Source organism: Lathyrus oleraceus, chromosome 5 (genome assembly GCF_024323335.1).
Source record: "Lathyrus oleraceus cultivar Zhongwan6 chromosome 5, CAAS_Psat_ZW6_1.0, whole genome shotgun sequence".
Lineage (NCBI taxonomy): Eukaryota > Viridiplantae > Streptophyta > Magnoliopsida > Fabales > Fabaceae > Lathyrus > Lathyrus oleraceus.
Window position 1 is genome coordinate 598899098 of NC_066583.1, and position 72089 is coordinate 598971186.

The 72089-nt window shown below is 36.7% G+C and overlaps 2 protein-coding genes across 2 annotated transcripts; one reads left to right on the forward strand and one right to left on the reverse strand.

The window, feature by feature from the left end:
* Positions 1 to 19574: 19574 nt before the first annotated feature.
* LOC127082313 (uncharacterized mitochondrial protein AtMg00810-like) lies at positions 19575 to 20015 on the forward strand. The gene has a single exon (XM_051022550.1). It carries the CDS (start codon positions 19575 to 19577, stop codon positions 20013 to 20015), a length of 441 nt encoding a protein of 146 aa, XP_050878507.1.
* Positions 20016 to 43514: 23499 nt separating this feature from the next.
* On the reverse strand, positions 43515 to 45498 carry LOC127082315 (uncharacterized). Its single transcript, XM_051022554.1, has 2 exons — positions 44514 to 45498; positions 43515 to 44431 (listed from the first exon to the last, which is right to left on the reverse strand). The coding sequence occupies exons 1-2, from the start codon at positions 45496 to 45498 to the stop codon at positions 43515 to 43517; spliced, it is 1902 nt and encodes a 633-aa protein (XP_050878511.1).
* Positions 45499 to 72089: the final 26591 nt, after the last annotated feature.

Sequence of the window (72089 nt, forward strand, 5' to 3'; positions counted from 1 at the left end):
CATACCATCTCTTGATTTTTTCTCAGTAATTTGAAGATGGGTTTGCAGATAGCAGTCAAGTGTGGAGTGAATCGGGCAATGTAATTCGAGTGCCCCAAGAAACCTCTGACTTCTTTCTTGTTTATTTCAGTACCCAAATTTACAATTTCAATTGATTCCTCATGCGGCTGTATAGTCTTTTCTTCTTGCAGTAGTCGGGCAAGTTCTCCAGGGACTTCACAATCTTCCTCGCTTCCATCCTCGGCTTGGTAGATCGGATTTTCAAAGTCATAATGAACAGTAGCAGAGTCATTGCCAATAGGATCCAGAGTGGATATGGATCGGCAAATTGTTACGTGAGTGTGTGCAAGAAACATAGCTTGTTTGAAAAATGACAGGAAAGATAAAGAGCGCAATATTTGAATGCAAAAAGTCCATTGATTTATTGAATATGAATATGCTTATGAGAATGACAAAACCCTTAAAATTAGCTATTATGCCCCGGGTATAGACACAATGCTTTTGAAATACTAAAATAGCAATAACAATTACTCCCGACTAAAGGAAATCGGGATAGTGTCTTCAGCCTTCCAATTATTGAGTCCGTCACCAATTGTTGGGTAGACCCAGCTATCCAGGTCGCAATCGCTGTCAGCATCCTCTATAGCATTAAGAGTTTTGTCAGGATTAGGCAGAGGAGCAGTGATGACCTTAGGAGTCTCAGGCGGATCCAATTCAAATTCTCCGGCATCGATCATATCCTGAATTTTATTCTTCAACGACCAACAATCGTTCGTATTATGCCCGGGGCTATCGGAGTGATACGCACACCTGGCGTCGGGATTATAACTAGGAGCAGTAGTGTTGGGTTTTGCAGGAGGATCTCTGAGGGTAATTAAATTTGCTTTTAGCATACCCTGCAGTGCTTGTGCTAAAGTCATATTGAACTTCGTAAACTGCCTTCTTCCCGGGTTAATGTGCCTCACAGATTTCTTGTCTTTTTTCCTCTCGAGCAAGAGAGCCTTCAGTTCTTCCTGCCCCCTGGATAAGTTCAAGATCATCTCCTGGAGTTGAGCATTCTGAGCATGGAGATCTTTGACAGTCTGTCCGAGGTCCATTTTTCTGTTTGCATGAAAACCGTGAGAACATTGATCCCTTTAGAGCACCTGTTATGCAATGTTATGCTATGCAATGTATGAAATAGAGCAAATGCTATGCTTTGCATAAACTACCAAAAAAAGAAACTCTTTTTTTTTTTTTAACAAAATAGAGCAAAGTTAAATCCCTAAGTCCTCGAAATGGTTAGTTCAATGCCATGATGTTATGATGATGTTATGATGTTAAGTAAATAACAAGCACAAGCAAGTCACACAACCATCATTCCTAAGTTTGAAGGCTTGCATGAGTTCCATAGGTAAGTACCCTCCCCACTGAAGTTTGGTTGGTTCAACCTGTCCTAGAATAGTAACCGGGTTCTAGAAGGATCTCAGATCATCGACCTTTCTTTAAGTCCACTTCAGTGCAACGCCAAGTGGTTGACCAAAGCTTCCCTAAAGTCCAATCTCAAAGAGTGTAGTATCGAGTCTCAACCAACCCCAGTCGGAACCGAAGTCAGTTATCTCACTACTTTCTAATGGCTAGGATGAGTCAATTAGGGTTCTAAAGGTCTGGTTAATGCTTTGATGACACCACGCGAATGCCAAATTTTTTCTCAAGTAAACATGAGGAACATCAGGACATCCAAAGTGTCACATTAACCGTAGCCATCATTTTAACCATTCCAGTATACGCCGGATAGTCGCGATGATCTATTGCTACTTACCTAAGGTACACTAGATCCGGGTGTAGGATCTTTCACTCAAAAATTCCCTTAAAAGAAGGAACAATTTGAAAACATAAATGATTTTTTAAGGTGACCCCTCTTTGTAGTCCCCAGCAGAGTCGCCAGTTCTGTCATACGGTGAACTGACTTTTTGTGTTTTTTTTAATCGCAATGTCGCGGTTAGCAAGAGTCGCCACCGACTTTTCTTTTATCCAATAAGGAAAGGTGGAAAAGAACAGGAAAGACCTTAAGTTAGATTCTTAGGTTCGGGAGGTACATTATACAAAGGGAAGGTATTAGCACCCTTTGTATCCATGGTTATCCATGGGCTCTTAATTGCTCAATCATTTATGTTTTTCTAGTTTGAAAAAGTGGTTGAGAAATGTGTAGGAAATGTTTTGAAAAGGAGAATTTAACTTTGTAATGATTCTCGTATGAATGTATACAAAGTGGTTATCTCGTTTAGTTTTGAAAATAGTTTAGAAAAATATAACTCGGCAATGATTCTAGTGCGAATGTATGCCAAGTGGTGATTTTCTAATGGAGGTTTTGAAAGGTGTAAGGTGTGAAAAGTAGTTTTAAATTGTGAATAAGCAATTAAGAGTTATACCTATCCGAGGTCTTTCCGGGCATTTCCTATCCTTATGAGGGTAAAACTGTCCTTACTATTGAGAAGTAAGCAGTTTTATCCTTTGGATGTAGCAGGGTCATCGAAGGGTCATCGATTGGTCATTGAAGGCAACAATTGTGAGGATACCTTAGCATTCGAAGGGACGATCATCATTTAACCGTAGGCTACACCGAAGGGTCATCGAGGGACAAAGGCAACATTCGAAGGACTATGATGATTTAACCGAAGGGTCTTTGCTAAGTATATCCCCACATTCGCGGGACATGACCGTAATACCGTAATCGGAGGGTAACAAAGAGAGGTCCGAGATCACTTATTTAAAGGCAAAGTTTTACAATTAATTAGGTAACCGTAATCAAGTAGGTAATTAGGTCCATATTAAAATCAATACATTAAGATCAATTAAGCCATTAGGGTGGATCTTCGCCATGAAATGAATACATTAAAATCAATTGAGTAATTCAGGGTGAATCTCCATAAGGATCTCCCACACATAAAGTGGGATACCTAGCCGGCCGTTTCCTCGGGAATATGTAAACCTTTGCACAATTCAACACACGGGTTAGATCAAAGTAAAGTACAATTGAAAATTGCACTACAATACAACAGTCATAATCTCAGGCCAAATGATGCAGAATTATAGTAAGTCTTGGTTAGATAGACATAAGGCAGAATAGAAAAGAAACAAAGCAGCCACTGTCCCGTTCGCCTCTGCTTCGCCTAGCGACGGCTCAGCGAATGCTCGCTACAGGCTCGCTTAGCGATGTGCTAGCGAGCGGCCACGGGTTTGGAGTTTGACAGCAGCATGACCTCCGAAAACCTGAACTTTTATGGCATTTGATTACAGGAACAGCATGGACAAACATTCATGATATTCAAGCATATTTAAATTCGCATGTGACCATAAATTACATATTCGAAACTTCAATCATGATGCTTTATGTATATAGAGATTACCGATTAAAAGCATAAAACAATAGTGATGCGCAAACCTGCTTGCAACTAAGCTGCTATGTTGAAGAGACTGATCGCTTTTGGTATCGGATGGAGTTGGGCGGCGGTAGCTTTGGAGCGGAGGGGCGGCCTTCAGGGTTTCTTCACTCGGAACTCTCTAAAGTAGCCTCCAGGGTTTCTGTGCCAGGGTTTCCGTCCGTCTTCCTCTTGTTTTTCCGTCTTGGTCCTCCTCTCCTGTTTTCGTCCTGGAGTTGGGGTATTTATAATACTCCTTTGATGACCTAATGGGCTCAGAATGAAGCCCGAAAATTCTGATGTTCGCAAGCTTCGCTAGGCGAAGGAGTTGCTCGCCTAGCGAGCCAGCTAGTTTGGGCTTTTACTGGATCTGATGCTTCGCTGGGACGAGTGTCATAATGAAGTGTTCGCTAGGCGAAGGAATTGCTCGCCTAGCGAGCAGGCCAGTTTGGGCCATTTTCTGGATTGGGCCTGTTGTGAGCTGGGCTTTTGTTCCTTTGAGGCCAGTGCCTTGCAGAACAAGTCGGAGTGCCTTGAAGAATGCCTTGTAATATCAACGGGCAAATTTTGGGGTATGACAGTCCAATATATGAAGGATGCTTAATTTCAAATCATCTTATGCATATATGATCCTCCATAAGTCCAAAAGATCAAGATAACTTCAAGTTTGCAAGTTGGTTTAAAGAGGTTGACCAGAGAAAGTCAACTAGTCAAAACTGGGGTTCCCTAGATCTTATCTCCTACAATATTTGTCATATGAAAATTATTTTAAGATAAAAGTTACTACTTATGACATTACAAACAACTTTCATGTTGACACCAAGAGCTAGTTTTTCTTGTAAAGTCATTTTTTATATTGAAAGATTATAGGTCATTTTGTCAGTGCCCTAGTTTCATGATCAATTTAAAGATATCCTATACAACTTTGGTTCTTTGATAAATGTCAAATTCAACTTACAAGGGCATGTGCCAAGAGGAAACATTATAGGTCATTTTGGGCCATTATCATTGAACAAGCAATTTTCCTCAACTTCTAAAATGCATAACTCCTTCATTCCAAATCCAAATGAGGTGAAATTTGTGAATTAATTGAATAGGATTAAAATATATACAACTTTAATAAAGGAACCATTTCCATTTGAAACTCATAGCAAAAGTTATTCAAGGTGGAAGAAGTGGATATTTGACTTGGTACTTATAAAAATTTCAATTATGTTTGGTTTCTCAAATTTCCACCTCGAAATTAATCATGATAAAAGATTCAAATGAAAAAGTGTTCAACATCAAAGTTGTTCCCCTTGACGTCACCTTTCCAAAAAGTCCAAGATCACCTCATTTGGACAAGATTTGAAGGACTTGCGCATGGGATCTTCAAAAGGCTTCATTTGGTAAGATTTATGTTCAAAATTCATTTCCATAATGCATGGCCATGTGACATCATTTCAGGTTGATTAGCACAAAATATTGGATCATTTGGCATCATGAATTAGGCCTTGTACACGCCCATGCATCAATGCAAGCAAGAGTTGCTAAAATTGGCAAAAATTGGAACTGTGTGAAAAACAACTTGATACCATATATATATATATATATATATATATATATATATATATATATATATATATATATATATATATATATATACACACGACCTTGGTGATTAGAATAAGGATCCTGCTTGCCCAAGCTTTGAACCATTGCCTCTCTAACCTCCATTAAAGGATAAACTTAAAGATTTCACTTAAAATCGAGTTTCAAATCTCTTTCTATTTTGATATTGCAACTCCAAGAATCCAAGACTCTCTTTGATCACTTTCACTTCCTGCAAGCTTCTAGAGTCAAGCCAAGCCAAATTGGAAGCCAGATCAAGCTGATTTGAAGTTACCCGAAGATGAAATTTCAGAAACTTCTCCTCTTCGATTCTCCCTCATTTCTCATCTATTTTGATTGATTTTTGGTTTGCTGAAGTCCTACCAATGTAGGCAACAAGATTGAGTTGCTTTGAGGTCAAATCGAAGCAACTCAATTCATGATCCTCAAAATTCAAATCCATGTATCTTTTAATATATTTGGAATTGGAAGAAATTGAGGCCTGATTCGAGCTCATGAGCAATTTTCCTTTAAAACCATGTCCAAACTTTTTATTTTGGTGAAGGTTGGTGGTGGACCAGTCCGGTGAGATTCACCGGAGAAGAAGACCGGAGCTAGGGCTCTGGTAGTGTGTTGGCACTCTCTCATCCTTTTGATCCATTTGAAACATTTTAATCTCAACCTTTCCTTGTGATTACCACGCGTGTGATGCTTTGATTTAGGTGCATCGTGGATAGCACACACGTGGCCATCAGATCCTTCACCTCAATTAATGAGGGAGATCTGATGGCCCCTGATTTTTCATATTTTCTGATTTTCCATTTAATTGCTTTATTTTGTTTGATTCATAATAAATCCATTTTTAATCCAAAGATTATGGGACTTTCAGCAAAAAAATTTAAATATTTTTCTCTTCCATATTCTGAATTAAAATTATTATTTTTGATTGATTTTGGTATTTTTCATGAATTAAGTGTTTTTATGCATATTTTTTATTGTTTAAAAATACTTCTGACTTTTTAAAAATCATGAAATTTTTTGTCTAGGGTCTTTTGACCTTGTTTGACCTAGGATAAATCCCTTGGCCATTTATTTGGTGTTTTGAAGGGATTTGAGGTTTGGTCCAAATGAAAATGCATTTTTATTCATTTTAAATTGATTAAATGTTTAAAAATTATGTTGAGCCATTTTTATGGTCTTGTGATGTTTGAATTTCTGTTTGGGCCTTGGTCATGGTTGATTTGACTTTTGTTGGATCAAAACCATTAGATTTAGAGGATTGATGAAATGTACATTTCATCTCCCAAAATGAATGGATGATTTTGATCAGATGAAATTTCTCTCATGATCAATTTGTGTTTCTACCTTTCCCTCCCTCTTCATCTTCATCCATATTCTTTCTCATTCCCTCATTGGACCAATGAAATCTCTAATGTCTAAATACTAATTGATTCATCAATGACCTTGTGTCAGGTGAATCAATACAAGTATGATTGAGATAGGTCCCTCCCATTTTCTTTTAGTGTGTGGTATGTTTTAGGAGTTTGGTTCTTCATACCAAATCTCTAACATGCATTAACACCTAAATTTTTATTGTCCGACCTCAGATAGTTGTGACTTCTACATAAGTCCAATTACGATTGCTTAACTTAGAGCTAAATTTGACCCTCAAGGCATATCATTCTAGTAAGCGAGATTGTGAGTCTCCCATTCTTCATGGAATTGTATGGAGACTTGACCTTTTTTCCTTTCATGGGAGCTAGTGGCATACTTGTTGAATTATCCAAGTTGGAGCCCTTCTCATGGATGATGTCTTGGTTCAAGGATCCATACTTGTGAATGAATGGTTGAGTATTCTCCAAAAAATGTCTTAATAAATTAAAACCCAACACTAACATTTGACTAACCATTGACTAACTCTTATCTATTATGCTTTTACTTTCAAGTCATTTACTTTATGCAATTTATATTTCAATCATTTATCATCCATTGCCATTTACATTTCATATAACTTGTCTATGTTTCAGTTTTTTTCACTTTGCTCATTTGAGCCATATCTTGTGATTGTATATATTTTGTTTGTGGTCTTAGGACCTTAAAACACCTAATAACAACAAAAACCCTAAAAAAACATTTGGGGGACTGTTGGGACTTGACCTGAGCTTTGGACTTAGAATTAGGCAATTTTCCCTGTGCTAAAGGACTTGGCCAATGCTAATATATGAGACTGAGTTATCTTTGACAGTGAATTTCATCTGATGCAAGACTTTGAATCTCTTTGGCTCATCTGCTACTTTGTCTCTATGCTTAATTGTTACTTTGTTATGATCTTTGTCTAATGTTTTGTCCTGAGTTGATCAATAAATATTTCATCTGCTACATTGGAAGACTAAAGACTGCTAGTTATTAGAATGCTTGCTTGGATATGACTATCTTTATTTGATGCCTTGATCTTCATGATGTCTGGATATTGCATATTGCTTATTGTTTATTGCTTGATCAAAGTCCAAAGGAAAATAGATTTCTATATGACATTCTTGTCTGTTGGATTGCATCCCATTGGTCAGACCTTTTTAACTCTTAACTTTTAAATTTTTGCTTAGGGTAGTGTCTTCATCTCCTCCCACTTCTTAAATTTCAAAATCTCTCTCTTTTTTCAAAAAACTTTCTTTAATTGTGATTTCAACTTAGACATGTTTTAATGATTAGAAACTTTGGCCTTATGCCATTTAATTTTTAAAGTCTTTTTCTTAATCAATTTTGTAAATAAATTTAACCATTTTGACTAAAATTTCAAAAGACAAAAAGAATAACAACCCCATTCAAAACTTTGGACTTTTGTGTCTTCTTCTTCAATTTTTGTTAAAATCAACTCACCAATTTTTTTTTGAAAATTTTACCACGAACTACGAGGTTTTGATCCCTCATTTTTATGTTAGTACGTAGGCACAAGACCAAAGGTCTTGTCAAACACAAAAAATATAATCAATGAATTCTTTTCTCATCCCCACACTTTATTTTTTATCAAACATCATTTATACCCAAAAACATATGCATACAAAAAGGGCTCCGTAGGAGTACCTAAGACACTTTGGGTGATAACACCTTCCCTCTATGTAACCAATCCCCTTACCTATAGTCTCTGGAACTTTATTAGTTTTGATTTGAAAACTTCTTATCCTTGGGTTTTGTTCGTACTTTTCCCTTTTCCTTTGGAAACAATAAAAGCGCGGTGGCGACTCTGGTTTTATTGACGTCAAGTATATCCATAGCTTCATGGTCACAAATTTACCGCTACAGTTACAATTGGAGAAAAAACATTACTTACCCAAAATAGGTGAGGAGCGGAAATTTACATCACATTGAATGGATTTACAAATCAACATTCATGGGAAAATACCATGTTTATCAACTCACGCGTTTATGGACAAAGCATTGTATGGCATCGTCTCGAGACAAAGTACCTTTCGTTTTTGAAAAAAGGTTTTGAATGAATGCCAAAGGGAAAATGGTTTGAATGTGTTTGATGTATCTTTGGGCTGTAAGTAGAGTATTTATGACTTGCAAGCTTTTACAACTTGGGTCTAATACTCGAGACTATGACTGAATTTTACACCCAGGTAGTTCTTTGCTTCCATTTTTAATGAAAAAGTCAAAGTTGTTAACGGTTAGTCAGTTTTTGATTTGCTTGAGAAAAGAAAACTTGGCGTTGGATCAAACTTTTATTTGTCGTTATAAAAAAAGGGTGGAAGAGGTTTTAGGGTTTGAAAAATGATTTGAATGTGGATGGTAGAAGCTTGGTGTTGACCTAGTGTTTTTGAAAATGGGACTTGGTGTTTGTCGCACCGTGAAAAATACAGAGTCGTCACCAAACTTTAATTATTCCAAAGGAAAGGGAAAATATCTATAAAACCCTTAAAAGATGGTCGCGCAACCAAGAGCGGATTTCGAAGTCGATTATGCAAAGGGAAGGTATTAGCACCCCTCACATCCATTGTACTCAACGAGAACCATTTTTATTATTCTTTGAGCGTAGATGTTATTAACTAAAGGTTACTTGTATTGATCAAAAGGATAAAAATAATTTTATTAATTAGTGTGCTCTCCAAGGGCTCGAACCCTCGTGCCTACATATTCTCACGATATAATGAGAAAATCAGAGCTCCATAATTCATGGTAGAAAATACGAATGCGTTGGTTGTTTTTATTGAATGATGTTAATATTTGCTTCCTAGCAGTTAAAGGTTACTTGTATGCTCGCGCATGAGAGACTTAAGCGTTTTGTTTGTTTGCGATAGAATTGATGCACTTGGATCGTATTCTAGCAGTTAAACGTAGCTTGTTTGCTCGCGCATGTGAGGCTTGGGAATTGTTCTTATTTCGATAGAACAAAAATAATATGTCCTTTGTGAAAAGTTTTGGAATACCCTAAGACGTAAAATTGGATTTGACGGGTTCTGATTGATTTTAGAGCGGGAGAGAAGTATCAGACCACAAGCTAAGTACGACCAACAATTCGAGTACTTGGGAGCTGAAAGAACATGTGTATCATGACCTCTCTTTTTCATCCAAAGAGTTTTTTTGCTTATGAAATTTGTGAGGCGAGTTTAATCATTGATACTTAGAGGGAGAAAAGCATCTAACCACATACTAAGTATGATCGACAATCAGAACACTCAGGAGCTAAGAGGACAATTGTATCTTGACCTCTATTTTTCGCCCTATGAGGACCGAATTAAACTCGTTTATTGTTAAGTGTTTTTGAATGGAAGACAAGTATTGGGCCACAAGCTAAGCACGACCGACAATCCAAGTACTTGAGAAATGGTGTGTACAACCACATACACCCCTATTCTTTTTCATACGGTTTATTGCAAAAACATTTTGAAAATGACTTAATATTGGATCAAGTGTTTGAAGTTGAATAGAACAAGATATGTGGATTAAATGAAAGAGGTACTTGATGTAGGATCAAACACTCACTTTGCATTCAATTAAGTTTGATTTGGAAAAACACTTGACGTTGAATCAAGTTTATTTTTGTTCTTTTGAAAAAGGTTCTTTTTAGACCACTTTTGATTACTCTCTTATTTAATGAAGGAGTGAGGAAAGTGATAAAAGTCTTACATGTTCATGAGAGTGGGGTGCATTTTGCCCAAATGAGGAATAATCATACACCATGCAAAAATTTAACCATGCACATAAAAATCATTCAAGTGGCAAAATAAACCATAATTCATGCATGCAATCAAGAGTGAATGATTTAATTTCTAATGAGTTCTAATTGAAAAATTCAAGAGCAAAACTCTAAACTAAATTCAATTAAAATATAAAGTAGAAATATATCCTAATTAAACTAAACATTTATTATGTGTATTTTTTATAAATTAACATGACATTGAAAAATGATATTAAGCATGTTGGAACCTAACTTCTAATAGATTTTAATGAAGAATTAAAGAAACTTCTACAACTAAATTCAATTAAATTCTAAAAGAGAAAACATTCTAATTAACCATGATACATGAGTTTACTATGAATTTACATGAATTAAAATGTGCATGTTCATGAATTAAAAGTATGGGAAAAAATTGACAAAAGAATGATAAAAATAAAAAATAAAAGAAAAGTAATTAAATCTGCAGGGATGCATGAACCAGGGGTGTGCAGCCTGGAAACAGAGGTTTTAGGCCTAACAGATAAGGCCCAAACACAAGGTGTTGTTGTTGGGTTCAGTAAAGGGTAGCCTAAGAAAAACAGAGGCATGAAAAGAAAAATAGTGGACTTAATGGCTCTAAGCCCAGCCTAAATTGGCCACGGGAAAGGAAAATTCAGCAAAGAAAATTCATCTCCTCTACATTTCATGTTCACGTTTATGTCAAAAAAAGCACCACCATCGAAGCTTTTTCTCCACCGCGCCGGAGATGGTGGAGTTAGCTGAAATTAAGAAATAACACCACTAATTTATTCCTCGCAACCTCCTCTATTATAATGTCTCATCAATTATTTTTAAAGATTAACCAATTCTTTAAATTGAAGCAAGAAAGCTATGAACCTTAACCATGAAAACTGGAATTAAATAGAGGTGGAGAAGAATCAAGCCACAAAACCTTAGGACTTTGATTCTGCAATGCAAGAGCTATATTGTGGTATAAAAAATTCATCAAACAAGAAGGAATAAAAATTCACCCGAACAACAAGACGGAGAATTATCTTGGAACTTGCTGAAATTTAAAGGTAATGAAGGTGAAGAAAAATAGATGTATGCTACTTTGAACCTTTAATCTTATATTTCTACTATGAACTTCTTCTCTTCAAGAATTAGCTCTGAAAAATTCTAAATTGAATTATTGTTATTGATGTTTATTATGTGAGTATAAGAGTGGTGTAAAATGTAGGAGGTTTAGCTCAATTGGTAACAAACTTCAAGGTGAAGATTTCTCCAATAGTGATATAACTTTAGTGTAGGGAGAGGAATTGGAGATGATGAATTGAGAGAATGAAAACTGAATTGGCAATGAGTGATTTTCTGCAGAAAATGATTAACCACCTTGATTGAAGAGAGTGATGAGCTTATATAGATGCATTCCTCAACTGTTTTGGTCAGATTTTTCGGGAAGCAGCGGTTAGAAGTTAGGGCAACAATTAGTGTTAAGCGTTCTTATGAAAAAATTGGTTATGATGTTAATGATGTTAATGAGTTGTTAAGTTGTTAGTTGGAACTGTCATTGGAGTGTTAAATAGGAGTGTAATGATGTAGAAATGCTTGGTTATAAAGTATGTCTTGTTGTATTTTCTCTTGTTGTTATGTGTTATTGTTGCTATGTGAACTGGTTTAGCATGTTTTGAAATGGTGAAAACAACAATGCAATGCTTGAAAAAAATTGATTTTCTGCTTATGGTGCAGGTGTAACCGATTACTAGATATGGCGTAACCTATTACACACGCGAAAACATATGTAAAATGGGATACAGTAAGTGGTGCACATGCAGATGTAACCAGTTACCAAAACACAAAATGGCTTTTTCTGACTGCTAGAATGATATGGATGATAAGTGTAACCGTTTACTTGGTTTTGCATAACCAATTACCAACATGGAAACTTGTTTTTTTATGTTACGTATTGGCTCATATGCAATTCTTGACATTTGTTGTTCATGTACTAAATACAATATGTTCTTGCAGGTCTTGCTCATGGTAAGATGAACAATACTCTGGCGTGAAATTGAAGCTCGAACATGGAGGGCTCATGGTCTGTTAACTTTGGTCAACCATTTGACAAAAAAGTCAACATATGACAAAAAGTCAACTATGAGTTAAATGGTGTAAAATAGTATAATTTGATCTTCTAGAACCTCTTTGTAATGGAATGTCATATTTTTGAAATGGAAAATGGCCCTTTTGCAATGTCTCGTGCTTGAATACTTGAACTTCTACTAGGATAAACTTGAATGAATCTTGAATTGTTTGGCTTAACTCTGATTTGCAAAGCCTTGTCTTAAATCCACACCAAATAACAAAGTTCACAAAAGAATACCCAATCAGACTTGTAGTTCATAATCAGATACAATGCCATGATGCCATAAGCTTGATTCTTAAGAACACCGTGAGGAGGAACTTATCCAGTACTTGTGCCATGAACACTAACCTATGAATTAATGATATTTATTGTACATGAATGAATATGGCATGAGTATACAAATGAATTAAGGATCAAAGGTCGGATTAAAGATGGGAAAGAAGTAAGACAAATTTAGGGGTATGACAGTGTTAATTAAGTATTTATATTGTTTGCAAAGGTTGATTTTTTGTTTGTTTTTGTTTTTGTCTATTGTTTAATTTATCATCTTATCTAACTAAAAGCAAGAAAAGAAAATAAATACAAATTACAATCAAAGGAGATGAGGTACATTTTGTCAATGAGGAGTAAGAAAGTGAGTAAAATTCAAAACCATCAAACAAGTAAATGTAAACAAAAAGATATCAGTGTAAAAAGGCCCAAAAGTAAGTCACGGGAAACCAACCGAAATCGAAAGCAATTGAATTTAGCTCTAAGGTAACTTAAAGTGGAGTCATGTAGGAATCACTCTATAAGAAGTCGAGATACATAACTTATGCATCCAAGCAACTTTCAGAAATTAAATTAGATTTTAACTCCGAAATCACAACACAATGGAAAGAAAAGCAAAATACAACAATAATCAACTAACCACATGACAATCCAATAATCAAATAAATAGGAAAACAATTAATTAATTGATCAGCTAATTTAATCACTAAATCAAGCAATCAACTAAATCAATAACACATAAAAAAACAAGTGAAAACAAAAGGGGTGCAAACATGAATATGGGGTGCATTAAGTAGGCAAAATGGGTTTAAGGCCCAAAAATTAAACCCTAATTTAAATTGATTCTATATATATATATATATATATATATATATATATATATATATATATATATATATATATATATATATATATATATATATATATATATATATATATATATATATATATATATATATATATATATATATATATATATATATATATATATATATATATATATTAAACCCTAATTTAAATTGATTCAATATATATATATATATATATATATATATATATATATATATATATATATATATATATATATATATATATATTTGATCAAGATCAAATGACACCAATGTGTCAAACTTAGTAATATGACACATCCGATAACTCTTTACCGCATATCCGCATAACAAAATACATCGTTGGATTGAAAGTGAAATAAGCGGGCAAAAAATCGTTGGATTGATGTCATGATGTCAAACTTATTTCCCTTATTAATGAATGCATTGATTTATTAAATGAGGGACAAAATTCAGGTATGACATCATGCCTCTGAAGGTAATCCAACATCTGAAGAAGATTTTAAACAAGTTCTGAGACCACAAAGAATCAGACAAATACCAAGAAGATTTGCAGAGTTTGACATGTTGCAAGAAACTTAGATAGACTTTGAAGAGGAAGTCATTCAGTGTGCCATGTTAGGTGACTCTGAACTAGTAAGTACAGAAGAAATTCTCAAGAAGAAAGTGTGGTTGAAGGCCATTGTCGCATTACGCGAAAAACCGGCGGGAAACGAAGACAACAGAGCCGCCACCGTGCGTTATTTATTCCAAAGGAGGGAAAGAAAACGCTCGAAGTAAACCTGGAAAAAGCATGGTCTCGCGACCAAAGAGAATGGGATCGGGAGTCGGTTATGCGAAGGGAAGGTATTAGCACCCCTACGCATCCGTCGTACTCGACGGGATCCACGCACAATAGGAAGGAAAATGGTTGCTAAAACACTGCTCAAACATCAAACACACGGGCTGAAAGAGACACAAGAAAACAAACGAAACTGACTCGGCAGGATATCGCATCCTGGGCCTACTTAGTCTATCAAGCATAGACATCAGAGTCGAAGTAGTTCGGACGGGGAAAACATGCTCGCTAGGATGTCGCATCCCATGCATACGTATCTTCTTGGACTAAGAAGAATCAGAGCATTCGTAGCTCGGCTCACGCACACAAACAAGACCACACAGGCAAACGTGGAATCCGAATGCCAATCGCTGGGCTTACATCAGATTCCGAACCAAAACACACACACACTGGAAACCAGATGCCACTTGATGGACTTATATCGGACTCCAAGCACACAACAAGACACAGGAAACCGACTGCCAATCGCTGGACTTACGTCAGACTCCACACCAACACGAGAAGAAGAAGGGTCTCAATTGCAACTAGGGCAAGAGAAAGGGAAAGTCTCAATCGCAACGAGGGCGAGAGAAAAGAATTAGGGTTAGTTGTTAGTCAAACTCGACAAGACGTCGCATCTCGTGCCTACGTATCTCATCTGGACATGAGAATCAGAGTTGCCGTAGTTCGGCTAAACTATTCCTGTTGGTTTGTGTTTTTTAAGTGGATAACGTCACTACGCAATCTACCGGATGCTCGACCTTTGGAGACTTACTCACCTGTAGTAGAAGGAGTTGACGTATCCTTAAGAGGGGATAACGTTTGTTTGTGTTTTAGGAAAGCTCAAGCAAGAAAGGAAGTCCTATACGAAGGAACCGTGCTACCTTAATTGACATGCAAACGAGACTACGCGGAGTCTAGCAAACCTAGGGGATACAATCACACCACACAAACACATACAGCATGAAGTAAACACACCAACAAGGGGCTCAAACATCAAGGCTAGGCTTTAGTCGAGGGGTCATGTCAACCTCGACAAACAAGCCACTGTATCAGGGTGAGGTTAGCTCTTAACCTTGACATTGAGAGTCAAGGTGAAGCTGATGAAAGGTGAGTGAAGATGAGACTTCACAGCTCTTATCCCCGGCCTGGGAGAGCTTCAGACAATGAAGTGTGGGTTTAGAAAGTGGGAACCCTTCTACACTTATGACACTGACTCAACTATACAATTGTACAAGGATCTTGGGGTTAATGTCCACAAGGCATCAACATGTGACGTGAGCCAAGGGACGACTCAACAGAATAGCAGGAGATGGATTGCACATCTCTTGTGTCTGCCAATTGCCTTAACAAAGGTCTTTTCCTGCTTGGGGACAAAAATAAACAAGCACAAACATTGCCTCTTAAGGAGGACTTCAGACAGGTGCCTGGCCAAGTAACAGGCCAGGTCTTCCAGACTACATGGAGAAGAGATCATTATACCTCAATGCTCAAGCTAGCAAGCAAAGCAAACACAAGTTCACAAGTGAACTATAGCAACTAAGGTACCTGAAATCAATCCAATATAATCAGTACTCAGCTCAAACAAAAAGCAAACAGACAATGATCAACAGTTAACTATACAGTCAAACAACAGTCAATGCACAAAGGTGCAAGCCACATGGTACAAACTCAAGTTTCAAAACCTACAAAACAAACTCAAAGTGAGTCATAAACAAGCTATAAGCCAACTTCCATTGGATGCACATCAACAAGCATAAGCAATTGTGCTCTTTGACCTGAAACAAAGCTCAAATGTGAGAACACAAACCACTAGTACAAGACTAGGGTCAAAATAGGATCAATAAGTCAAAACAGAACATGAAACTTATCCAAAATCAAGATCAATCAAATAAGAATCAAATCCAGTTGGTCTCATGTTCATATCATCAACCATTATCATTTCATGAAGCAAATAGTGCACAATATGTCATTTAGAAGCTCATTGGACCAAACAGAATGAATCAATTCAAACTCAATCCAAAACAATTCAGTAAATCCCCAAAAAATTCACAGCTAAACAACATTCAATACATGTCAATCACACCAAATTTCAAGCCAATTGGACAATGGGAAGCAAGTCAATTAAATTCATCAAGTTAAAGCATGCTCATACAAGTCCAAACAAGGCACAATATCATGTATCAACTTCAAGCAAGCATAAAACAGTGTAGGAACATGATAAATGCACCAAACCAAAACCATGACAAACTTCAATGTGTCTATAATCACTCCACAAAATTTCAAGTCCATCCAATGCTTATCAAGAATTTCACAAATCAATTAAAAACATGACTCACAAAAAGTCCACATTTGGTCAAACAGAAAGGAAATTCTCAATCAAATTGGAAATGCACTTCAAAAATTCCAGAAAAATTCAAATGTGAACCTAACATCCCTAAGCATAAACATGCAAAATTTCAGCTCATTTCAATTTCATATGGCATGGCAACAAAATTCAGGAAGTAGGACAAGAAATGGTGTGACACAAATTGTCACACCTCTAATGATCATGTCATATCTCACAATCCAGGAATGATAAAATAGCAAACTCAAAGCCAAAATATCCATTAATGTCTCTAGAATAAGCATGCAAAATTTTAGCTCCATCCAGTTAAGCATCATCATTTCATGATCAAAATATCAAGCAAGGTGCATGAAACTACATACATGAACAAACCCTAGGCTATTCCAAAAACCACACGTGCACAATTTCCACAAAAATCATCAAAAAATATTAGAGATTACAAGGATCATGGTGAAAAAAATCTCATTCAATTTGGTCAATTATTTCATGAGTTATGAATTTTGGAAGCAAGGGAAAAAATAAAAAAAATAAAAAAAGTGAAAAGAAGCATGTGAAATATGTAAGGCATGGTGAAAATAAATTGCAAAAGCCAAAGGAGAAAATGACACAGCACGGAATCGAACGGTGGTACAGTTTGAAAGCCTGGCGCGCGCAAACACGAGTCACACGCACAGTAAGCGAAATTTTGGATCAAACGAGCTTCTGGAAAAGTTTTTCAAATGTTCTTCATGTTCATCACATGTTCATAGGTCCAAGAACAAATGTTCACCAAATTGCACAAACCTTATATCATCAGAAAGGTCTTTCAATGTACATTCACAATCTCTAATTATTTTGATCTAATTCTTGCTAATTAAAGAGAATCGAATCAAAACATAAACATGCATGAAACTTCCAATTCACATAACTCTCTCATTTCTCAACCAAATTTAGTGAAACAAATTGCAGATCATCCTACGAAGCAAGATATATCCAAATCATCAATCAATTTCATGAATCATTGAATTCGAAAACTGACCTTAATTTGATGCCAGTTGGGAATCGCGCGCTTTAAGCTTCCAAAAGCAAAAACAGATGATCAATGATGTTTGTAGAAGTGAATGGATGCAAGGCCTTGGCTCAATAGTGCTTGATTTGCTCAGAAATTCGATTTGCCATGGATGCACCTTCTTATAACAGTCCTTGATTTCGCTTGAATGTGAAGAATCCTTGCTTGCAAAAGCTTCTACAATGATTGTAGGTGATGAATCAAAGAAGATCTTGGCTAGGTTCTTGGAGAATTTGCAGAAAAATGAAGATTAAAAGTTGAGAGAATTGTGCAATTTTGGATCTAGATCTGAGATGAATGAATGTTAATGTGATTTTCTGTTATGATTAAGTATTTATATGTGCTGTTTAATCAATTCCTTAATCAAGCTTAGCCAAAATGAAAATGATTAGTGAAAATGCATTTTCATGTTAAATGGCCAAAATAACCTTCATGTTCATGTATGATTGCTACAGTGCACGAAACTCAGCTCAAGCATATCCCAAATGTTGATTTAAGACCAAATGTGAAGCTTAAAAGTGTGGCAAATGCATATTTTGAAAGTCACTTTTTTTACTCTCCTTTTTTAAATTCAAGTCACTTAAAAAATGTCGTTTTGATGTGATGACTTTTGATGAAATGTGATGAAGGATTTGGATAGAACATGTCAAATGTGACTTGTAGCAAAAAACCTCACTCAATTTGACCAAATGGTTCAAGAGTTATGCCTCCTTGAAGTTCAACTTTTCTTGAAAATGATTTGATCATAACTTGCCATCCATAAATGAGAAATGAGTGTTCTTGGACTTTTTGGAAAGGTGAGAGCAAGATCTTCAACTTTCATGTTGGACAAAATTTCATTTGAAGCTTGTATGATAATGTAAATTTGAGGAGAAGAACTTTCCATTTTTGGCAGTTTGAAATTACAGGTCACTTACTACTTTGGGAAACTTTTCATCTGACCTCAAATTCTTCAATCTTTATCTTTGAAATGTCAAATGAGACTTGTATGGTCATGAATGAAGCCTTTCAAACCATCTCCCACCTTCAAATCCATGAATTCAGGCACAGTTGACCACAGTTGACTTTCTAGGGTTTCAGATGAAATCCAGCTTGACTGATGACTTCTGAACATCCAATCTTTGGCCAAATCACTTCAAAATGATCCCTAGGTCATATGAACTTGTTGAACCAACCATAGGGTTTTGCTTCCTTGAGAAATGCACATGCTTGCTTGCTTGACTGATTCTCCTGATCAGCCTGACCTAATCTTGTCTGAAGACTTGCACTTGGGCAAAGGACAATGCAATGCTATGTAGTGGACTATGTTATGTTAATGACCTAATATGAAAATGAATGTACAAATGGGAGGTGCAAATTTGAGGTGCTACAGCCATGATAGAAGAACTTGAGGCTATAGAAAGGAACAAGACTTGGGCATTGAGTGAGCTTCCAAAGAACAAGAAATCCATCAGTGTCAAATGGATTTAGAAAGTGAAACTAAAGCCAGATGGATCAATTGACAAACAAAAGCAAGATTAGAAGCTAGAATATTTCTACAGAAATCTAGATTAGATTACTTTGAAGTGTTTGCTCATGTATCTAGACATGAAACAATCAAACGGGTGATTGCTATAAATGTTAACAGGAATTGTCCTCTAATGCATTTAGATGTAAAATGTGTATTTTTGAACAATCTTTTATAAGAGGAAGTTTATGTATCACAACCTCTTGGATTTGTGAAAAAGAATTAGGAAGTGATGGTGTACAAGTTTCATAAAACCTTATATGGACTGAAACAAACTCCTATAACTTGGAATCTAAACATTAATTCATTTTTCAAGCTCCAAGGATTCATAAAGTGTGAGATGGAGTATGACTTTTATGTTCAACATACTTTTGAAGGCAATATGACTATGGCTTGTCTATATGTTGATGACATATTGCTAATGTGAAGTTGTTCAAATAAGATAATGAAGTTCAAGAAGGTGTTGATGAATGAGTTTGAGATGACTGATTTGGAAAATATGGTATATTTTCTAGGGATGAAGATTATGTACACTGAGAATGGCATCATTTTACATCAGCTGAAGTATGAACTTAAACTTGTGAAGAGATTTGAGCTGATGAATTGCAAGTATGAAATCACACATGCTGAAACAAATCACAAGTTGGATTCTGATGTTGAGGGTGATGATGTAAATGCTACAACTTCTAAACAATTGGTAGGATTATTGAGATATCTTTGTAATACCAGACCTGATACTTTCTATGTAGTTGGAATGGTGAGTATCTTTATGAACAAACCAAATTGGGCACTTTACCAAGTTGTTGTCAGGATACTGAGGTATATTAAGGGCACTCTGAAGTATGGAGTTTGTTCCCTTGTGATGTTGAAACTGAGTCAGAGCTGATGTGCTATTCAGACTCTGATTGGTGTGGACACATAGTTGACAAAAGAAACACTTCTGGATATCTGTTCAAATATTTGGGAGGTCCTATTTCTTGGTGTTCCAAGAAGCAACCAGTTGTTGCTTTATCAACCTGTGATGCTGAGTACATTGCATGTGCTTTGTCTGCTTGTCAAGTTGTATGGATTATAAACTTGCTGCAGGATCTGAAAATCAAGGTGAGTAAGCATATGAAGTTGATGATTGACAACAAATCAACTATAAGCCTTGCCAAGAATCCAATGCTGGATGGAAGAAGCAAACACATTGATATGAAGTTTCATTTTTTGAGGAATCAGGTTCAAAATAGGGTGTTTAAAGTTATGCACTGTAGCACTCATAAGCAGCTGACAGATGTTCTGATAAAAACTATAGAGACTGAACACTTTATCCATTTGATGGATGAAATTGGTGTTGTTGACTATAGTTCTGAATATGGATTAAGGGGTGGTATTGGAGTGTAATCCAATAGTCAATTAACGGTTCATTTAAGTGTCATTTAAGCTGAATATGAGATGCATTTAGTTTTACAACTGTTTTAGTGTGTGTATAAATATTGAAATTATTTTCAGTTAGAAAGTAGTTGTAACATAATTTTTATTTCAGTAAAAGTTAGTAACAATTTTCTCTCTTCTCTTTCTTCCATATTCATCATGTTCATCTTCTTCCTCTTGTGTACCAACAATCAAATCCTAGTTCCTGAACAAAATAATAACTATAATTAAAAATAATTTTATAATTTTTTTATATATAAAATCAATTACATTTTTATTTATATAAAATAATTAATCAATCAAAACTTTATATATATTAAAATGGGTAATAATAACTAAGTACTCTCTCTGATCATTATTATAAATAAATAAGTGATATTTGGTATAAAATAAAGAGAAAGAAGATAAACTTTTAGAGAGAAAGAGGAGGATTTTTCATTTTCTTATTTCATTTGTGTAATCATATACAATGAGATTTGTCATATTTATAGGACATCATATAAACAATATAATAAATACACATTGTTATAAATAAGGAATGAAGTTATTTGGGAGATAAATAATTCATTATTCATAACACTCCCCATTGGATGTTTGTTTTGGATATGCATTATTAAATCTTAGTAGAAAAAAGCTAGTGGGAAAATATCTTTTAATTTAAATTCATTTCTCCCCCTCATATGAACGATTATTTATTCAACGTTGAAGATCAACCTTTTGTACTAGTTGGTTAAAAGTTCTACTTGAGAGTGTATTTGTGAAAAGGTATGCCAAATTATTAGATGAACGGATTTGTTGGATGTTTATATCACCAATCTTTTGTAAGATCATGAGTGAAAAAGAACTTTGGAAAAATCTGTTTTGTTCGGTCTCCTTTAATGTAACCATCTTTCAAATGAGAAATGCATGTTGTATTATATTCATATATGGTTCTCAAAATACAAACCACAAGTATTTTGTATGTGTTGAATTAAGGATCTCAACCAAACGCATTCTCGACTTGCCTCATGCAATGCTAAAATTTATGCATGATTAGATGAAGTTGCTGCTATGGTTTGTTTCATAGATCTCCATGAAATAGTTGTACCACCACAAGTAAACAAATAAATTATTTGTGATATACCATTATGAGGATCTGACAAGTAACCTACATCTACATATCCGGTTAATTCGAATCTGTATACTTTGGTATAAATCAAACCCATGTCTATTGTACCTCTAAGGTAACGACATATATGTTTGACTTTGTTCCAATGTCTTCGTGTAAGTGAAGGATTATATCTTGCTAATAGATTGACAATAAATGATATATCAAGACGTGTATAATTAACAAGGTACATTAGTGCTCCAATTGTACTGAGATATGGTACTTCAGAACCAATCAATTCTTCATCCTTTTCTCGAGGTCTGAAAGGATCTTTCTCCATATCTAATGATCTAACAACCATTGGAGTAAACAATGGGTGAGATTTGTCCATATAGAAGTGTTTTAACACTTTTTCTATATAGCCTTCTTGATGTACAAAAATTCATTTGTCCAAATGCTCAATTTTTAAACCTAGACATAATTTTGTCTTTCGTAAGTCATTCATCTCAAACTCTTTCTTTAAACAATTCATATCTTTTGGAAGCTCTTCAGGAGTTCCAATAATATTTATGTCAACCACATAGACAGTTATTATTGCAAATTCTTTTCCTGATCTTTTTATAAAAGTACTAGAACAAATGGAGTTATTTGTATATCCCTCTCTAAGCAAATATTCACTGAGACGATTATACCATATTTGTCCAGAATGTTCCAGCCCATAGAGACTTGTTCAAATTTTTGGAGTAACTTTCTCGAGATCCAGAATTATGTGCATATGGTATACTGAACCCTTCATGAAGTTTCATGTAAATTTCACTATTAAGTGAAACATACAGATAAACTGTTATAATACTTATTAAATATCGAAAAATGCTTGCATTCATTACAAATGAATATGTCTAATAACATTAATTCCAAGTCTTTCCTTAAGCGATAAGTCAAGCTTTGTATCTCACCGTGTCATTATTTTCATTTCGTTTTCACATGAAAACCCATTTGTATCCAACTGGCTTCACACATTAAGGTGTTCGGACTACAAGTTCAAAAAATTGTCTTTTGTAGAGTGAGTTTAATTATGCTTCAATTGCATCTTTCCATTTTGGCCAATCCTCACTTTGTCTACAATTTTTAATAGATGTTGGTTCATGATCCTCTTTATCATTTATCTCATTTAGCGCTATATTGTATTCAAAAATATCACCAATATCGACTTTGTGTGGGTTCCATTGTATTCTATTTTGGACCTAATTTATCGAGATCTCTTTATTTTCATGAGTTTCAAGGTACCTGATCAATCTCTTCTAGAGATGAAATGTTTATTATGTCTGAAGATTCTTTTAGATTTTTTATACCCTCACTTGGGTCATCTTTATTCTTAGCTCCCTTTGTTGTTCGAGGATTTTTATCTTTGGAACCGATTAGTCTGTCACGCTTCAAACGTAGTTGAGACTCATTGGATTCTCCAACAAGAATATCCATTTTTATTAGAGCATTTATACATGGTATATATGATTTAGTCACACCTTTTGGATCAGTGAATGCATTTGGTAATTTATTTGCTAAGATCTATAGGTGAATTATCTTTTGAACTTCTAATTCACATTGTTTTGTTCGAGGATTAAGATGAGATAATGATAATTCATTTCAACTGATCTTTTTTTCCAACTTCTTATTCTCTCCCCCAAATGCTGGAAAATTTGATTCATCAAAATGACCATCAGCAAAACGAGTTGTGCATAAATCTCTTGTTGTTAATTCAAGGAACTTTACAATAAATGGAGAGTCATATCCAACATATATTTTCATCCTCATTTGAGGACTTATCTTAGTGAGTTGTGGTAAAGAAATTGGAACATACACCGCACATTCAGAAATTCTTAGATGGGAAATTTAGGTTCTTTACCAAAAATTAATTGTAAAGGGGAAGAGGTGTGGTAACTCGTTGGCCTGATGCGAGTTAATGATGCAACATGCAAAATTGCATGTCCCCAAGCAGAAACTAGGAGTTTGCATCTCATAATAAGTGATCTTGCAATTAATTTTATACGTTTAATAAATGATTATGCAAGTCCATTTTGTGTATGAACATGTGCTATTGGATGTTCAATATCAATTCCAATAGACATACAATATTCATTAAATTTTTGAGATGAAAATTCTGCAGCATTATTAAGACGCAGTTTCTTGATAGGATAATCAGGAAAATGAGCTCTTATTCGAATTAGTTGAGCTAGAAATCTCGCAAAAGCCCGATTCCGAATTGACAACAAACAAACATGTGACCATCTAGTTTGTGCATAAACTAAAACCATAAAATATCTAAATGGTCCACGTGATGGGTGTATTGGCCCATGAATATCGTCATGTATACCCTCTAAAAAACTGATAGATTCATTTTCAGTTTTTGTTGGTGATGGTCGAATTGTTAACTTTCCTTGCGAGCAAGAGCTGCATGAGAACTTGTTTGATTGAATAGTTTCCCGACTCATTAATTGATGACCACGTGAATTTTTAATTTTTTTCGCATCATTATAAAACCGTGATGGCCCAACCGATTATGCCAAATTAGAAATTTATCATTATTTATAAACTTTCGGTTTACAGTTGTATGTGCTTCAATTGTACTAATATAAGTGTAGTACAAGCTAGAGGATAAAGTTGTTAGCTTTTCCATTACACATCTGGTGTCCGAATTGTGTTTTGTAATACAAAGATATTCAATAGCTTCATCATCTCTTCTTGTTTCAATATGATGTTCATTTAGGCGAATATCTTTGAAACTTAATAAATTTCTATGAGACTTATGAGAATATAATGCATTATCAATGTGCAATATTGTTCCTCCACATAACAACTCATTTGCTTTTCCGGTGTCTTCATTTATTTTTGAGATATCATATATAATACTGACATCAAACTTTCAATTCACTAAATTAGAGAAATATCTTTTATTCTTGAGATTACTATCATTTACAAAATATATTTTTTTAATTTTTTAATTAATATTCAACTTATCATGTTAATCTATATATATATATATATATATATATATATATATATATATATATATATATATATATATATATATATATATATATATATATATATATATATATATATATAGATTAACATGGTAAGTTGAATATTAATTAAAAAATTAAAAAAATATATTTTTTCTAAATATATGTGTATTCAATGCACTAAAAATAAAAATAATAATTTTTTTTAAAGAATATTGTATGTATTTAATAAACTAAATATAATCTATTTCTTTATTTATAATTCTTAATCATAACCCCGTGTATATATATATATATATATATATATATATATATATATATATATATATATATATATATATATATATATATATATATATATATATATATATATATATATATATATATATATATATATATATATATATATATATATAAAACTGTCTCACACCTTGGAAATCACGTATACAAGGAAATTACTATCAAAACAGTTATTATGATTTAGCATTTATTAATAACAATATAATATTATTATATGATTCACTAAGTATATACAATATGATTCAAATTTTTGCTGAAATTTAATAATCAATAAATATATTTAACTGTTTAGTCGAAACTATTTAATAGGAATAAAAAAAATTGAAAATCCATTATGTTATTGGCTAATATACTCATTAAATAAAAAATCATTAAACAAAAAACATACACTTGGCTTACAAAATCAACACTCCGAAGTACCTGTTCAAAGAATTACTTTAGTGGTGCATAAAAAATAATAAGGAAAAATCAAATAGTTAAAAAAATGATATTTGAATTTTCCTTTTAGTTTGAAAAAAAATTCATTATAGTACCAAATAGCAAATAAAATGTTTGTTTTGAATTTCGGACCGTTCATCGACCCAGTTAAACAATTGGGTCGTTTAAGTTATTGATCTGACCAATAGATCCTTATTGAACCGTATGATTTCTAATTTGATATATATAAAAATTACAAAAATATATTAAAAAAATTAAATTTTTGGTATAAATTTCATAACTATAAAATTTACAAATTTTTTTTATAAATTTATTCATACAAATAAGTGGAATAACAATCTTAAATAAAATTCTAATTTCTAAACATAACAATTTGTTGATACTTATAAATTAACAAAATTTGAATAAATAATTGTATGATATAATAATATTATAAACTAATAAACTAATAAACTAATAAACTAATATATAACATAAAAAAATATTATACTTATATAAATAATTAAAAATAAAAGATAGAATAAAATATAAAATAATTTGAAATTTTCATTTCATTTTTTTTTGCTACTATGAGTTTTTTTCTTCAAATAATTAGATCGATACTGAAAATAATGTGAAAATATAATTTCATTTTTTTATAATATGATTTTTTTCTAAATCTTTTGTTAATTTATAGTATGATTATATCGTAAATTATTTTTTTTTTCTTTTTAAATTTATTATATTATTGCATGATTAATAATAAATAAGTTAAATGAGAATGAATTAGAGAGAAATGTTGTAATTATAGAATATATAATTCTCTTTTTTGACTAAATTAAAAATCAAAGAAATTTAGGGTGGAATTGATAAAACTACAATCCTAATAGTTTTGAAAGGTTACAATTTTGATTCTTAAAATTTGATAAAACTATGTTTTTTTTGCAGTTTTAAGATTATTTATTTATTATAAATAATTAATATAATTATAAATATTAATAGAATCAAATTTTAAAATAGGGGCACCAAAACTTAAAAAAATAAAAATAAGGGCTAAAATTATAATTAAATTAAAAAAAATAAACATAAAAAGATCAATTCGTCGCATAAAAAACTCATATCACACATGTTTTTACTGGGTTAATTGCAACTATGGTCTGATGACCTTATCAGACCGCTCTACCCTCTAGTTCATAGTCTAATCGATTCGATCGGACCGTTTGGGCCGGGTTTTAAAACATTAGTTACAAGTTCTTCAAGAACTATACAATATTATTTTACTATCCTTTAGGGATGCTTTATAGTTCTTTATGAACTCATAATGTTTATAAGTTTTTCATAAGTTTATTTTGCTATCCTTCAGGGATGCTTATAAGTTCTTTAAGAACTCGAAATGTTTTATAAGTTCTTTAGGAACTATATAATGTTATTTTGCTAAATGCTTGATAGGTTCTTCAGGAATATATACAAATATTCTTTTAGTATCCTTCAAGATGTTGGATAATTATCATTAATTTTCTTTTTCCTTTTCTAATCAATATATTATAAATAACATGTAGAAAATATACATTATAAAAAGAAGAATAAATAAAGTTATCTTACAACACCAAAAGATCATTTTAAGTCTTGGAGCTTCATACTGATAATGACAATGTATTATAAAATAAAGAGAAAGAAGAAAAATGTTGAGAGAGGATAATGATCCCTTTTCTTATTTCATTTCTATAATCGTATACAATGAAATAATATTTATAGGATATGATATAGTCAATGTAATAAATACAAATTGTTATAAATAAAGAATGAAGTTATTTGGGAGACAAATCATCCATTATTCATAAGAATCTTGAATCTTAGTCACTATTATAAGTAAAAGTCATTAATTTTCAAACTAATTAATGTTTGTATTACTAGTATACTTTTGATTTAATTCAAAAGCATTTAATATTGATAATTAATTTATTTATAAAATTTAATTAAGAATATGATATATTGGATTGAACGCTAGTAGGGTCGAATTGTAGCTTATTGGTTTGACAATTTGACATGACCTTAGCATGTCGTTAAAGTCTGTTCACATGTTGTAGTCAAAGTATGCTAAGACTGTTAGCATATCAAATTAGGCATGTTTATTATGTCTAATTGTTTAAGTTAACTTGTTCTCTATGTTAACTTATGTAAAAGGCATGTGTGTAAAAGTCTGTTAGTTTAGTATGTTAGTTTAGTATGTTAGTTTTCTTATAAATAGCATACTAGTATCTCATCATTGGATAATGTAAATCTTAATTAGGGTGAGATAGGTTATTTGCTATTCTATAACACTTCTAATCTTGTTTTAAAGAGAAAGTAAAGAATAACAGTTTATAACCAATTTCATTGTGTTCTTACTGTTTTCTTCTTTTCTATCCTTGTGAGTTTCTTATCGATCAAGAAACCAATTATACTTTATAATTCCGGCATCGTTTTCAAAACAAATTGGCGCGGTGAGCATGAAGAAGATGTCGTCAACAAAGTATGAGATTGAAAAATTCACCAGAGTGAACGATTTTGATCTGTGACTCTTAAAGATGAAAGTCCTACTAGTTCAACAGGGTTGTTTAGAAGCATTGAAGGGAGCCACAGCCATGGACATTGCATTAAAGGATAAAGAAAAATGACTATGGTAGAGAAATCCCACAACGCCATCTTATTGACCCTTGGTGATAAAGTTCTTCGACAGGTTTCCAAAGAGACGACGGTGTTGGATCTTTGGGAGAAACTCAAAAGTTTGTACATGACCAAATCATTGGTCAATCGCCTCTACCTGAAGCAAGCTCTGTATTTATTCAAGATGAGTGAAGACAAAGTTATGGTTGAGCAGTTGGATATGTTCAACAAGCTGATTCTTGATCTTGAAAATATTGATGTAAAAATCAAGGATGAAGATCAAGCATTGTCATTGTTGTATGCTTTGCCCAGAATACATGCTCACTTCAAAGAAACTCTCTTGTATGAAAACGAGTCTCTAATCTTTAAAGAAGTTCAATCAGCCTTGTACTATAAGGATTTGAATAAGCGAAAGGAGCACAGGTCATCTTCGATTGGTGAAGGTCTGTCAGTTAAGGTGAAATTCACAAAGAGAGATGGCAAGTTCGACAAGAAGAATGGTAAAAGTCAGCAAAAGTCTTATAGTGGTGATGCATATGGTATTCGATGTTATTAGTGTAAGAAGAAGGGTTATACAAGAAAAGTGTTCCCTGAATGCCTGAAAGAGCATGGAGGTAAGAATAATGGCAACGCAACCATTGTCCAAGATAGTTTCAACTCATCTGTTGTTCTTGTGGTTTCAAGCGAGTCAATATGGTTAAGGTTGCACTTGGCACATGACTCCAAACAAAAACTTGTTCGAGGAATTAGGTGATCAATATGGTGGATATGTATTGCTTAGAAACAATAAAGCTTGCAAGATCGTCGGTGTTGGATCTGTGAGATTCAAGCTCCATGATGAGTCAATAAGGTTGTTGGCTAAAGTCAGGTATGCACCTGATTTGAAGAGAAATTTTATTTCTCTTGGTGAATTCGACAAGAAAGTATATGTTTTCCAAGGAGAGAAAAGTATTCTAAAAGTCATGAAGGGGTCGAAGGAAGCCTTAAGAGGCGTAAAGAAACAAGGCTTATATACCTTTGAGGCTGAAGTTATCAGTGGTTCTGCAGATGTTGCATCCATGAAACCTTTGTCGAAGACAAAAATTTGGCACATGAGCTTGGGCCATGTCAGTGAAAGGGGACTGGTCGAATTGGGGAAACAAAATCTATTTCGTGGAGACAAATTCGAAAAGATGAAATTTTGTGAACCCTGTGTACTTGGAAAATCTTGCAGAGTGAAGTTCAATAAAGGAAAATAAATAACACATGGATCTCTTGATTACATCCAAGCTGATCTTTGGGGGCCTGCGAGGTGTCTATCACATTCAGGAGCAAGATATTTTCTATTCAGATTTGATGATTATTCCATAAAGTTATGGGTATTCACCCATAAGACTAAGGATGAAACTTTTGAGAACTTCAAAAGTTGGAAGACTCTAGTCGAAAATCACACTGACAGGAAGGTCAAGAGGTTGAGAACCGACAATGGCCTTGAATATTGCAATGAGGCACTCGACAGTTTTTGTGCAGCCTCTAGTATTGCAAGGCACAAAACTACTGCAGGTACTCCCCAACAAAATGTTTTGACTGAAAGGTTTAATCGAACCATTTTAGAAATATTTAGATGCATGTTGACTAATGTTGGTTAAAGAAAGTGTTTTGTGCAAAGGCTGTTTCGACAACAACATATTTGAAAAATAAATGTCCTTCGAATGCGTTAGATATGAAGACACTTGAAGAAATTTGGTCAGGACATCCACTAGATTTCGACAAACTTAGAGTATTTGGCTGCATAGCCTATGTTCACATTAGGTGGGACATGGTCAAACCTAGAGCTTTGAGATGCATGTTCATGGGATACCCTAAAGGAGTTAAAGCTTATAGGCTATGTGACTAGAGCTAGGTCACAAGAGGTGTATCACCAGTCAAGATGTAGTTTTCATTGAAGCTGAGATGACTTTCAAGAAAACTGATGATGTTAGTCGAAGTGCATAGATATCTTAAGAAGAGATGGAACAGGAAGATATTCCTGATGAGGTGGAACATGTCAATGCTGAATTGCGTATCCCATATCAAGTTGAAGAAGAAGCATAAGATGCTGAAGATACTAAGGAAGATAAGGAAATTTTCGATGACTACCTGTTGGCAAGAGATAGGACTAGAAGAGTCATCAAGCCACCTCAAAGACTTATGCCTTAATCTCTGCAAGTGAGGTTCTAGATGAAGAATCTATAGACTATAAGGAATTTATGAGGAGTCGAAAGAAGAGTGAATGGTTGAAGGCCATGGATGATAAGATGAAGTCCCTTCATGATAACCAAACTTGGGAACTGATCAAGAAACATGTTGGAGCCAAGTTAGTCAGTTGTAAGTGGATTTTCAAAGTTAAGGAAGGAATCGAAGGAGTGATGTTGAATAGATACAAGGCAGGACTGGTCGCAAGGGGTTTCACTCATAAAGAATGTGTCAACTTCAATGATGTGTTCTCTCTTGTTGTGAAACACATGTCCATTCGAATGTTACTGGCCATTGTGGCACAATTTGACCTAGAACTGGAACAAATGGATGTGAAGACAACTTTCTTGTATGAATATCTAGATGAAATAATCCCGATGAGGAACCTGAAGGGTATTCAGAAAAGGGTAAGGAGGATTATATGTGCAAGCTGAATATATCTTTATATGGACTAAAACAATTTCCTTGACAGCGGAATAGGAGATTCGACAAGTTCATGGCACACATAGGTTTCATTAGAAGTCAGTTTGACCACTGTGTTTACTTCAGATTTCGACCTGGAAATTCATTTGTTATTTTGTTTCTTTCTGTGGATGGTATTATCATAGCAAGCAATAATATCGAGGATGTAATAAAGGTGAAGGATGAACTCAATAAGTAGTTCGATATGAAGGATCTGGGAGCAACATCCAGGATTCTTCGGATTGACATCCGAAGAGACAGAATTTTTTTGAAATTATGCTTATCTCAAGAGACATACCTGTGGAAGATTATCGACAAGCTTGGTATGTCGAATTCAAAGCTTGTTGTGACTCCAACAAACCCTCAATTCAAGATGAGTACAAATCAGTGTCCCAGCACTGAAGTCGAAAGAGCTTATATGAATAGCATCCCATATGCTAACATAGTAGGTTCTTTGATGTATGTTATGGTATGAACTAGACCATACATATCATAACAAGTAAGTCTTATATGTAAGTACACGGTGAATCCTGGAAAGACTCACTCGAAAGCATTGAAGTGGATTCTAAGGTACATAAATGGGTCTCTGAATAGAGTCTTGATTTATAGTGGAGCATATGGTGAACATAGTAAAGCAGAAATTAAAGGGTATGTAGAATCTGATTATGCATGTTATATGTGCTCCAGAAAATCTATTTCTGGGTATGTGTTCACTATGTTTGGCATAACAATTTGAAAGCAACACTTCAGAAGGTTGTTTCCTTATCAACCACTGAAGCGAAATATATCGCCCTCATTGAAGCTATGAAAGAAGCATTGTGGCTTGAAGGTTTTTATAAGGAACTAACACTTCAAGGTCTAGTTATCACTGTTAAATGTGATAGTCAAAGTGATATACACCTGTCGAAGAATTCAACCTATCATGAGCGAATCAAGCACATCAATATAAGGTTGTCTTTCGTCAGAGGGGTAGTCGAGCATGGAGAACTCCAAGTGCTAAAGATTTCGACAAATCATAATGTTACTGATATGATAACCAATACATTACCAAGTTGCAAGTTTTTCCATTGTATGCAGTTGATAAAGTTGCATGAAGAAAGCTAGTTTGTCCCCTTGATGTTATAGAGTTTGTTCCAAGGTGGAAATTTGTGAGATATTGGATCGAACTCTAGTATGTTCGAATGGTAGCTTCTTGGATCGACAATTTCGACATGACCTTAATATGCCTTCGAAGTCTGTTCACATGTTGTAGTCGAAGTATGCTAGGATTGTTAGCATGTCGAATTGGGCTTGTTTATTAGGCTCAATTGTTTAAGTTAGCTTGTTCTTTAAGTTAACTTGTGTAATGGGTCTGTGTGTAAAATCCTATTAGTTTAACATGTTAGTTTACTTATAAATAATATACAAGTCTCTCATCATTGCATAATGCAAATCCTAATTAGGGTGAGAGAGGTTATTTGTTATTCTATAACGCTTGTAATCTTGTTTTAAAGAGAAAACAAATAATAGAAATTTATAACCAATTTCATTGTGTTCTTGTTGTTTTCTTCTTTTCTAGTCTCGTGGGTTTCTTATCGATCAAGAAACCAATGATACTTTATAATTCCAGCATCGTTTTCACAACAAAGAATATTATAATAAATTTTACTTTTTTATATATTTTTAAGCAAATGAAAATACCATAAATAAAAAAGGAAGTACATAAAACTGGGAGACAAAAATCTGACCCAACAACTACAAATCAGCCCAAGATGGGTATTACTACCAAGAAAAACAAAAACCCAGTGAAAATTACACAAAAAAACAATCCAGCAAACCCAACGCGGGACCCAAAACCAAATTGCAAAAGAAAAGAGTGTAAAAATTCGTAAGCCTTCAAAATAACCAGAGATAAGCTTGAATTTAAACCCATCTTTTGAAGAATGGTGAATGTACCGACCGCCAACACGGAAAAATACGCGCACCAACAACTCTTGTGAAATAAACCACAAAAGTTTAATAGCCCTTTCAAGCCAATACAACTTAGATCGGAGGAACAAGCTAGTTTAAAGATATCCTATCAGACAACAGAACTTCGCATTGGCGACAAGGTTTTAGCCACCACACAACCACCAATGCGGTGTTGAAAATCCAAAAACTATGAAAACTGCATATCTCATCCGATCTGGAAAGAAACCAAAGATCAATGTCAAGAATCCACCACCAACATCGACGATATTTAGCGTGAGAACAACAACAGTCAGATTCGAAGCTAAACCACCATTAACAAGCTCAACCTCTATAATAATACAACAAAGCAACATAGAGCCAACCACCAGAGCAGTCATCATAACCAAACACCGACAAACTGAATCCAGCTACTAACAAAATGGAAACTAAGACCCACCATATAAAATAAACTCTCGCCATTGGCATACCCCATTTTTGCCCATCGATTAATAAATCCTTACATTCACAAGACATTTGTGCCATCTGCATATCATATCACATAATACCTAAAATATCATCCAGAATATGTTTTTTTTATATGCAAACAGACCCGTTGAACCTTTCTCAAATATACATAAAATTAGAGGGCGAAAAACTTAAAGATTGGGTCTGCAGACGCTAGTTTTATTAATCTATGTTTCACCTGGCATGCTCGTTTTATTTTTCCGACTTCTTTTTCGGTCACATTTTGATCAGCCTGAGCCTTTTTAACCATATATTTTTTACTCCAAATTTTGATCAAAACCTGTCTGTTTTCCAATGGTTTATGTCACGCTAATCATTTTAGTGCATTCATTCTAATTTTCCGGACATTTTGGCATCCATTTTTTATTCATTTGTAATCTTTTTAATTTTTTTTTAGTCAAAATAATTAGCATAATTAATTATAGTTAATCGAGTATTTAGTTTTAAAAAAATTTGTTTCCTTTGATTTAATTTAATTAGCCAAAAAGACCTATTTTCATAATTCAAAGGATAATAAAAGTAATAAAAAAATCAAAACTTAATTTGCCAACAACATGGTGACATATGGCATCCTCTAATAATTGAAAACCCTACATTCAGCAAGCGATACATGCCCCAACATGTGCATCTCAAATGGCTCACTTAGCTGGATTTCCATTGCTTGTTGAAATATCTCCCAACCTCCACTCATTGTGTGACACAGATCTCTATCTCTTGCTAATTGGTTAAAGGAAAAAGATTCTTTCCCTTGATTTTTGGATATTCCCTCCCCATGTGACTGATCTTTCTTTCTCCCAATATCCTCCCTCTCTCCAATAAGAGCCACGCGACCGTTTCCCTTTAGCTATTGGGGAAAATTTCAAAATGCAATTAGAAAAAAAAATGGTCACCAATTAAGAGGAGATGGTAACAAATTTTTGTTTTTGTTTTCTTTTGGCATGAATATTAAGAGAGAGAGTGATAGAGTGCTTGAAGAAAAAGACGGAAATACGCCAACGTCTCTCTAGTCCAAAAGTGTGAAAAAAATGCTACGACCATTTTTCTTGATTAAAACCAAATCATCTCTCTTAAATCTTAAGCTAAAAAACTCACTATCTCACAAATCAAAAAACATGTTCCTCTTCTTCTAAGCAACCCCTCTAGTCCTCCCTTACCACCCACCTAAAACCTGAATCGATCTCCTTCCACCATCTACTTCCATGCCTTCCCTTCAAACAACCCGTTAAACCACCTTAAACCCCACCTTCTTTCTCCTTAAATTTCCTACAAAACAACCATAAACCACCAACATATCAAACAACCTTCCACTTCTTCCCAGCTACAAAAACTTCTTACCACTACGAAAATAACTACTCATCTATCGTCATGAATCACCCCCCCCCCCCCCTCACATTATCCCGTCCAACTTCACCTTATTTCTCAAATCTTCGTGCTAAACCCTCTCACTCACGATGAGAAAAACCCTCCATAACCTTTTGCAACTCAATTTTCCACCGGTCTCACTGTGACATCCGTTAACTCCACTCATTCGCATTCATCGTCGACTTGTCACTTTTGTTTCAATGTCGTTGTATTCAATGAATTGAAACATTGGAAGCTACCAATTTAGGATTATACCATTGTTGTGTTTTTTGTTAATGCACTGTTGAAATTCTATTTAGAAAAATGGACGATCTCAAATGAAGATCCATAATTGATCCTTTGGTCAAGGTTGACAAAAGCAAGAGAAGTAATAACATATGGGCTAAAACTGATTACCATGGTTTATTCATCACGTAGGCAAAAAGATTGCACAAGACTTGAAGAAGATGAGCATAAACAAGGTTTTGTAAAGAGAAGAGAATAATAACAACCACATCAATATATGTGGTAACGACGATAAGAGCAATGACAACTTTAACATTTATTTTGTTCTACAAACCGACACTAATACCTCTACATCACGCACGATTTAACCCGACAATGATACCTCACAAGTTTTAGCTTTTACAACATCAACTCATTTGTTTATTAGCTTAATAACATGACATCAGTAACTTTTGAACTGTTTTTTCGATTCCATGCTTATTGCTTGCTTGTTCCAATTTGAATTTGTAGTTTAATTTTTAATGTGTTGATTGTATGAGTTATTGAGTTTCATTTTTATCGTGTCATTTGTTTTTTCGTTTTCTCTGCCATGTGATAAGGAGAAAATGGTATGGTTTGTTGCATTTTTTATTTTTAAATGAGATTTGCCATGTGTCACTACAAGATTGACCTATTGGACAATTAAAAAAAGAGGTGCTGACTTTTTTTTGTTTCTATCCTTATTGTTTAAATTTCTTTTTCTATTATTGAATATATTTGGTGTAATTTAAAATTCCAAAATCTATTAAACTATGGTTGTTGGGCCAGAGGGTAATGAATTTAAAGCCCATCTCTCTTGGTAAATAGTGTAATGATGTAAATAACTTATGTTGCTGTCGTTCATTTCTTTGTGTTAAATCATATTTTTTTTCACAGATTTGACAATTTTATGTCGTTATTCCGTTGAAATTTTGATACATTGATATAGTATTTTTGCCGCGTTATAATCCTTGCGTATGACATTCCACTCATGTTGTCATTACACACAAACTGGCTTTGAGCACATTAAGGTTAAGTTTTCCTAACCATGCCTTATGACCATCTTGATGATTAAATTGCAAAGTAGTAAGACGTCTTAAAATGAACCTTTTCATCAAATAAGACCCTCAGTCCAACACCAAGCGGATCACTTCTCATATTCAAACCATTTTCTCAAATCAAACCATCAACCATTTCCATTCAATTCAATTCCAATTCAAGCCAATTTGATTATAGACTTCAAACCATTTCAAAATCACTTTCACAATCAAAACCTAAGAAAACTCATTTTCATAACAACTTGGATGAAAAAGGAAAGACGGGTGTAGATCTTACTATTTCCCCTAATATTTGGGCAATGTTGTAGAGCTCTATGTTCAAATACTCGTCTTCCCTACTAAAAAAATAATTAATTGAATTCAGTTGGTTCTCTTATAGGAGGAAAAAACTTATTGAGTTTAGACCTTCCTCAATCTTTGATTATTTGGACACTTCTGTTGAGCTTCTTGTGCGAATAATCGTCTTCCGTTAATGAACCTTGACTTAATTCGCCATAAATTTTTTATAATCATTACGAAGAAAAAGGAAGGATGGTGTAGACCTTCACCTTCCCCAAATATTTGAACACTACTGTAGAACTCCCTGTTAGAATATTCGTCTTTCACCTAAAACAAACTCAACACATCAAACCTAACTTTTCTCCCCCTTGTGCGATAGAAACCTTTTCATAAACGAAAGATGATTTGTCCATTTCGGGCAATGCAAATAATATTTGTTCCTACATGCGCAAGAAGTTAGAACGCTTTCCGTTTGAATGTGACGAGAATAAATCTGTGAGAATCTGGATTATGTTATCCATTATGATGCGATATCAATGTTCACTTCTCTATGTTTTGGATAGTAAGTAATGTTTTCCGCTCGATTACGATTATATTCCTTTCGCTAAAATCGACTGACAAACAAATATTTTCTACCCAGAACTACGTAGCCTTGAGTTTTCCATCGCACCAGGAGATAAGTATGAGCAAGACCCGCAATCTTGTCAGGTCATTAATAAAAAAACATTTTTGCGGTTTCCTTTCTTTTTCTCTCTTACTTTTAATAACTTGAAGAAAAAAAATTAATATAAGCTAACATCCAATTGTAAATTTAACTTAAAGGTTTTCGTTGAGTACAACGAACGTGAAGGGTGCTAGTATCTTCCCCTTGCATAATCGACTCCCGAACCCAAATATGATTGCGATAACCATTTTCTTTTTAAATATTTTATTAATATTTTCCCTTTCCTTCATTGGAATAAATAAAGTTCGGTGGCGACTCTGTTCGAACAATTTTCCACAAGTGCACGATACACTTTGCAAAGGATCATATTTTTTGAGGTACGGAAGCTGACACTCTGCTGGGGACAATGCTCCAAGCAAGAGAGATTCAAGCCTAACTTAGTTCAATTTGCGATAAACATTAGCTTTATTTACTTGTTTTCTTCTATCTTCTTTTCTTTATCTCCTTATCTGGTTGTTATTTGCTATCTGTTGTTGGTTCTAATGATACTATTGGGGGCTCTTTGATTATTGACAACCTGGGAGAAAGGCTCTATACTCGAGTCTGAGGAAAACCATTGGATTAAGATGGTAGTTATGTAGTGTTCGACCAACGAGACTTAGGACTCGTTGCGTTGACACGAGAACCCTACTCAGATGAGATCCCTTGGAAGTATTACTATCTTATGATTAGTCATTCTTGAGGTAATATTTTCAACCTCGATCCATGATCCTGAGGAACTTTTTAGAACCTTGGAGTTGATGGTTGAGTAGTATGGGCTTGTGAGACTCATGACTCATGGGGTCGATACGAAGACCTTACTCAAAGTAGATTCTCTTGGAAATATGATTGTCTAATGGCTAGTCGTTATAACGACTATATTCCTGAGAAGGATCCATAACTCAAGGAACCTGCCATCTTAGACCCTACCTGTGGGAATTTCAGTAAATCAGAGACACTTATATTTTCCTCCTGCTATTACCTTAGTTTACACGATGAACCTCTGATCTTGACCATTGCATTAAATTTTATTGCATATAAAAAAAACATGACAAAATTTTATGCATATGCATCTTATCAACATGCATGCATATCATTTTCCAAAATACAAAGAGCTCATTCCGCATTTGTCCATAACCAGCAGACTAACATCCTGACACTTGTATTGAACCCGTGATAGTTGTTTAAGAACTATGGGACGCTTAAAACAGAACTAAGTTGATCTGAGAAAAGATATGAATGACGTGAAAGGCAAGATGGACCAGATGTTGGAAGCCATGCAAGCTCAATCGAAGAATAATCTTTAGCATGTTGTTACAGAGAATGTTGGTACTACATTAGGATTTACTGTGAGGACCAAACCAATGTATGGTCTTCTTCCTAACTATGATCCTACACAAGTGAACATTCCTACTTAACCCCAGTTGATGCCATTGACCAATCCTGATGTCGAAAGGCTTCGTGACCTTGAAGAGAAAATCTGAGCAATTGAGGTACATGACACTCATGGGCTCAATGTTATTGATATGTGCTTAGTGCCATGCCTAGTGATGCTGTCAAAATTTAGAGTACCCAATTTCGAGAAGTACAAAGGGGATAGCTGTCCCAGGCACCATTTGGTAATGTTCTTCCGAAAAATGGCCTCTCATACTCACGATGATAAGTTGATGATTCACTATTTTTAAGATAGTTCAATTGAACCGTCATTGAGATGATATATGAAACTAGAAAGAAGTTGTATCGAGTCATGGGAAGACCTAGCCAAATCCTTTTTGAAGCAATACAAGTACAACTTGGACATGGCTCTAGACCTAAGGAAGTTGCAAAGCTCATCTCAAAAGAGAAATAAATTCTTCAAAGGATATGCACAACAATGGAGAGAATTGGCATCCCAAGTGCAACCACTAGTCTTAAATAAGGAATTGAATGATTTGATCATGGATACCTTATAGAGCCCATACTTCGAAAGGATGATAGGCAATGCATCATCCGACTTCGCCCATCTGGTGAAAGTTGGAGGATGCATCGAGAGTGGCCTCAAAAAGCGGAAGAATCCAAGGTGCCTAGGGAAGCCAAGCTAGCGAGACTGAATCCCTCAACAGTTCTCAAAAGGAAGAAGAGGATGAAACTAATGCAGTCATGACATATGATAGGTATTCTCATGGTGCACCAACAAGACCTTATGGTCCTCCATCTTTCCAGCGGTCATCATTTCCAACGTTACGCTATCCTTATGGGCAACCAAAAATTCCTAGAGCGCCAGGCCAACAACCCTGGGCCGCTTCTTATTGAAATCAACAAGCTCATGGTTGAAGATGTCAGAATCAATATCAAAGCCAACATATGCATCAAAACAATATGGGAAGAAGGAATGCTTGTATTGATCCAATTCCAATGACATACAATCAACTTCTTCCAAGTATGATTCAAAGCTCACTGTTGGAGACCAAATATCTCAAGACGTTGCCACAACCATATCCACCCGGGTAGGATCCCGATGTATAATATGGATATCATGCGGGATCAATAAGGTACTTGACTGAAGTACAACAATACCTCAAGGGGATCCTTCTAAAGCCAGTGGTTCAGACAAGAAGACATCCTCAACATTGGAAATCATATGGAATTTTTATCATTGCATTTGTATTTTTTGTCTGTTAAATGCTACTTGTTTTGAACATTGTTGTTTTTAATGGTAATATTAATGAAGTGATCGTGGATTTTTGAATAAATCCATCTGTATTCACTCTTGCTATTTTTTCTTCATGAATGCAAAAAAAACATTTCTCCCATTCACTTATCTTTATCAAAACTTTTGTTTAAGCAAAGATTGGAGGGGGACGATGAAAATGAAATACTTAAAATTGTTGTGGTATGCTTTTGATTAGAACTCTATTTATGATGTAAGTTATTGTTTCAAATCCCCAAACATCAGAGAGATAAGGAGTTAGTGCCTAGTTAACCACTTTGAACCTAGAAGTAGGTATTTCTTTCGGAGCTATAAATCCTTACGCTTAACCCATAAAAGGATAATGTTCAATTAATCTGACTTTGCATGCAAATTACAAGAAAACATATCACACCCGAGGATCAATCACATGTAATTCTTTGCACAAGTCCTGAAGAATCGAAGGAACCATGCAAAATATAAAGTCGTGTCGGTTATTATTCAATGACCAATTACATGGCAGTCACATTCTTTAAAAAAAAGAAGAAGAAAAAGAAAGCCTGCTAAGTCGAGCACCCAAAGAGGCGACTTAGGCAAAAATTAGGGCAATCTCGGTGGACTAAAAGCTTCGAAAAAGCGGTTCAGGAAAAAGTTTGGGATCAAAATAAAAAATAATCAAAATAGGTCATCAAATCCTCAAACAATGCAAAACAAGATTCAGTGACCACCTGAAGCTAGCAAAAATATACCCGAACGTGTCGCATGCTCGAACATGCAACAGAGTCGCCATCGAACTTTATTTATCCCCAAAGGGATGAGAAAACATCGATAAAACCCGGGGGAAAGAGATATATTGGGTAAGGAAGTCGGTTATGCGAGGGGAAGGTATTAACACCCCAAACATCCATGGTACTCCATGGGAACCGTTTTGATTATTCTCGCTCGAATAGGCGTGATATCTAATATTACTCGCAAAAGAATGGGAAAAGGAAGAGAAATAGATAAAGTGCTCGGTGAGGATTGGGGCCCTCATGCCTATGTATCCTCATAGTGCAATGAAGAATTCATAGCTCCGTAGTTCAAAGAACTAGTGGTGGGAGATGGAAAGAAGTATGATAACAGTAGGGTCTAAACCAAAGAGTTGTGTTTTAAACTCCAACAAGGGTGAAAGATAAACCCAAGAGTAAACAGGTATGAACCAACAAGTGAGGGCCTATAGTGCTATATCCCTGTACTGGAACAACCGAAAAAGAGAGGAATTAGGTGTTTGGGTTAAGGGCCAAACAACTCTTAGTTCACAAGGAGGTACAAGATGGAGTACAAAGGTATAGTGTATTTGGCTCAAAGACAAGGGTGTATCACATGGAGTGAATGAAGGTAGAATATGAGTGTATTATGGGATGAATGAAATGAAGTGGCCGAAGTCACAGAAATTGAATATTTAATGATGAGTGACTGAAGAAGTATTGTTTGAAATCGAAAGGTGAAAGTGTATTGGAATCCATAAGAGAAATGAGTTTTCTACCATAGAGGGAAACAATTTAACCGATACGTGGACTAGCAGGCCGCCACTATAGGGTGTTTAGCTAAAAAGAAGGACCTAAGTGTTTGGGTTAAGCGCCAAACAACTCTAGGTAGAAATGCAGACTATTCGTTAGGCGTCCTAAAAGGGTATATATGGAATTCCAAAGAAAGTGTATTTCGATGTCAAAGAGACAGTATGTCACTGGGTGAACGATTTCCGATCGAAGGTAGATAATGAGTAGTGAAAGATATGGATGATGCCCTAAGACGAAGGAGGAATAATTAGAAGTATGCTCGCCAAGGATTCGCATCCTCGTGCCTACGTATTCTTATTGTGCAATGAGAAAGTTAGAGCAATCGTAATTCGGAACTATGAGGATAGAAAGAGAGAGATATTTGTCTAAGCAACAAGGACTCATAAGAGAAACACATCGTCAAGGAAGGATTGTAGTACTGGTTACTGCAAGGAATCACTTGTTGGGGAATTAACAATTCGAGATCAAATAAGGATAGTATCTTGGATCCAAGAGAGGGAGTAGACTCTTAATCGAAGAGTAAAGTGGCGTCTTAGCCGAAAAAGAACGAATTAAATGTTTGGGTTACAGGCCAAACAACTCTTGATTGATGAGGTGGACTATCGTTATCATCCTAAAAGGATAGACAAGGAGTCCAAGGAGAAGTATGATCGATCTCAAAAGGATGGTATGATTGAATGAATGAAGGACGATTGATTGATAAATATTGTAGATTGATAAATAAGATATAGATAAGATAGCTCATGAAGAAACTGGATTCTCCTGCCTATGTACCCTTATAGTGTAATAAGGAAATCAGAGCTTTCGTAGTTCAACCCACTAGGGCTGAAAATAAGATGATGTAGGCAAAAAAAAATGGATGATTGAAGTTGGAATGATTGGAATGGGTAAATAGACTTGATATCCAAAGATATCCAGATTGAGTGTAGGAAAGCTCCAGTTCATTCCGTATTTACCACTTAAGGCTCATGGCATGTAATTCTTGTCTTAACTTTCAAGTAGAGAGAGAAGAATCTTTATAGTTGTTTCTTGCATTGATGATGAAGACCTTATCAATCGTTCGACTCGAATTGCACTAAAGTCTTTGAATAGAGGTGAATACGATGAGTGTTAGGTCATACGTCCCATACCTAAAGATACTCAGAATGGGGATAGGAATACTCCAGTCCCACACCTTTTCCATTACTTAAGGCTCATATCATACAACTTGATTCATGATTGATAAGTTGTTGATGCAGTCCTTGCTTTGTTGCTTCTGCTTTGTGAAGAGAGAGACTTGTCATTTGCATGATTAGAATTGTGCTAAAGTCTATGAATAGAGGTGAATACGATGAGCGTTGGGTCATACGTCTCATACCCAAAGATACTCAGAATAGGGTTAGGAATACTCTAGTCTCACTCTTTCTCTATTGCTTAAGGCTCATGCCACACAATTCTAACTTTGACTTAACAAGTTCTTAAAGATGCCACCTTTGATGTGCTTGAATAATCCGCTGCTTGGTATGACTAAGGATGCCTTGATTGAAGATCTTGTCTTGAGGCCTTGAGCTCCGTAACTTGGAAGAAAAGTCTCATTGAGTGACCAAGAGTCTTTTAAGTTCAAAGGATTTAATTAATCAAAATTGCTTTTGATCAATTTAATCATGGGTTTTATTTTGGTTTTAGGGAATTAGGTTAATTATACTCTATGAGTTAGTAATTGTTAGAAAGTGTCCTAAGGGATCATGCATTGATTGATTAAAGTTGATTGAAAATTCTAAGTTAAAAGTCCTAAGGGAGCATGTACATATTGGTAAAAATCTTGATTAAAAACCCTATGTATAATTCCTAAGGGAACCTACATTTTTTAGGAAATGATTAAAGTTCTATGTCAAATTCTAGTTCTATTGGGATCATGTCATTCTATCACTAAAATAACAAAATAAGCCCATAAGGGCAAATTGGTCATTTACAAAATATGTCCAAATATCAAAAATAAAATTCTAACCATGGCCTAAAGTTGATTAAATCCTAAAGATTGATATGAACCTAATGTTAAAAGTGGTATTATTCTAAATTCAATCAAAGCCTAATTAAAATCTAATCAAAGTCCTAATTAAAATCCTAATTAAATCTTTATGAAAGTCCTAATTAAAATCCTAATGAAAATCCTAATATCCTAAAATCAAGATTTAATTCCTAATTATCAATTGCCAACCTAATTAATCTAATATTATCCTAATATCAATCTAATATTAAAATGCAAAACAAATAAAAAGAAAAAGAAATGAAATTGGCAAGGAGGTGTGAATTGAAACCGGAGGTGTAAAACTGGATTTGCCTAATGGGCTGCAGATGAGCCCAAATCAGATTTTTGTCACAGGATGCCTGTTCCAAAAACAAAGGGGGTGTAAACAGCACATGGGTTGCGTCTGAGCCCAACATCAGTTCGTTCATTGCCTGGGGATATATTAGCAACATTAGTGTGTGCAAAGGAATTTCGGTGGCCCTGAACAAGCTAATCATCAATCAAGTACTTCAACCTTTGGTGCAATGTAGAGGTGACTGCCCCAGCGGCGTGAATCCATGGTTTGCCCAACAAACAACTGTAAGTTGGGTTGATATCCATGACTTGGAAGGTGATGCTGAACTCGTGGGGTCCAACATAGATAGGCAAATCGACTTCCCCAATAAGATGCCTTCGCGAACCATCGAAAGCTCGAACGATCAGTGTGATGGACCTCATCTTGGGCCCCTTAAACTGCAATTGGCTTAATATGGATTTTGGCAATACATTAAGCGAAGAACCAGTGTCAACGAGGACTCGAGATAGGAGAGAGTTAGTGCATGTGACTGAAATATGTAGTGCTTTGTTGTGGGAATTTCCCTCAGGAGGTAGCTCTGCTTCATTAAATCCCAAATACCTACTAGCAGTGATATTACCAACCACGTCGTCAAATTGATCGACCGTGATATCTTGCATCACATGAGCGGCATTTAGAACTTTCAGCAATGCCTTGCGATGAGCCTCGGAACTCAATAGCAAGGACAAAATTGATATTTTGGAGGGAGTCTGATTCAACTGGTCAACAATTTTGAAATCACTTTTCTTGATCAATTTGAGTAATTCTTGGCTTTCCTCAAAAGTGATGCTCTTCTTGTGATCTTCAACTTGTTCTTTCTCAACCATCGGCCCTTTACCCTTAGACGTTTCAGATTCTACAACTTTATTGTTAATAACCTTCGTCAGCACTGGAGCATTCATCATGCTCAGAGTGGCAGGTAAAGTTGCCCCTACTTGCGGAGTCGAAGTAGGAATGACCTTCTCCTTAGGCGGGATAATTGTGGGTGCTAGAGACACCCTATGAGTGTATTTTGGAGCGAATACACAGCCACTCCGATTCATGCCTCCCGTTCCAGCAATATTGGCGATTTCTGTGTCAGGAATACAAATTTCTTTCCTCCCAAATACGCTGTAGTCTCATAATTCCAAGGCACTGCCTTGGTATTCTGATACGGGAACAGAGTGGGAACGCGGGAATGAATCGGCTGAGTCCTCTTGGGAGGAGCTTCAACCTTCTTTTTTTGTACACAATTATTATTGGTTCAATTACTGCCACCTCTTCTGCTGCTTTAGACTTGGAGAACTGTATTAAACCTTGATCCGTCAGTTCTTGCACACAACCCCTCAGCTTGTCGCAATTGTCCGGATCAAACTCACATACTGCACAATCATCATGTACACCTTCTAGAAACCCAAAACGTTCAAGCCTCTGTAACACAACTGACATCGAAGTCTTCGCCTCTTCATCCCTTAGTATAGATTCGACATTTTCTTCTTTGATCACAGTGTTAATTGCTGCGCCACCGTGGTTTGGCAAGGGATTAGTCTTCACATTGGGCTTTTCCTCAGAGAAAGACATGATCTCTTGATCAATTAACTCTTGGATCCTCTTTTTGAGAGCCCAACGGTCCTCAGTGGAGTGTCCTATATACCCTATGTGGAAAGCACATGTGGCATTAGGATTGTGACTATGATTAAAGAGAGGAAAGGCTGTTGGGAGTTCTCTTGGTACGATAGCCCCCACGTGGATCAAATGCACCAGCTTTGCATACGGTACCAGGATCTTATCAAATTGGGGACGATTACCAAAATTTCTCCTATTATTATGACCTCGACTTTTTCCTTTGTTGTCACAGTTACATTGATGATTCAGACTTCTCTGAGCAGGTGTTGATTGTTGATTACCTTTCTGCAGTTGGTACTGGAATGACGGTTGTTGATATTGAGCTGCGGCGACGTATAGATACGGGTAATACGACATAGGGGCCATCGGAAATTGATATTGGAGGCGAACACTCGTCGTCACAACGTTTGCTTCCCCCTCCTTCTTTTTCACGAAGCCCCCATGCGGCCTCTTGTTTGTTATCTGTGGAGTGGTCGTGTTTGTGATCTTCCCCGATTTCAGCCCATTCTCTACACACTTCCCAATGGTTACCATATCAGCAAAAAAAAATTGACGAACTGCCAATCATCTTCTCATAATACAACCCTTGCAGTGTACCCATGAAGATATCTACCAATTCGTTGTCAAATAATGTTGGTCGGACCCTAGACGCCATTTCGCGCCAACGTTGAGCATACTCTTTGAAGGTTTCATTAGATCTTTATGACTGATTTTGTAATTGAAGCCTTTTCGGAGCCATGTCAAGGTTGTACTTATATTTTTTCAAGAGTGCCGCGGATAGGTCTCTCCATGACCGGATCTTTGTGCGTTCCAAACCCATGTACCAATCCAGGGAAGCCCCAGACAGGCTATCCTAGAAGCAATGGATCAGAAGGTTGTCATTATCGATGTACGAGGCCATTTTCTGGCAGTACATGGTAATGTGACTGCGAGGACAACCGAGGCCTTTGTATTTTGGGAGGTCAACCACCTTGAATTTCTGCGGGAGTACCACATTCGGGACCAAACAGAGGTCTCGAGCGTCTACGCTGAAGGCGGAGAAACCCTTGATGGCCCTTATTTTGTCGTCTAAGAGCTGATAATCCGCAGGTCTGGCCGGATCAACAGCGGGAGGAGCGACCTAACTGGCCAGTCGGGAAGTTTCTGGAGAGATCTGTGTGGGCATGTTTGGGCTAAGCCACATTTGAGGCGGGTAAGAGAAACCCGGAGGCACGATTTGGGAAGCGTGAACCATCTGAGGATATTGTCCTCCAGCTTGAGCAATGGGGGCCTGAGGTGCCCCTGTCTGCACATGCTGGAGTGCATGATTGGTAGGTGCGTAAGTCAGGATGGGCATGAAGGTTGCCCCAGGATAACCAAATGGAAGGACCGGGAACTGACTTGTGCTCTCAGGTTGAGAAGTCTGAGCGGGGATCTGAAAATGGAGGCGCGGGCCTCGATAGTCATCCTCATCGTCAGGGGTATCTTCAGGGACCTGACCTTGGTTAGTCTCCGGATTGGCGGCATCGACCAGAGGAGTTTGGACAGCGGGGACACCCCACGGGAAACCAGTGTTTCCAGCAGCAACAGAAGCAGAGAGAATCGGGTGAGGGAAGAAAGCCCCCTCATTGGCGAGATGAGCAACAAAGTGTGGGGCATTCCCCAAGGGTAGGAAGCAGCAAGCCTATTTAGGTCAGCAGGGACCAGTTGACGGTTCCCAGTGGTTGGCACAACAGTCTTCACCGGAGTTTCGATGGTAGGGCCAACAATAGTAGGATTGGTCACCCCATTAGCATGGGTGACGTTGGCAGCAGTAGAGGTAGGAGCCCTCTGAGTTTGGATAATTTCTAGGATGGTCTCCATGTTTCCCCTGAAGAGATTCATCTCACCTTGAACCTGGGCGAGGGATTCGCGGATATCAACATTGTTAACTTCGTAATCAGTCATTATCCTTGATTTGTTAGAGCGCGTAAAGTATTGATGACAAGTCTTCGTTGTTGATGTGGAAAAATGGCGAGAGTAAGCATTTTGTTTTCTGGCGGCTTATGACAAATAAATGCAAGAATGCATGTATATATGCGAAAATATTGATGTGTACATTTATTTTTACGTTATGTTCATTTTTTGTAAAGGAAAACAATACCAAGGAATCTGTGAGTTGGTTTATCTAACATGAGAAAATATAAAGCATAAAGAGAGACAATTTATGAAGCCAATAGCCAGAAAACTCTTTTATTCAATATCGAGAAGGCGAAATACAAGTACATATCAAGGAACTGCCCACTGGGCTACAAGAGTATCAAAATCGACCCTATCAGACATCAATCTAGTGAGAAGGAGTGAATTACAAATCAAAGTTAAAGACAGTAATTAGAAACATCTTGATAACAACTCTTCGTAACAAGCATGAGACTTTGGGGACAGGCGCGCGCCCCACTTTCCCAATATTGCACTCCCTTCAGGTGGTAAGTCGTGATCAAGTTCGCTCAGAACGCTGCCCACAACTGTTTTCTCTCGGTTAGGGAGATCTTCAGGATGTCCATTCACTTGTGGCAGTAGGCTGGTGTCTTCCAGGTTCTCATGTGATTGCTCTTTTAGCTCGCGAATCTCTTCTAGTGTCTAGTTCAGCTCGTACTAATTCTAGCAAAGAGTGACTTCTAGCTGCTTGGTGCGGCTTTGCTCATCCTTCAACTCTTTCTTGCAAGTTTCTAGCAGCCTTTGGAATTTCTTGGTTTGTTACATGTGATCGAGCTCCGCTTTGCTAGCCCGGTATTAAGTTTCGGCTAATTTCTTCTTCTTAGATATCAAACTGGCATAAGTCCCTTTGAGTGTGTCACCCACTTTGATTCTTTTGAATACCTCTGTTTGCGCCTCATCATCTGCTTGACAAACTTTATCTCTCTTCTAATTCAGATTGAACTTCAAAGTTTCTTTCTCCAAGGAGGTCTTACCAAGTCTAGATTTGAGATCCGCATTCTCTTTCTCTATGGTCTTGATAACTTTTTTCAATTCATCAACTTCAGAATTTTGATGGATCACTGGTTCAAGAGGTTTGACATTCATGGACGGTTCAGGCAGAAATGGCAACAAAATCTCACTAACTCTGTCTTTGACCCATCTGGTGTAAGCTTCCTTGGCAATGCAATTCTTCTTACCCATCTCTACTTTTCCTTGAGGACAAATTTCTCCCCAGGCCTTGACAATCTTCTTTACTAGTTATGGCTCTTCGACCCCTTCATATAAAACGAAACCTTCTACACTCTTGAGATCAGGCTTGTCCACCATAGGGTATCCCAGTTGTCGTAGTGCTAACCTGAGATTGTAATTGATTCCCCCTTTTGTACCAAGAAAAGGTACATTAGAAAAATCTCCACAGTTGAGGATAAGCTTGACACCGTCGTAGATTCGAGAGTACCAAGAGATGTCTTCGGAGTTCAAGGACATGATCCGTTGGGACCACTTCAAGTTGTCTTTGTTCTCAATGAAAGGGCCTTTGCTAGGTAGATGCAAAATAAACCATCTATACAGCAAAGGGGCACAACGGGTGATATTTCCTTTCTTCTTCTGAGTCCTCACATGGATGGAGTAGTAAGTATCAACGAGAAGAGTAGGAATAGGATTCTAAGTTAGGAAGATATGAATAGCAGCCAGATTTACGAATTCCTCCATATTTGGAAACAATATGATCACATAGATAAGTAGACCTAGATTGGCGTTGAAGGTCGTCCAACTCCCAACTTCGGTGAAGGCAATAGCTTTGTCCACTAGAAAATTAGAGGTGAAGCCATGAATTCCACCCTTAGGTTTCAAGTTTAATTCCACTTCCTTCTTCCCTATGTGGAGAGCTTTAACAAGGTCTTGATATTTGGGAAGTTCCTTAGTGCGAACATAAGGCACTTGGTTCTTGATCCTAATACCCAAAATGTGTGAATACTCTTCCAATGTAGGTGCCAACTGGTAATCTTGGAATGTAAAGTGGAGGATCGTAGAATTGCACCAGAGTGTGCACATCAGTGATGTTGACTTCGGTCTTCAGAATGCCCAAGAGGTTACCATAAGACGCCTTGAAATCATCTTTGTGTCCCAGATCTAAACATCCCCTAAGTTCTCTCAAGACAACCAACTGAGGTTCCACGAACTTGTAATTGTGAATGTTCTTTCTCTCGGGATTCATGATTCGCTTTGAATGCTTGGTAGACAAACTGGACTCTTGGATTCTTGGAAAAGAAATGCATATGCCAAAATTTTGTCATGATGAATGATAATGTAATGATGGGATGATATAAGTCACGTGGATTCAAAACTCTGGTATGTTCTGAACAATCTGGATGTGCCACATGTTGTAAGTTCAAAGGTTTGACGTAACATGAGTATCAAGGTAGGTAGAGTTTATGGTTTCCTGCAATAAAAACCCATATCCCCCTCACACGTGTGGACTATGCTCTAAGGTGGTCCCTAAAAGGTCTCCCATAGTCATCGACTCGAAATGTAAATACCCTACCGCAGTGAATACTCACAGGACAAAAAAGTACTTCCAAGTGAATCTAGTCTGGGTGTGGTTCTCATGATGACCCAATGCGCGAAACACAGGCGTACATGACTATCCACGAGTCTAACCTATGTGTATACTAAGCTCGGTTACAGAGCTTTCCTCTCATGTAGTCTCTCTCATCCCAACAATAGCACAACAAATAATATCCATAATATAAAGTGAATAAGGAACACGATAAATAAAAGCGAGTAAATCTATAAAGGTAAGCACCTAGAACTAGCGAGGGAACAACCTAAACTAGGCTCGACTCCTTTTAGAGACTAGGAAGCACTCCAAGTAGCGAAGTGTCCCCAGCAGAGTCGCCAACTGAAGCTAGCGGAAATATACCCGAACGTGTCACACGCTCAAACATACAACAAAGTCGCCATCAAAATTTATTTATCCCCAAAGGGAAGTGTAGCGGTGTATTCGTTACTATATGATCTATTGATTAAATCATAAGCAATGTATACAATGAATATAGAGTCGCCACCGCACTTTTATTTATCCTAAGGACTGGTTAAAAAGCGAACAAAAACCTAAGAAGTTTTACACGTAGAAAACTAATGAAAAGATCAGAGATCGGGGTAAGGGGTAAATTACGCAGAGGGAAGGTGTTAGGCACCCAATGCGTCCTAGGTACTCCTAGGGAGCCCTTTTCACACTTTGTTGTTTGAAAATTATTATTTGTCATGACATAAGTATTGTGCAAGCATGATTGGGATGATGAGAAAAGAATGTACATGTTAATTATTTTTGTGTTCGAACGGATGAACCCGTTGCCTACGTACCTTCCATCAAAGGTAAGGATCAAAACGCCGTAGTTCGGCTAAAAAATTTCCAAAAGTTAGTGGATTCAATTTTAAAACACAAGCTCTAAGGTCTTACGTTACCCACGGGAGAAAACTCAACCTTATGAAACAACACGTCCACCATGTGAGAAAAGCTTCCACTTGCCAGAGAGGGGTTAACCCTATAATAGGCAAGGAAGACTTACAATTCATCTACTAAGGACAAATAGGTGAGATTAATATCAACCAACTAGGGTAAATCAAACCTATAGCTAATGTATGAAAACTTAACAAACATGGACAAAGCCACAAAATCATTTGAATGGGTGAAGTTATTTGGATTATTTACAAAATGTGGTCAAAGTATGATTAAAGTCAATTCAAAATGAAGTATTTACAAAAATGGAGTTTTGGAAAATCATGGACTTAAGGTCCAAGTTTCTAATTTGGAAAGAGGTGAGAATGTTTGCACAACACTTATTTCAAGTTTTTTAAAAGTATGTGTGAAAAGGTAGGACACAATGGGATGAATGGATAATGGAAGAGTGAATGTAAAACTTCTTAGGAGGGTCCGCCTCTTGAAATCATATAGAAGATGATTCAAGTGGGTCCTTAGGAATAGGCTACAAATGAGCAATGATATGAACAGATGAAAGTCAATAAAAGCGGATACTGGATGCCACTCAATGGTCTTATACCTGTCTCCTAAAACAAGTAAGGATATCAGAAGCCACTCTATGGACTTACACTAATCTCCATCCGAATAAAACAACAAACAAAACAGGGAAGTCAACTGCCAATCTATCTGGACTTATGTTAACCTCCACAGTATGATCCTAGGAATACAAATGCCACATCACAGGGACTTACAATGAATCCTCACATACAACAACAATGCTCAAACAAAGAGCAAAGAAGATATGAGTGACCAATGAGGTCTTACACTCTATCTCTTCCATGTCATAGGAACAAAAGCCAATCAATATGGACTTACAATTGTCCTCAATGGGAAAACATCAATGTCACAAGGACAAAAGAAATGATCATGCACTAATGGCAAACAAAGATGATAAATGCACAACGGCAATCAATGATAGTAAATGCACAATGGCAATCAAGTAATCATGTATAAATGAATCAAGTAATCAATCACATAAATTCAAGTAGCACACTCTATAACCATTCAATGAGGCTCAAGCAAAAGGGTTTGACTATGAAAGTCCACTGTAAGAGGTAAGTGTCGCTCTTAACCTTGCCATTGAGGGGCTAAGGTGAAGCAGATGAAAGGATATGAGGGGTGTGCCTCATTGCTTCTATCTCAGGTCCGAGAGAGCATGTAAATATAAGAATGTGGGGGAGTTCAGAAAGATGGAACTCTTTCCCCAATTAGACTCGATAGATCTTGGGTTTGGATCTCAATGCTACAACCATGTAATGGGAGCAAGGAGAAGACACACAGAATAGTGGGGGATAGATTGCTTATCCCTACCTTCCACCAATTGCCTCAAATGAGGACTTTTCCTGCTTAGGACAAATATAAACATACACAAGCATTGCCTCTTAAGGAGGACTTCAGACAGTTTGCCCGGTCAAATAACAGACTGGGTCTCCAGACTACATGAAGAAGAAGGTTCTATACCTCAATGCCAATTGCTTATAAGCAAAGCAATGCAAGTTCTTAAGAGAACTGAGCAACTAAAGGGTACCTGAAAACAATCCAACACGATCAGCATCCCATTCGAAATCAAACGACAATACAATAATCAACAATGTACAATCATAATCAAACAATAATGTGCATAGCACAAAGCTCAACATGAACCAACATCCTACAAAACAGCCACATTAGTTTACAAGTCAAGTAAGATAATCCCAAATGTGAAACAATTCCTTTAATCATTAACTCCTTAACCTGAAAAGCCAAAAACAACTTCAAATGTAAGTAATAAGACCACTAGGACTAGCCTAGGATCCAAAAGAAGGAAAAATCCTAAAACAGCAGCCAATTCATGATCAAAGTCAAGCTATTTCAACAACAAAGGGATCCCAATTGGTCCCATATCCAAAATATGTACACATCTCAATCTATGCAACATGTAAGGCAAAGTGAGCAATGTTAAACCACATATGAGCAACCAGCAAGATCACATCAAAAAAAAATATCAAAACAACACAGTAAATTCCACAAAAATTATATCATAAACAGAGGACATTCAACAAGCTACATGTCAATTTTCAAGCAATTTGGATTAGTGGAACTATGGGAATTAATTCAACATGTCTAAGCATGCAAAAACACAATCAAATGAGGTTACAAAATATGCACCAACTTCAATTAAATGGTAAGCAGTGATGGTAAATGGGAAATTAGTAGGACCAAAGCCAAATGATAGCTTAATGTGTTAGGAACTACCCTACCAAGTTTCATGTCCATAGGGTTAAGGATGTGGATTTGGCAACATATATACAAAAGGTTACACAAGCTAGGTCCAAAAATGATAGGCAGAAGGTAAAAATCCTAATCAATTAGGAAATGGATTGTAAAAATCCACAAAAAAACACAGTGAATGTTAACATGTTAATGGTGCTACATGCAAAAAATTAAGGCCATAGGCCAAGGGGAAGCATGGCAAAAAATTCAGAGAATTCAGTATATCACAAGGTGTCACATTTTATCATCCTCAAGTTCAATAAATCATAGCTAAAAGACCAGAGGTCCAAAAATTACAAAACCTATGTCAAAAATTCCAGAAATGAGTCAAGATTCTACTCCTAAAATTTCATTTAATTTGGATTATGCATGGTGATTTCATAATTAAAATGGTGAGACATGTGAAATTTGTACACATTGTAAAGACTTCTATGGCAATTAATTTTTCTACCAAGCAACATTTTATTTTTTGATTCTATAAAAAGTAGAGAAAAAATGAAGATTATCAAAAAAAGTCTGGATTTATTTGGATTATTATTGATCATTTTATGATTTTATGAAGTTGTGAAATATTTATTTCATAATTATTGGATTTAATTAGGATGGTTAAATTAAATAATTGGATGAAATGGCATAACAGTAATTATGTTGCCAAGGCTAAAACGACGTCACTTGGCATTTATGTGCTGGCGCGCGAACACAATTTGAACGCGGTACTGTAGTTCGATGGATCAAAACGCAGAAAATTCCAGAAATTCGTCATCATCTTCGCACAGCTTATGCTCTTCAACGGCAACAACGGTTTCGGACTTTCCTTCATCAAATCCAACAAACCGTATACCGTTGGAAAGGTTATCCTACGTACAACACCAATATGCCAAAGGAAACTCCTAATTCCTATCCTACCGCACAGATCGATCGAAAGAAGGTTTCGCGTCAAAGCTTCGAGTTCGGATTTCTCAACCTATAGTCCACCGTTTCACAAACCGAGCCTAGCATGATAAACTACATCTAACAAACTACCACACGCATATGAACATTTATCGATTCTTGAGGTTCGAAAATTTACCGTCGTTTGATGACAGTGATGAATCGTGAGGTATTGGCGTGTGAAAGTCAAAAACAGTTGCAGAATGATCTTCCAGGAGTTGAATGCAATGCTCAAATTCAATCGAAATTGCTTCTAATGCGCGAAAATCAAATTCACCATTGATGGAGCTTTCTTGGACAGTTGCGAATTGTGGCTCTTCTCGATTCAAACTTCCAAAACAGATGGGGTAGAGGATGGTGGAAGATCAACACAAAAGGAATTTCAAGAATTCGTCAAGAATTGGTGAAGTTTGATCAATTTTTGTGTGAAGTGTTCTTGGTGAAAGATGGAGAAAATGAGAGAATTGGAGAGTTTCTCTTTCAGATTTTCTGTTGTGATTTGTGAATTATGATTAGTCTTTAATTTCTGTTATGGATTAAACTTATATATGGATCACTAATACAACTATAATTATGATTAATGAAAAATAGTGAATTAGTGAAATTAAGCTTATGTGTGAATTTGGCTCCCTTTTGCTCTTTCTCTAAACCAGCCAATTTTTCTGCCCAAGCTTGGTTCTAGCAGGTCACAAATGTCATTTTGGAGCTGATGGAATTAGTCTCAAGTCAAATGAATGCATATTTCTCAATTTCACCATGTGATGGCTTATGTATCCATTTTTTCCAATTCATTTCAAAAGCTAATTTCCAAACCATGAAGCCTTAGCATGTTATGAACATTCCAACAAGTTTCAAATGCCATTTGTGAGGTGTTGCAAAAATCCCCACTCAAAAATTCCAATTATTTCACAAGTTGGACGATTTTGCCCCTGGTTCATTTAACAGTCCAGTTGAAATTTGACCTTTTGCATTGAGCACTTTTGAAGAAATCCAATTATGCACCATGAAAGTACATGTCAAATGGAGTTTGTGCATATAAAGAACATCCAATTTGGACAATCCATGTGGAAGTTATGCCCTCCTGATTATGGGTCTTTTTTGAAATTGATCTGACCATATCTTGCCAACCATGCATGGGATTTTCAAGTTCTTGGACTTTTTGGAATTGTGAGAACAAGATCTTCAACTTTCATGTTGGACAAAATTTCATTTGAAGCTTTCTTGGACACGTAATATTTGGGAGAAAAACTTTCCATTTTTGGCAGCTGAAATTACAGGTCCACTTGCCATTTTGGGAAACTGTCTGTCTGACTTCAATTCCTTCGACCTTGACCTTTGAAATGCCAAATTAAGTTTATATAGACATGAATGAGACCTTTTTAACCAATTCCAATCATCAAATCACTGATTAAATCCACAATTGACCACAGTTGACTTTTGTTGACTTTTGGTTGACTGGGCCATGTTCTGATGAATTTCAAGCCTCTTCCACATGAGATCTTGATTCCAAATGATATCACAAGTTATATGAACTCTTTATGAATGATCATGGTGTCCAAATTCTTCAAGAATGGTCACCATCTATTGCTCAAGGCCTGATTTGACTGTTTTGACCTAACTGGCTTCATCTGCAAGTAACATGGTTAGATGACAATATTTTTGTACTTTTGGTTAGTGAACATATGAAAAGCAATGATATACAAATGCTATACATGCTTGGTGATCAAGAACCACACTCACAAGGTATCCCACCCACTAGGAGGGCAGCTAAGGTATGCAAAGATCCTTGAGGCCATGATATGATATGATATGGGCCATGAGGGATCTTAGGGCCGAAATTGGGGTCTTACAGATGCCCCTATTTAAGGTCATTCTATCCGGAGAAGTGAAGTTTAGAAATCTTCATCTCGACGCGGTAGAATGGGCTTAAATAATAGTAATGAGACAAATTTTGGTCCCAAAGAGACCTCATGATGCAGATGTATGCATGCAAAAGCAAATTCTGTGGGGAATATATTGTTCGCACAGAAGAAAGGACGATCCATCGGAGTAATACACTCACCAGGAACAGAGACTCTAACAAGACTCTTATTGGGACTCCTTTTTTAGGGGATAGTAAGAAAAAGAATGCGTGAGCAGGACACGACTTTGATTAGGGATACAAAACTGACATAGCGTGGACAAGACACGACTCCGAGTGGGGATAACAGACATCGGACTAGAGAACTTGCTGGGGAAGCAAAGGACTCACACCGGGGAATAAAGAATTCCAGAAAAAAATAAATCCATAGGAAAGACACAAGCTGACTCAAACTATCCATAAAGGATACTTCGGATAAAAATTCGGACTCGGACCAGGAAAAGATACACATAGAACCTTCCTGCCGGGAAAATGCATATATTGGGGAATAAACACCCATATAGCAAAAGGTAAAAATCACCGAAGGAAACTCCGCAGGGGAATGTCTAACAAAGAGACTCTCCTGGGAAAAGCAACAAGGATGAGGTGCTACCGGTATAAGGGTAACAAACTCAGGAAGAATGAATATCTAAGACCGGTATAAGGGTGAGAGATATCAATCAACCAACATCTGAGAAAGACCTACAAAGGGTATAATGCTCAGGAAAATCTGACTCCACAAGGGACCAACGTCATAATAGGGAGTAGAAAGGAAGGAACACCAGGGATACCGAGGTATATAATAGGTGACCGACAGAACGTGAATTGGTATATATGCCAAGACACTCATCATCCGAAAGGAGGGCTTGAAAAAGCAAAATCGACTTAAAGGATGGACATTCGAATCCACAACGGGAACACGAATCTTACTCAACTAGGGACACAAACCCAAAGAGTGCATGAAATATAATATCCATTACCGGCAGACCGTGGATAAGATACTCGCATGAGACATATTATCTATTACCGTCAGAACGTAGATAATAAACTCGCATGGTAAGAAACACCAGAGATACCGAAGTATATAATAGGTGATCTACCGAAGACGTGAATTGGTATATATGCCAAAACACACATCATCCACAAATTGGTTAAAGGATGGAATATTCGATTCTACAAAGAATACGAATCTTGATCAGGTGGGGAAAATCAACAAAGGATTCCAACTAAAGAGCGCATGAGACATATCATTCATTACCGGCAGACCGTGAATAATATACTCGAAAGGAAAAGACACCAGAGATACCGAAGTATATAATAGGTGACTAACCAAAAAGAGAGACAATCGATACCAAGCATCCGGGTAAACGAAAGACAACTCAAGGGATAAATTGCAAGCATCCGGCAATTATCCAAACAACAAGGAAGAATATTCGACTCCGCAAAGGGAAATAACGAATCTTACTCGACCAGGGAAACACAAAAGGCTTCGACTGAAGAGTGCATGAGATATATTATCCATTACCGTCAGAACGTGGATAGTATACTCGCATGGAAGATTATCCACAACCGGTATAAGGGTTAAGAAAGGATAAATCGACCGAAAAGAAAGGCATCGGGATACCAAACAGGCATATAATGATGACCAATCAAAGGGAGTAACAACATTACCAACAAAAGGGTAAATGAAAGACTCACTGGGGATAAATCGCAAGCATCCGACAATTATCCGCAAAACTGGGGATACATTGATAAACAATCAATGATCTGGGGAACAAATCACTAGCAATCGGTGAAAAGACCCACTGGCGACTTCAAAAGGATAACATCGCAAGCATCCGGCAATGATCCAGGAGACTGCTGGGAATACAAGTGCTTACTCAAGAGCAACTACCCAAAAGCAGGAAGGAATATCAACATCGAATATTGAATGAAGATAACCACAAAGGAGAGATTAGGGCTTACATCTACCGAATACGGGGCAGAAGACCAAAAATCTGGCTGAGGAAACAAGGGGTTTAACAATACCGACTACTGGGTAAGAAACCAAAGACTCAGCTGAGGATAAGATTGCTACCAACCGGCAATTATCCACATGTATCATAAGACACAACTCTGCTGGAGAGAAAAATCACAGCGACATAGGATTTACAACTACCGAATACGGGGTAGAAGACCACAAACTCCACTGGGGATAAAAATCACCACAGGGAAACGCAAACTCTGTTTGGGGATAAAACCACGACAACAGGAAATTCACCACTAACTAGATCTAACCACGAAGGTTACCACTGCTAGGGGAAAAGAGATAGGACTTACGACTACCGGTATAAGGGCAGTGGCCATACTCTGGTGGGAATAACCACAAATTAGGGTTTACATCTACCGAATACGGGGTAGAAAACCAAAAACTCTGCGTGGGGATAGAATAAATCACGAATCCGCACGAGAAACCAAAAATGAGGTTCATAACAGACCACAAACTCTGTTGGAGAGTAGGGAATTAGGATTTACGACTACCGACTATCAGGTAGAAAACCAACAACTCTGGCTGGGGACTACAAGGTATATAACCACAAGTTCTGCCAAGAAGCCAGGAGAATAGGACTTACAACTACCGGTATAAGGGTAGAGGCCAAAATCGACTCTTGCGGGGGAATGAAAGGTATATAACCACAAATTCCGCCAAGAGGAACGGAACAATAGGACTTACAACTACCGGTATAAGGGTAGAGGCCCGAAACTCCGCTGGGGATAAAAATCACCACAGGGAAGCACAGGGAACAGACGACAAATGTCAATTCAGGAAAGATCCGAAAAGACAGACTGAATCAAGACACGTCCTAATGAGGATATAACTCAAATAGGAACCTCCATCCCAATATATGTGTTGGGAGGAAACGGAAGAAACCGTCATCCACGAGGGTATATCTCAGTGGGGAACCGCAGAAGGAAAGACAACATTTTCTGCTTATGGGGCTGACTCTATATGGAGAGATTTATAACACCCGACCTCTGCTTGGGGGGGATCTATAAAGATCCATATCACCATAGCAGGGAATAACAAACAAGGGATATATGGCAAAAATGCAACATGAATATCTGAATGTTTATGAATATGCATGAATATGCGTGATTTATGTTTGATGAATGCTGACAAAACAGACAATTCTAACACAACAGGTCCAGGAATCTAACGTCCGGTATTACACTTCCAGGGGAAAAACCAACTGGAAAGCCAATTCTGCTGGAGATCTACATGCTACAAAGCAAAGATCTGCGGGTACTGCTAGGAAGCAGAAGCAAAAGAATCAGAGATATCTGGAGAATACCAAATCTCTGAGCACTGGATCAGCGAATCGTCCCAGACTAGGGCACAGAAAGTCGCAACAGGCGAAGAGCCACAAAGACAAATCTGTCGGGGAACAAGAGAAAAAACTCAAAGTCCTGCAGGGGATCCTAGCAGCACTGCTATGGGAACGGATCCAACATAACTCCATTAGGGGAACAACCCACTGAGGGAGCAAAGGTCACCCGGATAGAGTTTGGCTGCACAAGCAACTCTACTGGGGATATCATCAACTACTCTCTTGGGGAACAACCCACTGAGGAAGGAAAGCACCAAACAAGTAGATTCTGCGACAAACCACTCTACTCGGGGCGAACACACATCTGATGGATCACATCAGCAGATTCTGCAACAAAATCCGCTCTACTGAGGATCGAAAAGTAATCAGGAAATCAATACAATCTCTGGGTAACGGAGCCATCAACCGATCATACCGGGGATTGAAGGAGGTTCAACGGGCAATATTGCCACAACAACCGCTCTGCAGACAAATGCTGGAGAAAGTTGGATGAAAATACGGGGATTTCAACCCAATCAACCACTGAGTAGGAAAATAAATCCTGCTCTGCTGAGAATAACAACCATTCTGATAGAGAGAAAGTAAACACTCCACTGACGACTTTGCCGGGGAAAAGGTAAAGTACCGGGTATCAAACCACTGACTTACCGAGTCTTCCAAAAGGAAAGCGACCGTGCTGAGAAAACAGATAAATCCGCTGGCAACTGCGCTGGGGAGGGTGACAACAACTCTGCTCGCGACTGCAATGGGGATATCAATAACTGCTCTACTGTGCCAAGGAGACAAATATCTGGGGATAGCAGTCCATTGGAGAAAGTGACGAGGCACCAAGGTGACAAACCATCAATCGCCGAATCTTCCACAAGGAAATCATCCATGCCGGGGAAAACTGCTGCTGGAGAACACTGAATCTTCAACAACACTCTGCCTGGGGAATAACCCCACCAACAACTCGACTTGCAATCATGCTGACAACTCACTTGGGGAGAAACACGGGATACGGGGATATCAACCCACTAACCACAAATATTCTGAACAACTGAGCAATCAAGCCGGGGAGAGACTACTGCTGGAGAACAGCCTGAGTCTTCAATACACCACTCTGCTTCGGGGAGTCAAAATCCACAGAAGCTCTGCTTAGGGGATAACCCCAACAACCAAATCTCTACTTGGGGAACAACCCCAACAACCAAATCTGGAGAAGAAGGATACAAACCAAACCAGGAGTATGAACAAATGTCTTACCTGTTGGAAACCATGCCACCCTTGGGAGAGCACTGGGGAAATTCTTTGAGTATCCTTTTATCATTTGTGAATATTCACTTTGTTTAAAACAACAATTTTGAAAAAATTATTCGTTTTAAAACAATGACATTTTATCAATTAAAACATGCAAAACATTTGTTGAATTGAAACAAATAAGAGTGCAAATAATTGGATAAAAGCTCAAATTGATTTGATGGAATGGTAGCCTGCAAATGGCAAGACTCCATAGATCTGTACAAATTTGAAATCAGTGATATATATTGGAAGAGGGCTACATTGAACATAATGATCCTTTCTCTACCAATTTGAATCTCGATGTATTCGAAGCTTCAGTTGACGACGAATCGAGAGTTTTCTGACGAAAAGACAGCTGATGAACAGAAAGTCTTGTCAAGATGCAGTTACTTGCCTGATCCCTAATTTTTGCCTAGATTGCCCCAGAGTGAGGTACTCAATCTAGCGGGATGCAAATATGCTTTTTTATCAAGTCTCTAATTTTTGCTTGAATTACCCTTGCGGGTTCTCCACCGAGACGCTCATTTTTGCCTAAGCCGCCCTTTCGGGTTTTCAACTTAGCAAGCTATTCTGTTTTTCATTTGCATATACTTTTTTTTTATTAGGCAAAGTATCTCTTGACTGCATCTGAATTCACAGGACGAGTGAAATCCTCCCCATCCATCGTTGTAAGCATTAAAGCTCCGCCTGAAAAGGCTCTCTTAACAACATATGGACCCTCGTAGTTTGGAGTCCACTTGCCCCTGGAATCGGGCACGAAAGACAAAACTTTCTTGAGCACAAGGTCACCTTCTCTAAACACACGAGGCTTGACCTTCTTATCGAATGCTTTCTTCATTCTCTGCTGATACAACTGACCATGACACATGGCAGTTAATCGCTTCTCTTCGATCAGATTCAGTTGGTTATAACGACTCTGAATCCATTCAGCATCAGTCAACTAGGGACTTGAGGGTGTGCTTTTTTCTTTCTTTTCTTTTGAAAAGATTTAAAAAAAATTTCCTGACTTTTGATTTTTCATCTTTTTCACCCTCTCTCTCTTTTCATCATTTTTTTTTTTTTTTACATTACATTTGTAATGCCCCAGTTTGACTGTTTTACTGATTCTCATGATACAGCTGAATGAGCCTCTTTTGTGCTCGAGGAGGATAGGAAATCTCATCAGGAATCCCCTTCAACATCATCTTCCTCTGCTTCGAATACAAAGAATTCAAGATTGGGAGATGGCGTTGGATCATTATGTTCAATGGGTTTAGAAATCCCTGCATAATGATTCTGGATAATGGAAAGCTTTTGTATTTAAACAAGCAAATCATTTATGCAGATGAAAAAGCTGTTTTTGTTTTTCAGGGTTTTTTGTGATCACTGATTTCATGCAAAAGCAAAAAGTGAAAACAAATGGAAAAACAAATGTTTAACAATGCATTAATTGAATGAAAACATCATTGTATTAAATGCTGCCAACAATGTCATCACTTCTCCTTTTGGCATGGGAGAAGGGTTTTGAACAAAGTGAACATATTACGCTGACTTATGAATGACCGTAGGAACATCCACAGCGACCCAATTGTGGCAGACACCACCAGGTATGATGAAATTGTTCAGATCTTCTGCATCCTCTTCGATGATAGCAGCAACTTCCTCTTCAACAGACTGATCGTCATGGATAAATCCTCCACTTGTGAACAAACCTTGCTCATTATATGCCCCAGAACGGTAGCCAATGCCAGCCCGGGATATATCCATCAAAAGCACTCTGTCGGGAAAATCCCTTCCTTGAGTTCACAATTCTCTTGCTCAAGATGATCCATCAATCTCGAAGAATCGGCTCTGCTATAATACCGGCGAGGTGCGTCTCCAAAATAAATGAAGATCGCAGGGTCAGACCACAGGACGGGAGACCAGAACAAAACACCCGCTTATGCAAATGATGCATGAAGTGTTTATGCATATGCTTGTTTTTGATTTCAAAGGAACTCGAGGGTTTTATTTGCAAACTTTGAAATATCAACATTTTGACCATATATGAGAATATCTCATCAGATATATCAGGTGAAAAAATTTTCCCGGTTTTTTCATGTTTGAAATTTTTTGCAAATAAACTCCTTTGAGTTCCTTGAAAATTTTCTTTTTTTATCTGATGATATGAATGCGGATGAATGCGTGAATGCATGAATGCAACAATCACACTCAAGGATCAAGCAAAGCACACCAAACAAAGGTCATGGGAAAGCTCATTGTATCCCTAATATCAATCATCCATTTTGGTGGATTTAGGTTTTCACCTTATCGACACCCAAGTTCCATTGATATTAACGGTACATGAACCGGCTCAAACATCCTTAATATCAACCAGCCGCTTTGGTGGATTTAGGTTTTACACCTGATCCGGGATCCATTGATATAAACGATGTTTGAACGACTCAACCACGAATCACGGGTTTGCTGAGAGTCACGAGCATGGAGTCTTGGTTAAGAACCACCCAAAGGGAGTGTACTAGGGTTTATACCTGCCAGACATGTTCTACCAGAGGTTCCCATAATCATCGTCCCATCTCTCGGATATTATCGGAGGAACGAATACTCGTATTCCAAAAATATTCTCAAGAGAGACTCTTATGAGTGTAGTATCGCGTAACAATCGCATCAGATCTTACACCTGAACGACCTCCGCACTACGTCCTAAAAATAGGCCAAGATGGGTTTGGTAAACTAAGGTCCTTGGCTTCTAAGGCACATGATTGAAAGAATAATGCCTAACCACAAATAACTTGTGTGACATTATTAATCCAACATGACCTCCACCAAGTGAATGGACTCGCAAGTCAACTGGCTAAGGACTACTCCACACCAGTCAACAAGACTATGCCATTCTCCTATCCTAGAGTGCACTCGAGTTCGGGTATAGAACTCATCTCACAGAGATCACCAAAGCAAACAGCATTTGTATATCAAGCAATTCAAACATTACAATCAATACAGTGATCCCAAATTGTACAAAAATATGTCAAATAACAAGTAATAATATATCACACAACAAGGTGAAAAGTTGGCAATACCACCAAGGATTATCTCCCCAGCAGAGTCGCCACTTTTCTGTAGCGGTGTATTCGTTACTATATGATCTATTGATTAAATCATAAGCAATGTATACAATGAATATAGAGTCGCCACCGCACTTTTATTTATCCTAAGGACTGGTTAAAAAGCGAACAAAAACCTAAGAAGTTTTACACGTAGAAAACTAATGAAAAGATCAGAGATCGGGGTAAGGGGTAAATTACGCAGAGGGAAGGTGTTAGGCACCCAATGCGTCCTAGGTACTCCTAGGGAGCCCTTTTCACACTTTGTTGTTTGAAAATTATTATTTGTCATGACATAAGTATTGTGCAAGCATGATTGGGATGATGAGAAAAGAATGTACATGTTAATTATTTTTGTGTTCGAACGGATGAACCCGTTGCCTACGTACCTTCCATCAAAGGTAAGGATCAAAACGCCGTAGTTCGGCTAAAAAATTTCCAAAAGTTAGTGGATTCAATTTTAAAACACAAGCTCTAAGGTCTTACGTTACCCACGGGAGAAAACTCAACCTTATGAAACAACACGTCCACCATGTGAGAAAAGCTTCCACTTGCCAGAGAGGGGTTAACCCTATAATAGGCAAGGAAGACTTACAATTCATCTACTAAGGACAAATAGGTGAGATTAATATCAACCAACTAGGGTAAATCAAACCTATAGCTAATGTATGAAAACTTAACAAACATGGACAAAGCCACAAAATCATTTGAATGGGTGAAGTTATTTGGATTATTTACAAAATGTGGTCAAAGTATGATTAAAGTCAATTCAAAATGAAGTATTTACAAAAATGGAGTTTTGGAAAATCATGGACTTAAGGTCCAAGTTTCTAATTTGGAAAGAGGTGAGAATGTTTGCACAACACTTATTTCAAGTTTTTTAAAAGTATGTGTGAAAAGGTAGGACACAATGGGATGAATGGATAATGGAAGAGTGAATGTAAAACTTCTTAGGAGGGTCCGCCTCTTGAAATCATATAGAAGATGATTCAAGTGGGTCCTTAGGAATAGGCTACAAATGAGCAATGATATGAACAGATGAAAGTCAATAAAAGCGGATACTGGATGCCACTCAATGGTCTTATACCTGTCTCCTAAAACAAGTAAGGATATCAGAAGCCACTCTATGGACTTACACTAATCTCCATCCGAATAAAACAACAAACAAAACAGGGAAGTCAACTGCCAATCTATCTGGACTTATGTTAACCTCCACAGTATGATCCTAGGAATACAAATGCCACATCACAGGGACTTACAATGAATCCTCACATACAACAACAATGCTCAAACAAAGAGCAAAGAAGATATGAGTGACCAATGAGGTCTTACACTCTATCTCTTCCATGTCATAGGAACAAAAGCCAATCAATATGGACTTACAATTGTCCTCAATGGGAAAACATCAATGTCACAAGGACAAAAGAAATGATCATGCACTAATGGCAAACAAAGATGATAAATGCACAACGGCAATCAATGATAGTAAATGCACAATGGCAATCAAGTAATCATGTATAAATGAATCAAGTAATCAATCACATAAATTCAAGTAGCACACTCTATAACCATTCAATGAGGCTCAAGCAAAAGGGTTTGACTATGAAAGTCCACTGTAAGAGGTAAGTGTCGCTCTTAACCTTGCCATTGAGGGGCTAAGGTGAAGCAGATGAAAGGATATGAGGGGTGTGCCTCATTGCTTCTATCTCAGGTCCGAGAGAGCATGTAAATATAAGAATGTGGGGGAGTTCAGAAAGATGGAACTCTTTCCCCAATTAGACTCGATAGATCTTGGGTTTGGATCTCAATGCTACAACCATGTAATGGGAGCAAGGAGAAGACACACAGAATAGTGGGGGATAGATTGCTTATCCCTACCTTCCACCAATTGCCTCAAATGAGGACTTTTCCTGCTTAGGACAAATATAAACATACACAAGCATTGCCTCTTAAGGAGGACTTCAGACAGTTTGCCCGGTCAAATAACAGACCGGGTCTCCAGACTACATGAAGAAGAAGGTTCTATACCTCAATGCCAATTGCTTATAAGCAAAGCAATGCAAGTTCTTAAGAGAACTGAGCAACTAAAGGGTACCTGAAAACAATCCAACACGATCAGCATCCCATTCGAAATCAAACGACAATACAATAATCAACAATGTACAATCATAATCAAACAATAATGTGCATAGCACAAAGCTCAACATGAACCAACATCCTACAAAACAGCCACATTAGTTTACAAGTCAAGTAAGATAATCCCAAATGTGAAACAATTCCTTTAATCATTAACTCCTTAACCTGAAAAGCCAAAAACAACTTCAAATGTAAGTAATAAGACCACTAGGACTAGCCTAGGATCCAAAAGAAGGAAAAATCCTAAAACAGCAGCCAATTCATGATCAAAGTCAAGCTATTTCAACAACAAAGGGATCCCAATTGGTCCCATATCCAAAATATGTACACATCTCAATCTATGCAACATGTAAGGCAAAGTGAGCAATGTTAAACCACATATGAGCAACCAGCAAGATCACATCAAAAAAAAATATCAAAACAACACAGTAAATTCCACAAAAATTATATCATAAACAGAGGACATTCAACAAGCTACATGTCAATTTTCAAGCAATTTGGATTAGTGGAACTATGGGAATTAATTCAACATGTCTAAGCATGCAAAAACACAATCAAATGAGGTTACAAAATATGCACCAACTTCAATTAAATGGTAAACAGTGATGGTAAATGGGAAATTAGTAGGACCAAAGCCAAATGATAGCTTAATGTGTTAGGAACTACCCTACCAAGTTTCATGTCCATAGGGTTAAGGATGTGGATTTGGCAACATATATACAAAAGGTTACACAAGCTAGGTCCAAAAATGATAGGCAGAAGGTAAAAATCCTAATCAATTAGGAAATGGATTGTAAAAATCCACAAAAAAACACAGTGAATGTTAACATGTTAATGGTGCTACATGCAAAAAATTAAGGCCATAGGCCAAGGGGAAGCATGGCAAAAAATTCAGAGAATTCAGCATATCACAAGGTGTCACATTTTATCATCCTCAAGTTCAATAAATCATAGCTAAAAGACCAGAGGTCCAAAAATTACAAAACCTATGTCAAAAATTCCAGAAATGAGTCAAGATTCTAATCCTAAAATTTCATTTAATTTGGATTATGCATGGTGATTTCATAATTAAAATGGTGAGACATGTGAAATTTGTACACATTGTAAAGACTTCTATGGCAATTAATTTTTCTACCAAGCAACATTTTATTTTTTGATTCTATAAAAAAGTAGAGAAAAAATGAAGATTATCAAAAAAAGTCTGGATTTATTTGGATTATTATTGATCATTTTATGATTTTATGAAGTTGTGAAATATTTATTTCATAATTATTGGATTTAATTAGGATGGTTAAATTAAATAATTGGATGAAATGGCATAACAGTAATTATGTTGCCAAGGCTAAAACGACGTCACTTGGCATTTATGTGCTGGCGCGCGAACACAATTTGAACGCGGTACTGTAGTTCGATGGATCAAAACGCAGAAAATTCCAGAAATTCGTCATCATCTTCGCACAGCTTATGCTCTTCAACGGCAACAACGGTTTCGGACTTTCCTTCATCAAATCCAACAAACCGTATACCGTTGGAAAGGTTATCCTACGTACAACACCAATATGCCAAAGGAAACTCCTAATTCCTATCCTACCGCACAGATCGATCGAAAGAAGGTTTCGCGTCAAAGCTTCGAGTTCGGATTTCTCAACCTATAGTCCACCGTTTCACAAACCGAGCCTAGCATGATAAACTACATCTAACAAACTACCACACGCATATGAACATTTATCGATTCTTGAGGTTCGAAAATTTACCGTCGTTTGATGACAGTGATGAATCGTGAGGTATTGGCGTGTGAAAGTCAAAAACAGTTGCAGAATGATCTTCCAGGAGTTGAATGCAATGCTCAAATTCAATCGAAATTGCTTCTAATGCGCGAAAATCAAATTCACCATTGATGGAGCTTTCTTGGACAGTTGCGAATTGTGGCTCTTCTCGATTCAAACTTCCAAAACAGATGGGGTAGAGGATGGTGGAAGATCAACACAAAAGGAATTTCAAGAATTCGTCAAGAATTGGTGAAGTTTGATCAATTTTTGTGTGAAGTGTTCTTGGTGAAAGATGGAGAAAATGAGAGAATTGGAGAGTTTCTCTTTCAGATTTTCTGTTGTGATTTGTGAATTATGATTAGTCTTTAATTTCTGTTATGGATTAAACTTATATATGGATCACTAATACAACTATAATTATGATTAATGAAAAATAGTGAATTAGTGAAATTAAGCTTATGTGTGAATTTGGCTCCCTTTTGCTCTTTCTCTAAACCAGCCAATTTTTCTGCCCAAGCTTGGTTCTAGCAGGTCACAAATGTCATTTTGGAGCTGATGGAATTAGTCTCAAGTCAAATGAATGCATATTTCTCAATTTCACCATGTGATGGCTTATGTATCCATTTTTTCCAATTCATTTCAAAAGCTAATTTCCAAACCATGAAGCCTTAGCATGTTATGAACATTCCAACAAGTTTCAAATGCCATTTGTGAGGTGTTGCAAAAATCCCCACTCAAAAATTCCAATTATTTCACAAGTTGGACGATTTTGCCCCTGGTTCATTTAACAGTCCAGTTGAAATTTGACCTTTTGCATTGAGCACTTTTGAAGAAATCCAATTATGCACCATGAAAGTACATGTCAAATGGAGTTTGTGCATATAAAGAACATCCAATTTGGACAATCCATGTGGAAGTTATGCCCTCCTGATTATGGGTCTTTTTTGAAATTGATCTGACCATATCTTGCCAACCATGCATGGGATTTTCAAGTTCTTGGACTTTTTGGAATTGTGAGAACAAGATCTTCAACTTTCATGTTGGACAAAATTTCATTTGAAGCTTTCTTGGACACGTAATATTTGGGAGAAAAACTTTCCATTTTTGGCAGCTGAAATTACAGGTCCACTTGCCATTTTGGGAAACTGTCTGTCTGACTTCAATTCCTTCGACCTTGACCTTTGAAATGCCAAATTAAGTTTATATAGACATGAATGAGACCTTTTTAACCAATTCCAATCATCAAATCACTGATTAAATCCACAGTTGACCATAGTTGACTTTTGTTGACTTTTGGTTGACTGGGCCATGTTCTGATGAATTTCAAGCCTCTTCCACATGAGATCTTGATTCCAAATGATATCACAAGTTATATGAACTCTTTATGAATGATCATGGTGTCCAAATTCTTCAAGAATGGTCACCATCTATTGCTCAAGGCCTGATTTGACTGTTTTGACCTAACTGGCTTCATCTGCAAGTAACATGGTTAGATGACAATATTTTTGTACTTTTGGTTAGTGAACATATGAAAAGCAATGATATACAAATGCTATACATGCTTGGTGATCAAGAACCACACTCACAAGGTATCCCACCCACTAGGAGGGCAGCTAAGGTATGCAAAGATCCTTGAGGCCATGATATGATATGATATGGGCCATGAGGGATCTTAGGGCCGAAATTGGGGTCTTACAGGAAGGGAAAACATCGATAAAACCCGGGGCAAAGAGATATACTGGGTAAGGAAGTCGGTTATGCGAGGGGAAGGTATTAGCACCATAAACATCCATGGTACTCCATGGGAACCGTTTTGATTGTTCTCGCTCGAATAGGTATGATATCTAAGATTACTCGCAAAAGAATGGGAAAAGGAAGAGAAATAGATAAAGTGCTCGGTGAGGATTGGGGCCCTCATGCCTACGTATCCTCATAGTGCAATGAAAAATTCAGAGATTCGTAGTTCGAAGAACTATCGATGGGAGATGGAAAGAAGTATGATAACAATATGGTCTAAACCAAAGAAGTGTGTTTTGAACTCCAACAAGGGTGAAAGATGAACCTAAGAGTAAACAGGTATGAACCAACAAGTGAGGGCCTACAACGCTGTATCACTGTACTGGAACAACCGAAAAAAGAGAGGAATTAGGTGTTTGGGTTAAGGGTCAAACAACTCTTGGTTCACAAGGAGGTACAAGATGGATGGCAAAGGTATAGTGTATTTGGCTCAAAGATAAGGGTGTATCACATGGAGTGAATGAAGGTAGAATATGAGTGTATCATGGGATGCATGGAATAAAGTGACCGAAGTCATATCAATTGAATATTTAGTGATGAGTGACTGAACAAGTATTGTTTGAAATCGAAAGGTGAAAGTGTATTGGAATCCTAAGAGAAATGAGTTTTCTACCATAGAGGGAAACAACTTTAACCGATACGTGGACTAGCAGGCCGTCACTATAGGGTGTTTAGCTAAAAAGAAGGAATTAAGTGTTTGGGTTAAGGGCCAAACAACTCTAGATAGAAATGTGGACTATTCGTTAGGCATCCTAAAAGGGTATATATAGAATTCCAAAGAGAGTGTATTTCGATGTCAAAGAGACAGTATGTCACTGGGTGAGCGATTTCCGATTGAAGGTAGATAATTAGTAGTGAAAGTTATGGATGATGCCCTAAGGCGAATGAGGAATAATTAGAAGTATTCCCACCAAGGATTCACATCCTTGTGCCTACGTATTCTCATTATGCAATGAGAAAGTCAGAGCAATCGTAGTTCGAAACTATGAGGATAGAAAGAGAGAGATATTTGTCTAAGCAACAGGGACTCACAAGACAAACACATCGTCAAGGAAGGATCGTAGTACTGGTTAGTGCAAGGAATCACTTGCTGGGGAATTAACAATTCGAGATCAAATAAGGATAGTATCTTGGATCCAAGAGAGGGAGTAGACTCTTAATCGAAGAGCAAAGTGGCATCTTAGCCGAAAAAGAACGAATTAAATGTTTGGGTTATGGGCCAAACAACTCTCGATTGATGAGGTGGACTGTCTTTATTGTCCTAAAAGGATAGACAAGGAGTCCAAGGAGAAGTATGATCGATCTCAAAAGGATGGTATGATTGAATGAATGAAGAACGATTGATTGATAAATAGGGTAGATTGATAAATAAGATATAGATAAGACAGCTCGCGAAGAAACTGAGTTCTCCTGCCTAAGTACCCTTATAGTGCAATAAGGAAATCAGAGCTTTCGTAGTTCATCCCACTAGGGCTGAAAATAAGATGATGGAGGAAAAAGAAATGGATAATTGAAGTTGGAATGATTGGAATGGGGGAATAGACTTGATAGTTGTTTGATAAGAATAACACTAAAGTCTATGAGTGAAGTGTCGCACCTCGAAAAATGTGATCCCTCGCGATGGATGCGGAAAAATATTGTTCGAACAGAGTCGCCACTGAAATTTATTTATCCCAATGAAAGAATAGGAAAATATCGATAAAACCTTTTAAAAATTGAATAATGGTCGTCGCAACCATATTCGGGTTCTAGAGTCGGTTACGTGAGGGGAAGGTATTAGCACCCCTCACATCCGTTGTATTCAACGGGAACCTTTTAGTTTAATTTGTGTTTTGAATGTTAACTTATGTTGTTTGTTTTCTTCGAGTGATAAGGATCGATAATAGAGATGGATGGAGACCTCGGAAAAGGGAAATGGGAGGTTTTTTATTAGTGTGCTCGCCAAGATCTCGCAATCTCGTGCCTACGTATCCTTATGGTGCAATAAGGAAATCAGAGCATTCGTAGTTCGGGGAACTATGATTTATTGGTGTCTTTTAGTGAACAGTGGTTTAGATCGCGTTCTAAAGGCTAAACGATGGCTTGTTTACTCTCGGCGGAGGCTTAAACACTAGTTTGTTATGCGTATTATAATGGATTAAACAATGTTCTTTCTGAAAAGAGTTTTGGTCACACGGGGGTGACAAAGTTGAGTTAATATGTTGAATGTATTGTTTGACTGGTTTTGATCGCACGTGGGCGAGAAAATAGATAAGTTTGATGTGTTGAGATATTGTTGTTGGATGACGATTACTCAAATAGTCGAGTAAAATAACTTGTATCCAAATAGTCGAGGAGAGGAATCGAAGGCTCTAGACCATCTCCCTTTTCATCCTTAATCATAAAAGGAGTTTGATGATAGTTAAGGTATTTTAAATGGATGACGATTACTCGGATAGTCGAGTAAGATAACTCGTATCCTAATAGTCGGGAAAGGGAATAGAAGACTCTAGACCACTTTGTTTTTCTTCTTAGTGATTATGAAAATAGGTTTATGTATGGTTGAGTTGTTCTTATATAAACGAAAAATACTCGAATGGCTGAGTAAGACGACTCATATCCAAGCATTTGAGGAGAGGAATCGAAGACTCAAGACCATCTCCCTTTTTGTATAGCTCATTGTGAAGATGATTTGATTAATTTATTAATTTGCGAAAAAAGTGACAATTGTTCAACTGACCGGGTAAGAGAACTCGTATTCAAACAATTGAGGAGAGAAGTCGAAAACTCAAAGTCATCTCCCTTTTCATTTAGCTTGTTATGAAAGTATTTTGATTTAATCAGGTTTAGAAGTTTTTAAGAGAAATGACAATTATTTGACTAACCAAGTAAGAGAACTCGTATTCAAACAGTTGAGGAGAGAAGTTGAAAATTCAAAGCCATCTCCCTTTTCATTTCTTATTACAAAAATGATTCGATTTGATTGTGTTTAGGTGGATAGAGGTGACGACTATTTGACTAACCGAGTAAGAGAACTCGTATTCAAATAATCAAGGAGAGGAGTTGAAAACTCAAGACCATCCCCCTTTTTATTTCCAAATGAAATGGTATTTGATTGTGATTGGGTGTTTTAATTTGACTTGGATAAAT

Excerpts from the sequence above, each read along its gene's own strand:
- LOC127082313 (XM_051022550.1), top strand. The coding sequence starts at position 19,575 with ATGAAGTTCAAGAAGGTGTTGATGAATGAGTTTGAGATGACTGATTTG.
- LOC127082315 (XM_051022554.1), bottom strand. The coding sequence starts at position 45,498 with ATGGTAACCATTGGGAAGTGTGTAGAGAATGGGCTGAAATCGGGGAAG. Across the intron at positions 44,432-44,513 it reads CGCGTTCCCACTCTGTTCCC|AAATCGCCAATATTGCTGGA; the intron begins GTATCAGAATAC and ends TTCCTGACACAG.